This window comes from Hypomesus transpacificus, chromosome 18 (genome assembly GCF_021917145.1).
Source record: "Hypomesus transpacificus isolate Combined female chromosome 18, fHypTra1, whole genome shotgun sequence".
Lineage (NCBI taxonomy): Eukaryota > Metazoa > Chordata > Actinopteri > Osmeriformes > Osmeridae > Hypomesus > Hypomesus transpacificus.
This window is the reverse complement of record NC_061077.1, coordinates 13,918,188-13,983,815: the sequence shown is the minus strand read 5'-3', so window position 1 is coordinate 13,983,815 and position 65,628 is coordinate 13,918,188. Positions and strand designations below refer to the sequence as shown.

Sequence of the window (65,628 nt, the reverse complement as noted above, 5' to 3'; positions counted from 1 at the left end):
CAGCATGTGAAAAAAAACTACAAAGTTTGCTAGGCCAAAAAGAGCGTTAATCACGCGATAAAAAAATTGACGCCGTTAATTTGGGTTTGCGTTAACGCCGTTAATAACGCGTTAAACTGACAGCACTAGTTAAGATAGCAGGGTGGCACCTGGGGTGGTCAATCAGATTCCAGGGGTGGCATGTGCCACCCCAGGCCACTCCCTGAACACGCCCCTCCTGAGAAATGGGGCCATGGATCACTCTAGCTCAAACAGGCACTGCACTCGTTACAGTAACCATCGTTAAACTGCCACCTTATCAATGACCAAGGTTACCAGTTATTGGTAACCAGTTATTAACCATTAGAACCAACTGGACAGGTAATGAAGTCAGTCCAGTTAAACAATGACTAACAACGCATTAAGAAGCTAAAAGCAAAACAATGTTCTGTTGAACACAGCATTTCTCATCAGAAATACCATCGGCATTGCATCATGTTTCCGAGCAGTACTAAAAAAACTCTTGCTCAAATCAGGCCAACTTGCCAAGAGGCCAGCATCCAACAGTTAACATTTTGTCAAACAGGTATTTGTACATGCACCCACACCCCACCAAGTCACTTGGTCATAAATGAAGACAAACTGGTTTAGGAAGCCCCACAGGGGGGTGTTGCCAACCTTTATCAGCTGGAAGAAGAATTGCAAACTGTGAAAGTGGTGAATTGGACTGTGACTGTGTTGAATTTGTTTGTCTGGTCAGACATATGACAAGTGTAGACAAGGTTAGAGCCCTGTCTGCCTACCTGAGTGCCTACCTGCCTGTCTCTCTGCCTGCCTTTTTGTTTGTCTGTCTGTCTGTCTGTCTGTCTGTCTGTCTGTCTGTCTGTCTGTCTGTCTGTCTGTCTGTCTGTCTGTCTGCCTGTTCATCTGTCCACCCTGCTCTACCTGTCAGATCAAATGTAGTCCCCTCTCTTTATTATTCTGATTGGATGGCACAGGTGCATAAACAATTGTTGGAAGCTTAACCGTCGCACACTTCTCCCCCTAGGGAAGGGGGTTTCCAAACGTGTTTGTTCCATCTATATTGAAGTACTCGGACTTCAGCAGGGACAATGATATTTCCTGCAATGATTAGTGAAGAGCAAACATTCGGAATAGGCAAGGTGCACAAACTGGGGACTTTTTTCACTGTTGTTGGGACTTGTGTGGGGTGTTGTTGGAGAGGTTGGTGTATGTGTATGACTAGTAGCATTAAAAACAGTGTATATATTCAAGTAACATGTACTGTTGACGGATGCCCCACAGGCAAAGTGACGTCAGTGTGTGTGCATGTGTGTGTTCTGCAGACCTGTTCAGTCTTGAGCTGCACTCAATGCAATTTTTTTGCATTGTAAAGACTTTACTTGTAATGCCTTACATTATCTATCCTTATAGGGCCATTATTCAAAAAAAAAAAACGGTGGTTCCTTTCATCAGCTGACTAACCATTGAATTTCTTGTGATTTTTTTACGGAAATGCTTTTAGTGTCTCAGTCATTTTCCCCTTTTTACAAAATTTTACAATTGTGCTCACATCAAAATAATGGCCAGGTATGGAACACATAAAGTTGTGTTGTACAAGTCTTTTGTTCTATAAAATGCAAATTTTAAGGTAGAGTTTCCAGACACGTGCATATTTGCAGCTTTTTGCTTAGACTCAAGTCCCTTTTGCAGGTGACTCTCAGCGCTATGATGTTTGAACGCATTCATGTACAGAGAGTTTGTGTGTACAGGTGTTGCTGAGGGTCCAGGGGCAGGCCACAGTGTTGATATTTTGCAGAAATATGTACACAAGCTACCTGTGAGTCTGTCTGCAGACTGGGGCCTAGGGCTGGGCGATAAATCAATACAAATAATTATCTAAGTAATGACTTCCCCTCAATAAAGATATTGTAACATTAATTCATTTTCAATAATATCAATAATGTCGATAGAGAATCATTAGGAACAGCAGTCCATTTAATTTCTGTAGGCTGGTAGCCCACGCTCACTAAATTATACTGAGCACCTCGAGTGGAGTAGCTAATGCTAACTGTGGAAAATTAGTCTTATTGCCAAAAACAGTGGCAGCGATAGCCATGGCAAGGGAGCAACTTCCAATGAAATTATTGATAAAAAGGGTTTGTCTTCTTCAGTTATTTGGAAGATGTTTGGCTTTTTGAAATCCGACAAAGAGCTGAGCAATGTTCGTAGCAAATCGGTATAGTAACGAACAGGTGGCTACCAAATCTGGTAATATGACAAACTGCAAAGGTGGACTTCTTGTTGACCTCGACCTACGGTCTCGGTTAACAAACGTTTGAACAAATCTCTGCTTACAAAGGTGTTTGTAGATCTGTCGAAAAGTCCATATATGTTTTTTTATATAATACAACAACACGTAGGAAAATCCCAAATCAAACACGACGAATCTGGAGCAGACGCCATGTTGTCAATATCTCCAAGGCAACAGCTTGCTAGGTCCATAAATGGTTTGCGGGCCTCTGGAGAGGTCCAGACCGAACAATTTCTTCGTCGCTGTTGATGTCTTCAGTATCGTCTGGATAGTAAAACCATAGACATATATACATATGTCTATGACATATGACATATATACATATGTCTATGAGTAAAACTCAGCTAACTCCTCGAAATCGCTCATTTTGAAGATGACGTCAGAGTGGGGCAATAATATTCTGTATCAGACCGCAGACCGGCGATGAGGTCAATACGCCGCTGGCATGACTACCCATTAGCCAATCAGAGCGCTCGTACTGTCGTTGCCATATAATAATAGTATATAAGAAACCTTTTTTTACCACCTGAAGCAAAATCACTCATTGGAACATGCAGAAAGTGTAAGTTAGCGCCAAGGTATTGATAGGTAGGTTATTGATAAAAAGCAAGGTTTTAAAAAGCTTAAGTTACTTGACCCCAGGTACGTGTTCCCTGGGTGCAAGCATTTCTCTCACACCGCGCTCTGCCTAAACTTTATGCCGAGTGTTGGGAAAAAGTTGAGGAAGAGACTTATTTTGCTACTACTACAGATCTGTGGTCTATCGTCTTAATTATCGTTATCGAATGTAAATATAAATATCTATATCGATAATTGTTTACCCATATCGCCCAGCCCTACTGGGGCCTAAGAGAATAGCTTGGCAGTGTGGACAAGCAGCATGGCCATGTGGACGAGAAGATGCTGTTTGTACCCATATGTACATGGGACATGGGTAAAATCTCTAAATAGAAAATTGGCAATGTTTGTATCTGTGTGTCTGAGAGAGAGGAGAGTGAGAGAGGGAGGGTGTGTAAGTCTCTTTTTGGGAAAGAGAACACAGACTAGATGAGTTACCTGTCAGGTAGTAGGTTGGAAGTTCTTCCAATATTTCAGGGAAGTTTACTCTTCCCCTGTTAAGCAGGTTCCTCCGCTAGAGCTGTAACCATGGTAGCAAATAACACAGAGTTAGAGTGGAGTAAAATATGGTATAGTATGAAATTCTACTGTCACAGTTGTAGCAAGTGATAAAAAATAATATATTTTTTTTAACTTTTAACTACTAACTCCTTCAAATGGCAAGTGGTTAACAGTAATTCTTGGCATATCTAGTAAATGCAAATAGAGCAGTTTTATAAAGTCCCATCCCTCCAGATGGTTTGCCTATCACCATCTGCAGAAAATCACTGGCTGTATTGTCACAGCTGCCAAACTGTTCGAGCTAATGACCTTACTTTTAACATGTTTGACTATTCGTTCACACACACTCACACAGCCAAACTCAGTCACCATTGCACTGCACTTGTGTAAGAAAAGAGGTGTGTGTGATTCATCTGTTCATACGTACGTGTCTGTTGGCATGAATATACTATATCATAATAATATAACAACATTGTATTGTAGCAATGACAGATTGCATTTTGCTTTTTACTTTGCTCCCCCCCTCAGTACTATCTCCTGTCAATCCTCACACTGTGATTTACAGTGGGGCAGTAGAGGGTTGATATTTCATGTTGATGAATTCCCCCATAAAGATAGAAGGCCAGTAAAACCACTGCATGTTTTCAATGTTTCCAAACAACGCTTAAGCAGCAGCCTTGAATAAAATGATGAGGTAGCACTAAGTTTACAGTTCTGAAATGTCAAAGTTAGACTTACCTGTCCTTTGGAGTTTCCACTGGCCTCCTGAGGAGTTGGGTCACACCACCAGTTACAATGAATGATGATCTGATTACTTTTCGCTTTTTACTTTTTGAATCATGTCTCACACACAGTGTGTGTGTCTGTATATATTTTACGTTTTATGTGCAGAGGGACTGATGTAAATATGTGTACATTTATACTGTTGTGATATCAGGACCATGGCCTTGTTAAAAAAAAATATTCTCTCATTGTATAACTATCTGTGTAAATGCACAAACACAATGCTGTGTTAGTGGTTGATGATGCCAGTAGTTGTGTCCTCTGCAAGTAACCTGGAGATTGTATGTGTGTTTGTTTAATGGAGAGGATTAAGGATGTGAAAGTGCTTATGCAGTCGGGGTATACAGAGATTTGAAATGAGTCTAGGAATCTTGTGTGACACTGTGTCTGAGTCAGCAGTTGTTATCGATTGTAGATTAGTAATGACTCCAAATTTCCTTCTCACAGGCTTGTCTTGTTCTCAACAGGTGTTCAGCATGTTTCTAACACCTGCCGGGCTGCCGCTGTTGACTACAGAGGAAAGAGGCATTGCTATTGATCGATCGATCGATAGACAGACAGACAATACAATATAAATTGTAGATATACAGAGAAATTAGGAGTTTCTTTGACAGAAAGTGTGTCTGTGTATGTTTGTGTGTGTGTGTGTGTGGGGGGGGGGGGGTAGTTGGAGGGGAGAGGGAGGGGCAAAGGTATACAGTATAAAAGTTTGGCAGGCCAGATGGGAGTGTCATTCAGGTGTGCTTGCACCTTCCCCTTCACATCTCTCTGTCCTTCAACTTGCTCTCTGACGGATACTAGCCATATACAGACTTCAACACTACATCTTTCTGATTCAACCAGGTACAGTTAACTCAATATCATACAGCTTAATATATCAAGAATTACTCATTTTAAGTTTTGTGTATCAAGTTGTGTATCAAGGATTTCAACTTTTATCTTTTATCTATCTCTAACTTTTTTGTAAGTTACCAATACGTTAGAATAAGACTCAGCGACTATGACAGACTCTACTATCACTTCTGGGGTCATGTTGTGTGTTGCATGTGTTTGTGTTGGTGTGCTGGAAACACTTACAGTATTTAAAGAATGTGTTTTGGGGATTTTCAGATTGCAGAAGGATGCTGGCGACTCTTGAGACAGTAAGTGTATTTGTATTATATCTTTAAATGTGGTGATATTTTTGTTCCTTACCCAATGTTTGGAGTATGATGGACCAACAACATTATTCGGATTCAAAAACAACACTGCCTAAACCATTTTTGTAAACTTTTTTTGCACCTATGCACACACTTTTATAACTGTTGGGCCCAGTGGACCCGAAACACCAAATATGTTATATAAATGTTTAGGTGGAAGGGAAAGGGTCCACAGTGTGGACTCAATGAAAGTTTGTTGTTGTTCTTCACAGAAAGTCTTAGCCTCTGAGTCTTGAGTTGAAAATAACAAATTGCATAATATCTCTTTTAGTGGAAATTCAAAAGGGTCTCCCACAGACCCAAACACCACAAATAAGTGTGTGTATGTTATTGTCTGTCTGAGTTAGTAATCTAATCAGGGTCGTAATCATAATATATATTGGCACATCCCCCCCGATTATTCAAATCAGGTCAAAATGACCCCCCCAATATATTGCAAAAAATATATACATAAAATATATATGTGCTATTCTATGACAGGCAACCACGCACGCTGTCCGAAATTATCATTAAAAAATTAATCATATTCATAACTAAATGTAAAAAGTTCTCAGGGGGGGGACCCTCAGACTCCCCAGCAGATTTTGTGCCTCTCAATGTTGACTCCATGGCTACAGCCTTGAATCTAACAGTGAAACACTACAGCAAAACTTTAATCAGTCATTGTCAAATAGGTCTGAATCCTGGATATGGTCAAGACCCCATTAACCCATAAACAAATAAACACAAATACAGTACTCTTACCAGCAACATGTCTGTTTGTCAAGTCTGAATGCAAACTAAGCATACACACTGTATTACTTTGTTGTCTGTACACTGTGTTGACTGAGACTGTTAATGGAGGCATAGGCTACATTTGGCAGTCAAAACAACACAAACCCCAACCACGCTGCTCCTGCCCTAACCACCAGGGAAACATACACATTAGATATAATAGACTACAGCCTACTGATGCTGTACTATACAGTGTGTGTTTTGAATGTCTGTTTCAAAACAAGTAAGCTTAGTAAAACTAGCATTTTGTTGTGGTATGGATGAGTGAATTACTGTGGATCAAAAGTCCTTCCTAAAATGTTATAGATTTATTATTACAGTTAACTTGATGTAGATGAATGGTTTTACTTGGAACAGAAGTATTATAACCTTTATTTGATCATTGACATGCTTATTGTGTCAAATGCAAAGGTCCTCAGACAACTGCAGCCCTTCATGCAAAACACTCTCCCCCCCTCCTCCTCACTTTTCATTTCCCCCACAGATGGCATACATGCCTGAGCTGGGCCTTAGCGGAGAGCATGAGGGCTGGGGCGGTCATTCCACGGCCGAAGTGGATCTGGAGGTGATCGAGGAGTACCTGCAGGAGCACTCCCTGGAAGTGCTGCCGCTACGCAGGCCAGCCACCCCACCTGCCACCCCCACTCAGCCCACACTCACACACCCACACTCACACCCGGAGACCACAATCATAGGTGAGTGAGTGGGCGAGTGAGTGAGCGAGGAAATGATTGTACAAAATACTGTGCATGCGTAAACTAACAGTGTAGTGTCCCTCCACAGAGAACAGTTGGTCAGGCCAACATGCATATGAGTGGAACTACGGCTCTCAGACACCACATGAAGAGTATGAGGAGCAGGCTCCCTCCCAGATGTGGCCCAGCCCTCACAACAACCACTGGGTGAGTGTGAGCAACACATCATCTTTCCATCATTATTGGTATGGCGTATTGATAAAATAATTAATAAAATAATAATAAAATACAAATAAAAATGTAATGCTGTGACAAAAAAGTAAAAGTAAACTGTCAAAAGGACTACATATTCAAATAATCTTAAAAAACAAAATGTCAGTTTTTCTATTTTTAGCTTGGACTCCTTTGGTGCAAGACTTAGTAGTAAAGTACCTCATTGCAATAGCGTGTTTTTATGTGTTTTCAGGATCACAGTGCATATTCCTATGAGACAGCTACCTGCAGTGACTCAGACTCCCAGTCCAGCAGTTCCCAGTATCCAGACTACCCCTACAGCCCCTCCCCACCATCGGAGCGGAGAAGTAGGGAGACCAGTGAGACACTGCCCCTCACCCCGCTTTCAGGTACAACCCCCAACTCTAAATACATGCCACATACACAAAAAACACACTCATCACCTACATCTGGCACCTAAAGTTATTCCATAAGCAATGAGATTTGTTGCTTTTGTGGTTTATGGTATAGTAATCCCGCATGACCTGCTAAACTGAAATTCACAGACACACACAAACACCACGTCTTTTTACGGCACAACCTTCACCTTCCCAACCTCAAACAGGAAAAAGAAAGGAGCGCTTGTTCCAGTTCCTGTTTGAAATGCTGGAAACCCCATCCATGCGCAGCTGTATCTGGTGGGTCCAGTCCTCATCTGGAACCTTCCAGTTTTCCTCCCAGAACAAGGAACGTCTGGCCCAGCTCTGGGGCCACCGCAAGGGAAACCGCAAAACCATGACCTACCAGAAGATGGCGAGAGCCCTGAGGAACTACTCATGCACCGGCGAAATCTGTAAAGTCAAAAGAAAACTGACCTACAAGTTTGACGAGAGAACGTTACGAGGGCTGCAGGGGAACAAACACACACACATGGGGACACACAGACTAGAATAAACACACTAAGCCCCCACACACAAAATGATACACATTCTAGACCACACACACAAATACAAACTGAGAATGAACATGCCTTTTTAGAGCAGCTCTATAGAATAGATTCTTAATCAATCCACTGGTACCTTAACAGCCTTTTCTAGGCTTTTCCTTGATTTCATTGTTTTAATAACATATTGACTTGGTTTCATTGTTTATTGTATGGCAACAATTACACATTCTGTTGTAATGCCACTAAATTAAGCAGAGTTGGATGGAAAAGAAATCCTGTGGATTTCAATTATCATGTTGAAAGCTTTTAACATGCACCTCTATTGACTTATAGAGAATGTTAATGTGCTAACCCATCAAGGAAAAAACTGATGAATACTGAGTATTTGAAATAGCAGGAGAGAAGTCATTAAACACAAAAAGATTATGAGAATGTGCCATTGATGTGCAGAAATAAGGATAAGAAAAGAATAGTATGTGACTATGAGAGTACAGTATTGATATTCATGTTCAATATTGACCATTCCAGTCTGTTGTTGGTAGATTTGAAAGACATCTTGTATAAGCTTGATGGATACATCTTGTCTTTAGCTGGGCTCAGCTGAGAGACTTTGGATATTACTCAGCGTACACCTATCCACATTTTCAGCAAAAATCCTGCCAAATGGTTAGGTCCTTTGAGGCTATGGACGTCAAGCTGTGGTGATACGAAGGGAGAAGGCTTTGAACATTTGTAAATCTGAGGATTGTCTGTATACAAACCAGCTACTTTATAAGTAGATTGAATGATTCATGGAACACGATGATTTTGCAATGAAGAATAGCTTAGTTTTTTTCAACATTTTGTAAAAGTCTGTGAATTTTTTTTTTTTCTCCAATCTGTTTTATATGATCGAATAAATATGAACTTAAAATAACTGACCAAAAACATTTAAAACACACAGCACAATGTGTTGCCAAACTACACAGCACCTGCTATTCCTTCCCCCCTCCTTCCAAGACACACACTGAAACAAAGTAACCATTTTCTCACAAGGCTTTATGCAAAGTATGCCTGGGGCATGAAACCGCCATCACAACAGTCCTGTTGATCAATAACAACACCCCCACTATGAAGCAGGAGTTACTGTAACTAAACACACACACAGGTAAACCAATATATTTTTCCATAGTCAAATTTTAAGGCGTGTGAATAGTGAAATAGAACCATTCAAAACCACAAATATAGGCACAACTCAAAACATATATCAGTTAAATAGACAGCAGTGATACCTCTCCCAAACACCTAGTTTGACCTAAAGCCACATGGTGGCGCTAGCTTCACAAACTTGGATTGTATGACTCACCTGCAACAGCTTCTCTATCCCCTCATCGGTCTGTTCTGCACAAGCAAAAATGTGTTGCCTAAACTACGTATGTTTCTGTTCTGTCCCAATGACCCATTCAATTCCTTGGTGAGCTACACACCCTCATAGCATAGTAAGGGTAGGGTGTTCACTGATTCAACACAGATGCTCTCTAGAGTGTGTTTACCCCAACAAATATTCTTCTTTCCACTTACTTCCCACACTTTTTCTGTCTGTGTGTGAGAGAGAGTTAATGAGGTAAGTGTGGAGTTGGGGTTATGACAATCTGAGCTTTTGTTCAGATGCAAATAGACTTCTGCCAAGAAATCACTGCCAGAAGAATTTACTTTCTTGCGTTCTCCTTCTCGTCCCAAGAATGGCGGAATGGGCTTGGGTTATTTACACTATCTTAGAGGTGTTGGTTGCCGTGGCATGTCGCCTAGGTAATGTGTTAGTAGTGTGTGCTGTGTGTGTCTGTGTCCGCAGCTCTCTCAAAGAGCCAACATTTTGCTTCCTGGTGTCACTGGTGGTGGCTGACTTCCTGGTGGGCATGGCTGCTGTGCCTCTTGCCGTGCTATTGGATGGTTGGGTGTGTTTGACCCCTGAACTATGCCTACTTCTCAGTTGTGTGGTGCTGGTGCTAACTCAGTCCTCTGTCCTGTCACTGCTGGCTATTGCTGTGGGCCGCTACCTGCGTGTGCATACACCTCTCAGGTAAGATACCAGTGTACAGTGCCCTCCAAAAGTATTGGAACAGTGAGGCCAATTCCTTTATTTTTGCTGTAGACTGAAAACATTTGGGCTTGACATCAAACGATGAATGTGAAACCAGAGATCAACGTTTCAGCTTTTATTTCCAGGTATTTACATCAGGATCTGATGCACAAATTAGAAAATATCACCTTTTTGTTCAAACCCACCCATTTGTCACGTGAGCAAAAGTATTGGAACATGTGACTGACAGGTGTGTTTTGTTGCCCAGGTGTGTCCTATTACATACATTATTCAATCAATAAATACCACTGAATGTCTACACTCAGGTTCAGATTGGGTAAGATAGGTTTTGTCTATGCAGACTGTATTCAGAGGTGAAAACAACATGAAAACCAGAGCGCTGTCTTTGGGTGAAAAACAAGCAATTGTGAGTCTTAGAGAAGATGGAAAATCAATCAGAGCCATTGCAGAAACATTGGCCATAGCCAGTACAACCATTTGGAATGTCCTGAAGAAGAAGAAAACTACTGGTGTACTAAGTAACAGACGTCGAACAGGTAGACCAAGGAAAACATCAGCAGTTGATGACAGAAACATTGTGAGAGCTGTAAAGAAAGACCCTAAAACAACTGTTAGTGAGATCAGCAACAACCTCCAGATGGCAGGAGTGAAGGTATCACTATCTACTGTTCGCAGAAGACTTCATGAACAAAAGTACAAGGGCTACACCAGAAGATGCAAACCACTCATTAGCAAGAAGAATAGGAAGGCCAGGCTGGAATTTGCCAAAAAGTACAGAGATGAACCTCAAAAATTCTGGGACAAAGTTTTATGGACTGATGAGACAAAGATTAACTTTTACCAAAGTGATGGAAAGGCTAAAGTTTGGAGAAAGAAAGGAACTGCTCATGATCCCAAACACACAAGCTCATCTGTGAAACACGGTGGAGGTAATGTCATGGCTTGGGCTTGCATGGCTTCTTCTGGGACGGGCTCATTAATCTTCATTGAGGATGTAACACATGATGGCAGCAGCAAAATGAACTCGGAAGTCTACAGAAACATTTTGTCTGCCAATTTAAGGAAAGATGCAACCAAACTGATTGGCAGAGCCTTCATCATGCAGCAAGATAACGACCCAAAACACACTGCCAAAACAACAAAGGAGTTCATCAGGGGCAAGAAATGGAAGGTATTAGACTGGCCAAGTCAATCTCCAGACTTAAACCCTATAGAGCATGCATTTTACCTGCTTAAGAGGAGACTGAAGGGAGGAACCCCACAAAACAAACAACAACTGAAAGAGGCTGCAGTGAAAGCCTGGGAAAGCATCAAAAAGGAAGAATGCAAAAGTTTGGTGACGTCAATGGGTCACAGACTTGCTGCAGTTATTGAAAGCAAAGGATTTGCAACTAAATATTAAGTCTTATTCACTTAAATATGTTTTAAGTATATCTGTTCCAATACTTTTGATCACATGACAAATGGGTGGATTCAAACAAAATGTGATATTTTCTTAGTTGTGCATCAGATCCTGATGTAAATACCTGGAAATAAAAGCTGAAACGTTGATCTCTGGTCTCACGTTCATTATTTGATGTCAAGCCCAAATGTTTTCAGTCTACAGCAAAAATAAAGGAATTCGCCTCACTGTTCCAATACTTTTGGAGGGCACTGTATATACCCATACTTTGTGTTTTTAGGGATCCTAAGTCAAAATGTGACAATATTTGGGGAACCCCTCTTCATTGTATTAGTGATAGCATAATGCCAGCAACAATATTTTAAGTGTAAGAGTATCATGTATCATGTTTTATTTTCTTGGTTATTAGTGTTGGCGCTGTATGATGTAAAGATCTTTTTTGTCACAGTTTACGTAATGTACATGTACAATGACACAAACAATGACAATGATAAGAAATGTGTTCATTTAACACATCCAAACCAACCCAAACTCACTGAGTGGAATGCTGAAACAAAGAACAAATGCAACCAGAGAGGGTACAATGTCTGGGGAAATTGTAGAGTGTGCTTGCTTGCGTTGGTTGCAGGTGGGTCCGTTCTCTAAGTTTTTCCCTTCGAGTGATATTCTTAAGCAATTAGCCTACTCATATTGCATATTTCATTAAGAACACGCTTTGAAACAGCTGGGAAACCCCTTTGAAACAAGCTACTGTAACACCGTAGTCACTGGCAGTATATTTCAGATGGAATTGCGATTCAAATACACGGCCGGATTAACCATTAGGGCAACTGGGAACTTGCCCAGGGGCACATGACATCTAAGGGGCCCTGGACAATGTCAACTAAAATGTTATATCACGTTATGAACGCAGTCATAACTTTCCTTAATGTGAGTACTTTATTCCAACTCGTTCGATCAAAATATTATGTTAAATCACGTCAAAAACAGTGTTTGTGTAGTCTAGTAGCCAGTGTCGCTGCTCCCATAATGCGCACTACGCGCTGTGCGTAGGGCACCAACTGAACAAAAATGCTGCTGCAAAAAAAGCCGAACTACAGTATTGTGAGTATTAAATAAGATCATGCTACATCTAACCAGTGGATAATTTCTTGCAAGTGTGTCAAAGTGGTATTTGTACAGACTGTATTAACACCGTAGGCGTGAATGTATGGAGCTAGAAAGCTGACAAAAGTATCTGAATTTGAATATGAAAGATCTGAAATATTTGTGTGTCAAATTTCATAAATCTGAAATATTTTGCTGTTGAATATATAATATCAGAATTATTTGTACGGCGAATTTAATAAAGCTGAATTATTTTGATCCAGAAATACAAATTTCATAAATTCAGATTGCAGGAATTCAGATGATTGATATTGAAATTCAGATGATTGAAATTCAGATGATTGAAATTCAGATGATTGAAATTCAGATTGCGGAAAATCAGATTGCGGAAATTCTGATTTTGTTTGAACTAGGCCAAAGATGACACAGCTTGCTTTCACAGGGAAAAGTAGACGATTTCAGAACGACCGAACTTTACCTCAGAACAAACTAAAGAGTTGCTAGTTGAAGGAAGACCCAGATAGCACACATGTCTTAGATACATTGGCAAGATGTAGTATGGAAATTGTTGGCATTTGATCGAAACTGACTTCCAGACGATGTGTGGACGATGAATCAAAGCTGTAGCCTACCACCCGGCCGCACTACAGATATATCCTGTTAACCATAGATATATAACTCCTTTAAAACTATTGTGTTAACTAGCCTACTATGTCCGATCTCTCAGACAGCAAATATTTCACTATCCATAACCGATCTGAAATGTCACTTAGCAAATTAACATTTACGCGCCAAAACCAGGGGGCTGCCATAACTCTACACATATGCAATTCATTTCCGCCGGAAGTGTTTTGCACAGCGTTTGCCGGTGTAAACACAGCGACGTCTATGTTAGCTTTGTATCACGGTTCTATTACTTTGACATGCTTGTCGTTTGACATTTACTACTGGATAAGTTGCCAACGTTGTCGCATGTACTTTTAAGTACATTTTAGAGTAGATTGATAGTTATAAAGCTTTTGCCAGTCCATCATTTTGGAGCTTTTAACATGGAGCAAAGGCAATGTCAGAAGATGGCTTTAGTCGGTGATTCATTAGAACATTTGTTGTCTAGCTCTTCAATCTCTCAGCAAATTGTAGGATAATTATTTGGCTAAAGGATGCCACACGTATCAGACAGAAGTTCTATAAATTCGTAGCCTGACATTAAAAACTGTTATAGTCGGTTGACTGATCGCGTTGTTGTACCCAGTCAAAGGAACAAACACACAGGGACATCATGAACATTCAATGGTCTTGCCAGTTATCCAGTTATTCCACAACTGTCTACGACCAGCACAAAATTAGCTATCTATTGATCCAAAAACGAAGCATGAAAAGCGAAAATTGTGGCAATGCTGGCAAACTAGAAATATTTTTTTTACGACATCCGAAGCTCCCCTCCACTGTTAGTGCGTGTCCACTGCAGCGACGCGATGCCTTGCGACATCATGTTTTCCATTCATTTTCTATGGAGCCAGGCGAATCGCTTGCGTGGTGCAGTGTGGGTAGCGACGCGACAGAGTTGAGATTTTCTCAACTTTGCAAATGAGGAGCGATTATCGCTAGCGATGGCCAGAGCCATAGAAAAAGATTTTTCTTTTTCTATGGCTCTGGCGATGGCCAATCGGAGTGTTTTCTTGTTTCTCGTAACGTAGCAACCATGGTAAACATTTCCAGCTTTCTAGGTTTCATGGTGGAGCAGAAACTAATCGTTTGTATAGTATATTATTGAGTTTAGCTAAAAGTTAGTCTCTTGGGCAGAGCAGAAGGGTCCGCAGTTAGATAACCAGTTGAAACTGGTCAAGGAGTAGCTAGCCAGTGAGTCATTTTCGGTTTCAGGGTACTCAGGGTATTCTTTTGTTTGGCAGTAATTGGGGGCGTTGTATCTGTGCATTAGCATATTTAAGGCGGTTAGCATTACAGAGGCAGCCTCGTCTGCCAGCCTCTGTGCACGAAGACTCAGTCGAACAAAGACAAGGAGTCTACCTGCGGAGTCCACCGAGGAAGGCCGACGAGGCGGATCACCTCTTCTGATAAGTATCAACCTATTTATATTCATATTTAGATTATATTCTACCTAGAATTTATTCATAGCTAGCATGTGTTTCCTTAGCATTCCTGTTCATTACACTACCCGTAGACGTAGATATGTCACAAAGTATATTCGGTCAACTTCTAACCTTCACTACATATCCAGTTCCTCTCCACCTGCCCTGTCTCTTTCCTTAGGGCTCTGGAACTGCCAGTCTGCTGTGAACAAGGCAGACTTCACCCCGGCGTTTGCATCCCATGCTTCTCTTCATGCCCTTGCGCTGACTGAGACATGGATCCGCCCAGAGAACACTGCAACTCCAGCTGCTCTCTCCGTCAAGCACTCCTTCACTCACTCACCCCGCTCAACCGGGCGGGGTGGTGGGACAGGGTTGCTTCTTTCCCCACATATTAAATACACATCCACACCACTCTCTGTTACTGCCAAATCATTTGAACACCATTATGTGATGCTAACTAATCCTATCAAAGCATGCTTAATTGTTCTTTATCGCCCACCAGGACCGCTAGCCGACTTTGTGGAGGAGCTGGACATGCTCCTCAGCGTCCTTCCGGATGATGGAACCCCCCTGATAATCCTTGGGGACTTCAACATCCACCTTCAAGGAATGCAGGCTGTCGACTTCTTGTCTCTCCTGACCTCCTTCGACCTGACGCTGCTGAGCACACCGGCGACCCACAAGGCAGGCAAACAGCTAGACCTCGTCCTGACACGTAACTGTATCACTGACTTAACCTCTGTAACCCCACTGCACATCTCTGATCACTACTTTATCCAATTCACTGTCTCTCTCCCTCCAATCCCTCCTACCTCCCCTCCCCTCGTAACTTTCCGGCGCAACCTCCGCTCGCTATCCCCCTCCCACTTCTCCTCTATTGTAACATCCTCCCTCCCTCCCATTGACGAGTTCTCGTCCCACCCCACTAACACTGCCACCGACACCTTGCTAACCACTTTAACTGCATCACTTGACTCTCTCTGTCCCCTGTCTACCAGGCCTGCACGATCTTCTCCCCCCTGCCCGTGGCTTACGGATGTTATTCGTGAAGAACGGTCCACCCTTCGAGCAGCTGAGAGGAGATGGCGCAAGTCCAAAGACGGTCTGGACCTTGATAAGTATCACTCCCTCCTCAAATCCTTCTCTTCTCACATAACTGGTGCCAAAACCCTCTACTTCCTTAACAAAATTAACTCCGCTTCAAACCCCCACAAACTTTTCTCTACCTTCTCCACCCTTCTTAACCCACCTCCCCCACCCCCTCCCTCCACCCTGACAGCAGACGACTTCTCCTCCTTCTTTGAGAAAAAAGTCGCCGACATTAGCAGTCGGTTCCCTAAACCCACCCTTCCTACCCCCTCACCCTCCATTACTGACCCAACTAAATGTCTAAACTCCTTCTCTCCCCTGTCCGAGGCAGAGCTCTCTGACCTCATTCTCTCTCATCGCCCCACCTCCTGTCCCCTTGATCCTGTCCCCTCCCCTCTCTTTCAAACCATCTCCCCCTCTATCATAACTTTTCTGCTCCATGTTCTAAACTCCTCTCTTACCTCTTGCACCTTCCCCTCTGCCTTCAAACAGGCCAGAGTTACCCCTTTACTCAAAAAACCCTCCCTTAACCCTGCCGTCCTCCAGAACTACAGACCGGTATCATTGTTGCCCTTCTTTTCTAAAACAATTGAACGTGCTGTATCTAACCAACTGTCTAACTTCCTTTCTCAGAACAACCTGCTCGACCCCAACCAATCGGGCTTCAAGACCGGCCACTCCACAGAGACTGCCCTCCTTTCAGTCACCACTGCCCTCCAGTCTGCCAGAGCGACTTCCAGGTCATCCGTCATCATTCTGCTGGACCTTTCTGCGGCGTTTGATACGGTTAACCACCAGATCCTGCTCTCCAGACTTTCTGAGATGGGCATCACTGGCACTGCACTCCAGTGGATCTCATCCTACCTGTCAGGAAGATCCTACCAGGTCTCCTGGGGAGGCAAACTGTCAGGCCCACGCCAGCTCTCCACTGGTGTCCCACAGGGCTCCGTCCTTGGTCCCCTCCTCTTCTCTCTGTACACCACCTCACTTGGACCAATCATCACCTCCCATGGCTTCTCCTACCACTGCTACGCTGACGACACGCAGCTGTACCTGTCATTCCCTCCGACCGATCCGGGGATCTCAGCTAGGATTGAGGCCTGCCTCGCAGACATCTCCGCCTGGATGACTGAGCACCACCTCCAGCTGAACCTTGCCAAAACGGAACTTCTCATCATCCCGGCCAAACCCTCCATCTCCCATGACTTCTCAATCACCCTGGGATCTGCGACGGTGACCCCCTCATCCTCTGCCAGGAACCTTGGGGTTACCATGGATGACGAGCTCTCCCTCACGGCCCACATTGCTGCGGTCTCCCGGTCGTGTAGATTCACCCTCTACAACATCCGGAAGATCAGGAGATACCTGTCTGAGCACTCCACCCAGCTGCTTGTCCAAGCACTTGTCCTCTCCAAGTTGGACTACTGCAACTCGCTGCTCGCCGGTCTCCCATCATGCGCAACCCGCCCTCTTCAGAGGATTCAGAACGCAGCGGCCCGTCTGGTCTACAATCTACCCAGACGCTCCCACGTTACCCCGCTCCTCATCTCCCTCCACTGGCTACCCATAACGGCCCGCATCAGATTCAAGACCCTGGTACTGACCTTCCGAGCAGTGAACGGGACTGCGCCCGACTACATCAAGTCTCTCCTGCAGCCTTACACCCCCACCCGCCACCTACGGTCTTCTTCAGACAACCGCCTGGTGGTCCCACCTCTCAAGACCGCCCGGTCCCAGCACAAGCTCTTCTCCTGCCTGGCACCCCAGTGGTGGAATCAACTCCCCACCTCCATCAGAGACACGGACTGTCTCTCCACCTTCAAGAGAAGGCTCAAGACACACTTGTTCCGGGAGTACAATGGTACTTAGGAATGGTTTGCTGAACCCAACGCTAGTTTCCTCAAGGTTCACAATGACTCTTGCTTAGACTGTTGCTCTTGTTGGTTAGTGGTAGCTGATTTAAACTGTTGTATTCTTTTTTTAGTTAATCCTATTTTTATTGCTTTCCTACAGGTACACCTGCACTTAGAGATTAATGTTGTGTAATTTTTAACTTGTTTAACTACATGCTCTTATGGTTTCTTCCCTTTAGCACTATTTTTTGGTTGTTCACAATATGTACTTCTTGTTTTTGACTACCCGCAATGCTGTGGGGCTATCTTGTTGTTATTATCAGTGACCTATGCACTTTGTGGAGCTCTCTCTTGGAAGTCGCTTTGGATAAAAGCGTCTGCTAAATGAATAAATGTAAATGTAAATGTTTGTGTGGCCGCTTACCCAGTCCTGTACGATACATAGCTGTATTCGTACAGAGATGTTAATATAAAAATAAGATGCATGGCGCAAGGTTTGCCGAAGTTGTGGGTGCTTGTACTTTCAAATTCAGTTTAGTCACATTACGTAACTTCGTTCTGTAGTAACTAGCTAGCTAGCCCGGCTGGAACTCCCTATCTTATCGACAGATTAGCAGAGACTGAGGAATATAGTAAAACGTTTTTTACACGTCAACGTGTATGTCTATTAAACAGTTTAGAATTTTCTACACAAGTTGTATTTTGATCGATGTTGGAACTACGTAAACCCAAGTCTGCACACTTGGCCATGACAACTACAACAGTGACTTTAGAGAACTAAGCTACATTCTACATTAATCTGTTTGAAACGCCCCCGAGCGTGGTGAACTGTGGGAAGGCGAGCGATGGCAAGCGATTTGCGGCGCTGCAGTGGACACGCACTTACAGTGCGTACCATATGTACTGTGTTATGGTTGTTTTGAGTTAAACAACTTGCTTAATGAATTAAATGGCTGTTAAATGTCTAATCCAACTATAAATGTATAAAAGAGAGTTCCAATCAAATCAGATTTTTTACCTAGAGGTTTAAAAGACAACCTTTGCCTAAAATGACATGCACCAACTCAGAGAACAGAGTTTCAACATCCATTTACACATTTAGTCTCTATTTTTTACTCTACTCTTAAGGCATAACTATGTTTAACTTAATGTCTGCACCTCTCTGTCACCAACTGTCTCTGGAGTGGAGGGTGGGGGCTTCATGGGGTGTCTACAGATGTAAACAAGTTCAATTTAAGACATTTTTAGACCTTTTAAAACCACTTCCAATTGAAATTAAAGACCAAATTTACGATGGAAATACAAATCAAAAGTAGAAATATACAGTTATCTTCCCAAACACTGATGTCTGTTCAATATGAACAGTATGGTAAAATGACAACAATCGGTTGAGTTTAAGAACATTGACTAAATGTGTGTAATGCGAAAGGATAACACAAAAATGCAATTGCTGTCCTAAATTATATTTTTTATTACACAATGGTGGAGCAGAAACAAGCAATTCCATGAATCCCATGGAAACAAGGAGATGAACTGATGTGGAGCACAAAACATCCAAGCAGCAGTACTTCTCTTGAGTGGTTTTTATTCAGATAACTAATCATTGGATTCAGGTCAAAAGTCTATAACTTGAACTGGTTTCATTACTTAAGACACTAAAAGTCAGCAGCTTGGCATGCTGGAACATGAAAAGGATTAAACATTTAGACTTTCATCAAAGTAAAAAATGCTGGTTTGTCCTTTTTCATCAATTTCCTCAAAAAAGCAGTCTGCAGAGCTACTGTGTCTGTGGGGTGACTGGCTGTCTCTGAAGGGGTGGCAGGCAGGGGCAAGCAGGGCCTGAAGGCAGGCACTCAGGGCAAGCCAGCTGGATGAAGCTGTCCTGGGGTCAGGGCTGAAGAGAAGCTGTCCAGCTAGAGGGTGGGGGGGGGGGGGGGGGGGGGGGGGGGGGTAGTCCAGCAAGGGATCTGTTTTTCTCTCAGCATCCTCTGTTGAACTCTGTTGAGTAGGCCTCTGCATGACCCTCCAGACCTGTAAAAGTGAACAAAGGATCCATGTCAGTTGTGAAAAATGAAACTTTTTACATCTACACTTGACATAAACTACAGTTTTGACTGTGAAATGCAGTGGCATTACTTGAACTTAAATCTAAATGTGTTGACCTGATGGAGACCCAGCCATGCAAAGTCACTCAAAACATTTGGCTCGATTCCAGGCTCTGTCAAGAGTATTTAGCTCTAAACTGGTCAATATGCACATCTGACCAAAGACCGGAAGGCTATTGCACGAAACCAGGATAAGGGATTAATTCGGGATATTCAAGTTATCCTGGATGAATTTAGCTTTGAGTTGGTTGAACGAAAGCAGGTTGAATTAAACCCAGCCAAGTAACCATGCAGATTTATTCTTTGCAGCTAGCCTGCTCCCGAGCAGGCTAACAGCCAGGCTAAGATTAATTCTGTAGTCTCGTGTCAAATCAGCTGCTGCTTATATCCAAAATAAACGTTTTTTAACAGTTATTCTGCTGTCTTCTGAATGTGTTCTTATGTATTTTTTATTAACATGCATTACTTGTCACTATTGCTGTCACAAGTTTAATTTAAACCCTACTATTGCAGTTGTTTAGAAATGGTTGATGAAGTTGCAACTGTGATTTCAATGAAGTCAGTAATGAAGGCAATATAGCCTACACTGCTCAAAAAAAAGTAAGGGAATACTAAATTAACATATCCTAGATCTGAGTAAATAAAATAATCTAATAAAATACTTTTTCTTTGATTCCATTGATAGTTGATCATTTTTGTGTGATTTTGTTGTCAGCACATTCAACTATATAAAGAAAAAAAAGTATCTTAATGAGATTATTTCATTCATTCAGATTTAGGATGTGTTAATGTTCCCTTTATTTTTTTGAGCAGTGTATACAGTCCCATTCACCTGTGTTTCTTACTGCACCATGGCATGCCCATTTCTGAACTAAGTTTTGGATGACGAAGCATTGATATTGAGACGTGCTTTCAGACGTCAGAGGTTAATACATTGTTTTACATATGATATGTTTAAGTGTGGATTGAAGTCACGTATTTTTCTAGTTTCTTTATCTCCAGATACAGTTTCCTCAGTGTTTTCGTCTTGATTTCAATACCAAGGTCTAGATCCTGGAGACTTTTACTGACAGCAATCTGTGCACCTGCCAGCTCGATTAGCTTTTTCAGATGTTGAGTAGAGACATCTGACAGTTTGTGAATTCTGTAAACCACCCATTGATTAGCACAGCAGGAATTGTGCATGATTTAGATTTCCTTTAGCCCATACTTCCTATGTTGCCAGCTGGCTGTCAGGCTGTAGCGTACTGCATCTGGATCCTGTTACAAATATATATTATGAGTGCCATATAACTGACTTTTATTGTGTTAATTGTTGTGTGGTTTGAGTTGTATATTCTCATGTGATGCCTTCTTGCTGCATTCAAATTGCCCTTGTGGAGCAAAGAATAAACTAAGCTGAAGTGACTTCTCATCCATTATGGACTAAATATGCATTTCCATACAATTGACATGATATCTCAGGCCTTCTGGAGTCCAGTGACACAGTTTCCTCATCATCAACTGCAGAAGCCGCATCCCGTACTGCAGAAGTTCCTTCCCCCTGTCATATTGAATATAATTTGTGTTGATAGGATGTGCCAAGCCATGTGCTTTTAATGAATAATACTCACTGGAACTTCGTCTGGTGGCAGGAGAGTAACTGTGTCACTGTTTTAAACCAAGGAAGGCCTGTGATGGAAGGGATTCAGGGTGGGACAGCTACTGACCACCTGCAAAAACTGCCCTCTTCATACAAGGTACTTGATGGCCTGTGTGTCAAGCGATCCAGTGAGTATTATTCATTAAAAGCACAAGGGCCAATTCTTCAGCTGGGGTGAAGCCTGGAGCCCCCCCCCCCCCGTGCCAGATGAGCCTTCTTCTTAACGGCTAAAATCAGATTAGATCAAATATGTAGCAGGCATCTTGTAAGCAATTTCTACACACCATTTACAAACTGTTAAGGCATTTACCAGCCTGCAAAATGTTTTTATATTTTATCTTGACTTGTTGCCAGGATCTTTTTTGTCCAGTCATGTTTGTTCTGTATGAACATTAATTGTAGAAATATATTTAGTATCAGACACAGCTTAGAGACTTGTGCATATGGTTGTAAAACATATTATTGCATTGTGAATGAGGGTTTGAAATTAGGCCTAGTCATTAGTCTTTATTTCCAGAGGAAAATGTATTCTTTCTGCTCAAGGAATACTTGGCAAAGTAGGCTAAATACATGGTAGGCTACTCAAAGACACTTTACAGTCCAACCAGCACATTTAGCACATAAACACAGATACAGCAATCCAACCAACACATAAAACAAGCACATTTAAAGCAATTAAAACAGAGTGTACAACTTTCCTAGTAAGTAGATACTTTTCAATCCTTTCGCATTCAGTCGCTCCGCGATTGTCTGCCAGGCTTTTCTCTCTGTTTACTAACAGCAGCCGTATTTCGTTTTTTACATATTAAATGCTTTACAATGCTTCAATTTCCGTAAATAGTTGCTGCTTAGCGGGTGAAAAATATGCCTTGCGCGTCTTCTCATAGAGTTAATATAACTAGAGTAAGCTACTTTTGTCTTCCAAGATGGTGTCCCCATTCATTTCTATGAAAAGTGCTCAGTGGCGCAGTGAGGCAAGCGAGAGCACGAGACCGGACGCGGCCATCTTTCCACTTCCGTGTCTTCCTGTCTAGCTTTAAACAGTGGCTCTTTTTTTCCCTAGCTCCGAGAGCTCATGTAAATCGGCTATCGGCCAATGTGAACTTTTGTGCTTGTGCCCTGTTAGTATCCGTCAGCACATTTGCAGGCAACTTTCATTAACTAAGCAAATAAATGGGTTGCTAGTTTACCCATTTCGGATTGGTTTCAAACTTAGCAAAAATCGGAAAAAATTCTTCTATGAAAAAGCTAGTAGTATGAGCCAGGTTCTAGAATCAAACAAAAATTATTGGGGGAGATAGTTTTGTAAATGTTGAATGGAGTTAATAGAATAAAAACGACCGGAAGAGTCGGAAACCTAAGTACATGCAATACCACCTACATCCACCGGGGCCATTGCTTCAAGCCGAGGGGCGAGGGCTTGCGTCTTCTCCATTTCTGCATCAGTCAGTGATCAGTGATCATCTGTGATCGATACCATGGTCTATTTAAGAAAGCCGTGAAGGTGGACTTATCCCAACTATGTACATCTGGATTGACATAGCTTCACCTTCTCATCTTGGTTTGGCAAACGTGCAACCGAATAAGCCGTGATGAGCGGATCACACTAAGTCCAGCTGCGCTTTTTCAGTTATCCTGGATTTCTTTATTCTACTTTTGTGCAATAGCCCCAAGCTCCACCTTTGCCTGTAAACAGTGATTCTGACCGTCAGAGACCTTTAAATAGGTCGACCAAGTAAAACTAGCCCGGCTAACGTAGGTCGCTTTGTCGGGAAAATGACGAATGAAATAGGCTTGTTTTGAAAGATCATATATACTGGCTATCTTCAGCAGACTCTTGTCTACAAAAAGCAGCCCTCCCTGACGTTTTAGGAGTGGAATTGAGTGAAGTACGATATTGTTTACACACTGCCAGTGAGCGAGCCGAGTCTGTCTCTGAGGCTAAGTCAAAACAACGTACCCCCGGGACGCAGTCTCACTCCACTTGCAAGTTTTCCACAAATCACAAAAATAATCGGAGCATCTGGCTAAAAGCACAATTCCCACATCTCCTAAAGGCAGCCCTCCTCGAGGTTTGGTAACAAACACATTTTTGGTGTCGACCGAACTGTAAAATTGCGAACTTATGAACATGACGCGACCAAAATATGGCTGCAGCCTAAGCCTATGCGGTCTCCCTTGCGCATAGGCTTATTACTGAAGGATTTAAATTGACTGTGTCTAATCCAATATCTAATGATGGTAATCAATGACACAAATATGTGTTCTAGAAAAAGTGGTCTGGAGTCGCAGAGGTCCGATAATATCAGCTTTAATGCAGCAGTTGGAAATCAACAAGTACAGAGCTCTGGGGTTGTCTACGTTTCCCTACCCGCAACAGAGTTTGGGCTGGTTCACGAAGTCCAACTGGCTATCTGTCCCTGCATCAGCATATATTATACAGTGCAATTGAAACAGAAATATCAAAAAAGGGTTGAGCTTGTTCTCTCGTGTATCAGGGAGTTTGTTCTTCCCTACACATCCCACCTGCTCGGGTACTCTCTCAGCCCGGTTTCAAGGTTGCTTCTGAAATGGAGAGATAACAACACAAAGTACAGCCTGTTCCCCACACCCTGTGTGAAACACAATGTTTTAAGCCTGAGCACACTTCTAAGTTTACATTTAAATTTAGTCATTTAGCAGACGCTCTTATCCAGAGTTAATAAGCTAAGTTAATAAGACATCAATTTAGTAAGCACAATACATAACTTTAATACATGCATCCTTTATAAAGTTGTGCGAGCATTGTTCCCGTTGCTATATTCACTAGGGCACAGTGCCCGTGATGCATTTGGTGATTAAGTTGCCACAAATATTAATAACTGGAATTATAGATAGTGCCATGCCCGTGATACAGCTAATGATTATAGTTCTAGAATTGTACTGTAATGTAATATAAATTTTTTAATCCCTCTTTTGATCTCTGAAAACACCAGAGATCAACCAACATAGCACCTCCTCCTCGTCCTGGTCAGCCACCCCCAGCAACGGCATTTGGAACCCCTTCGTTGGGTTCTCCACAGCCGAGACAATTATCTGGTTGCACAGGGACCTGATACATGGGATAGAGCAACAATCATGTTGACATTTGATATAGCACACACTAAGCAAATTAGCGGAAACTTTCTTAGTCCATTACAATTCTAGTATGGTCAAGCAGTAACACTCTCGACCTAGTCGTAACCCTCTTTTCCGGACTCTCACATTCGTAGCAATAGCAAAAGGTTCACTGGCCGTCCTGGCACTTCTCCACCAACTCATGCACAGCACAACACATGCTCCAGTGGTTCCACATACTCCCTTTCCCCAACAGCCTTAGGGCTTGCAAGGTTCTCTCGATGACCTGGAATGGCCCTGTCCATAAATGTACAACAGGCTTTTCCAAATATCTGATGATGTATTGGGGCAGGTGGGGCAGGGTCTTCAAGGGGAAGGGGGGGGCAGACCACTCCTAGGTCTGATGAGGCATAGGGGCAAAGAGGGCAGGGTCTGCAAGGGAAAGGGGTAGATCATCCAGTGAGAAAGGGGGGGATAGGGTCTCCAGGGGAATGGGGCCTCAGAACAGGGGTTGTATATCCAAAGGTAGTCAGATCCGCCGCTCTGACTCGTCCTGAAGCAGAAAAGAGTTACAGTCCCAGCATCACCTTATCTCCCATGATCAAGCAGTAACTGAGTCAAATGAGATGCAAACAGTCAGACACCAATGATTAAACACAGATATTGAAATCAAGAACCCATTTGAGGATTTAAAGTGGATATTTTTTAAGTTAAAATAAATCCCTCCTTTCACACCTTTTTAGGGTGTGACAACAAACATAAAAAATATCCCATTACTGATTACACAATGTTGACATACAATTCAACAATACTGATGAGACTATGCAGCGTTATGGCCAAGTGGTGAGGACACACTGGACACAGTGGGAAAACCCTAATGATGTTGTAGGGGAAAACCCACCGTCACTCTGCAGAGTGGACATTCGACATCCATGTATCCACGGCAGACCTGGACATACTCACAGGCCCCCTTCACCACATACATACAACTTTAGCCAAGCTTTTCAGAATTGTAATATAAAAAATAAAATAAATTATCAAAATAAATTGTATTCAAAATGTAACCGTCAAACCAATCTCCTGGTATAACTCCTCCACTCTTTAGGTTACAGCTTCACCTGGAACAGAATTAAGCAGAAGATATCTCTTTTCTAGTTAGCATTTTTTATAAAATAGGTTAACCATTTGATTAGCCTCTTTCATCATGCTATGTGAAAGGTTTAAGTTATGGTATTACAAAGAATCTAATGAGAATAAATCAATTCAATATTCTTCCATAAATCAATTCAAATGGTGTTAAGCATCTGGTATAGGACTGGGAAAGACTTCAATTCACACAGTAAACATACTGTATCTATAATTACCAGGCAGTATTTTCCCCTTCACATGTCTTTAGTTCAATAAAGTTCATGCATATCATGTTTGCACAAATAGGGTATGCTAAAAAAAATCTTACGGTTTTCTTGAATAGTTTTTAAATCCATATGCTATAAACATTCTTTCGTTATCTCCATCCCTCCTGTTTGAGACATGATTCATCCCATGGCTCAAATCAGCACATAATGAAACACATTCCTTATCAATAAGTTCCTCCTGTGAATTTACATAACCTACCAGAATTTACAATCTGTTTCTTTGTTTCCTTATTTAAACAAAATCAACTGTTAGTCTTGTTTCTTTCACTTCTAAAAACTTCTTTTTTCTTTTAAAAGTTAAGTTTAAGACCTATATTGTTTCAGTATCCATTTTACCAAATCACACCTCTTTTTATCAAAGATATGATAAAAGCAATTTTCATTATGCCAAACCAGAATTGAATCTGTATGTTTCTTAAATGAAATATAGACCAAACAATGTTCTTTATGTAGTTATGAATCAAACATTTGTCTCAACTATATTATCTATGAAGGTCAGATAGGTAGAACTTCATAACTCGTTTTGCTGCAGTTCAAAACGAGCCAATCAGCTAAAACCATCATAACCACAATTTATCAGACTTGATGAGTCTTCCCAAATGATTTCATAACTGAATGTTATAATAACCCTCTTCATACACTAATACCATTATTAATACAACATTATCACAGCCTAACTATTTACCCCAAGCAGTATGCCAGGCTCTGATAAAACTCTGAAATAAAACTTAAAACCAAATTAAAATTAAACTCCAAATTAAAATACATTGTAAATATTTTCTCTTTCTAATTTTTTTTTTACCAAAATGCATCTAATACCTTTATCAAAACTCTTAAAAACTCTAGATTTGACTATTTTGACTTGAAATGTTTGCCCATATACTTTCAAAGTATATGCTTAGTTTCCTTTTCAAAATATCAATGTTTAAACCAATCATCTCTTCACATCCGGAAAACATTCTCTCGTTTAATTTCATAACCTTCCATGATCCACTCTAAACCAATCTTTTATGTAACCATCTAATCACTTCCTCAATCTTTCACATTTCCTCAAACCTATAATAAAATAATGTTAACTTAAAAAAAAAACTTTACACTATATCATAAGTTTGTTTCATGAAATCCATGTTTAGATAGGTTAAAACTGCTCCTAGACCTACGTCCCTCATGTCAGTATTACGCTCTGTAATCATGTCAGACAAACAATGCCCTTTAGACAAAAAGAAAATATAACTCAAAATGCTCCCTTTGCCTTTTTCAAACCCGCAATTTAACAATGTAACCCGTAAGACACAAAACCTTACTCCTTAACTTCTCAAAAGTCTTATCCAAGCATGTAATATAGAATACTCCTTTGCCCTCAGCTTGCGTAATGCACGGATCTTGAATTGACATTTGCGGACCCATAGATCCCTAATGAAAATATTTCATTTTCATATTTTGTAGTTTGTAGTTGGTTGAAAGTAATACTCTTCTCACTTTCTCAATTACTCGTAGTTTTCACTCAATGAATCAACTCAAATAGACAATGGCCTATCTATCTGCGCGCGTCTCAAACTACAATCAATCAATCGATCCGCGCGCGCTGGCACAACTTTTTTCTTTGAACAACACAACTGTTTAGCGTTTACCATCTATCATTTAATTTCACTCTAGTGAAATTAGAACCAATTTAAAAACCAGGGTTTTAATTTCTGCATTTTTACTGAAAACCATCACACATAACATATTCTCCGCTTATAAATACAAGTTCTGGTCGGAAAGGCTTCAAAAAACCTCCCTCTTTGGCTAGGAATTATAACAAATGTTGATTACGCATTTGCTAACCACCAAACTTAGAATTCATCTAAACAAACACATTTCTCAGCATTAATACTCGCATAATTATGCAGAACTATACCCTCTGGGATCACCTTTGTAAGATCTCAAGTAACGGGACTTTAGCCCCCACCTTTCTCCATCTCTCCTCGGATTTCTTTAACTTCTTGGTCAAAGAAAAAACACACACCACACTGCTCTCTATTTTTATTCAACACAATCTGACTCCACACAAATATTACACGTTCAGGGACTCTAACCCTTGGAGAGGACTCTAACCTCCCCTGACAAAGACAGTGTTTAGGGACTCTAACCCTGGGAGAGGACTCTAACCTCCCCTGACAAAGACAGTGTTTAGGGACTCTAACCCTGGGAGAGGACTCTAACCTCCCCTGACAAAGACAGTGTTTAGGGACTCTAACCCTTGGAGAGGACTCTAACCTTCCCTGACAAAGACAGTGTTTAGGGACTCTAACCCTGGGAGAGGACTCTAACCTCCCCTAACAAAGACACAGATTCAGGGACTCTAACCCCGGGAGAGGACTCTAACCTCCCCTTGACAATCAACACAGATTCAGGGACTCTGACCCTTGGAGAGGACTCTAACCTCCCCATGACAATCAACACAGATTCAGGGACTCTAACCCTTCTTCATAAACACAAATCACGTATGATTTCCCACCACTGTTAGTTTGACTAGGTACGATGAAACATAGTAATCGTCTAAATTTGGTTCTCAGTTCCAAATAGCAGTACTTTGAATTAACAGGTGACTGCTTACCTTTTTTATGTTGACGCGCGTCTGACTATTACGTCTGCCTCCTCGTACAGGTGTATGGGTCTCTCTCCCGATCTGTCGGTCGGGCCGGAACCCTCTGGACTAGGGGTGTCACGATACCAAAAATTCAGTAGTCGGTGCCAATACCATTAAAATAACACGATTATCGATGCCAATTTCGATACCATGGTAAAAAAAAAAGAGGATTGTCTAAGATTCCATGTAGGCTACTTGAACCATAAACTTCTTTAAAATATTTGAAAAATAGGAAAATGTCGTACAAAGACATACAAAACATGTGCAATAGAGCATAGCACAACATAATAACGTGCAATTAAGCCATTCAGCTAACAAGATGAACATGACATGAGTTTACCTTCTAAGCTATGGGCTAACGTTAAAACTACAGCTAACCTAAACTATGTACATAAGCCATTGTAACACACGTGCCCACCATCTCAAACATCATGTAACGTGTATTTTAGTATGACAGATTAAACAAACAGAAAAAGAGCATTTTTTGGATGTATTCAGAATTTCGCCGCGACTTCAACGAACATTGATTTATTTTGTATGATGCCAGATGTTAGCATCGGTGCTGCGCCTCTTCTGGATTGAATCAGAACTTGCCTTGAATTCTTTAAACAAATCCAGATGACGATCTTTCAGGTGCTTAGCTAAATTGGAAGTATTCCCCCTTGGTCTGAAGACTGCGGTAGCATTTTTTGCATAATGGCTTCTGCGGATTAATTATAATGCCACGGTCATCTGCCTCAAACGCAAACTACTTTTTTTGCCTTTCTTGTCAACAAGTCAAAGCGGGGCGATCGCTAAAGCAGCAGTTGTTATCTTGTTTTTCTTAATGTAAACGTCGACTGGAACACTCCTGAAGGCGAAGCACCGATGCTAACATCTGGCATCGGCGCTCACGGTACTTAAGGTGCTTCAAAAAAATGGGCATCGTCGGTGTTTAGTTATTTTAGCATCGGAAGGTACCGTAAGTATCGGTTCTCGTGACATCCCTACTCTGGACTCCCTCTTTTCAGCGTCGGGGTCACCATTTGAAGGATTTAAATTTACTGTGTCTAATCCAATATGTAATGATGGTAATCAATGACACAAATATGTGTTCTAGAAAGAGTGGTCTGGAGTCGCAGAGGTCCGATAATATCAGCTTTAATGCAGCAGTTGGAAATCAACAAGTACAGAGCTCTGGGGTTGTCTACGTTTCCCTACCCGCAACAGAGTTTGGGCTGGTTCACGAAGTCCAACTGGCTATCTGTCCCTGCCCCAGCATATATTATACAGTGCAATTGAAACAGAAATATCAAAAAAGGGTTGAGCTTGTTCTCTCGTGTATCAGGGAGTTTGTTCTTCCCTACGCATCCCACCTGCTCGGGTGCTCTCTCAGCCCGGTTTCAAGGTTGCTTCTGAAATGGAGAGATAACAACACAAAGTACAGCCTGTTTCCCACACCCTGTGTGAGACACAATGTTTTAAGCCTGAGCACACTTCTAAGTTAATAAGACATCAATTTAGTAAGCACAATACATAACTTTAATACATGCATCCTTTAGAAAGTCGTGCGAGCATTGTTCCCGTTGCTATATTCACTAGGGCACAGTGCCCGTGATGCATTTGGTGATTAAGTTGCCACAAATATTAATAACTGGAATTATAGATAGTGCCATGCCCGTGATACAGCTAATGATTATAGTTCTAGAATTGTACTGTAATGTAATATAAATTCTTTATTACAAAGACTTTCACGACCCAAATCAAAATTCTGAGCCAACAGGTCTATGGGGAATCGCTTGTTCTCCTAAAAGCTGCCATCCTCTACCTTTTTGTTGAATTCGCCGAGATGCTATATGATTCAGTAATTACACAGAGGGAAAAATACGGTGGCCCTGAAGTGCAAAACACCCCCCCTAATATGAGTACATCCCCCAAATGAAAATACTCCCCCCGAATACGAGCCAACTCCCCCCAAATCGGATGACTTGTTCACCTCCCCCAAATGGAAAACAACATTACATTAACTCAAAAACACATTACATTAACTCTGAACGGAAAGGCTGATTGGATGCAGTAGGCTAACTAACAAGATAAGAAATTGATCAACACAGATGTAGTTACAAAATGCAATAGCCTGACAGAGCTACGTGCACCAGGACATTTGTTTGGCTATCGAAGAATGTAGCAAATAGAAGGATACTTATACAAAAGTATTGCGTGTTAAATGTAAAAATCGAACTATCCAAACAACTATCCTAGTCCACGTTACTCTGTCATTGTGGCATTTCGTTCTAGTAGTGGACTATAGAGGGTTTTCACGGACGTCACATTCTGGGTAGTAACCCGGATGCGCGGCCATCTTGGAGGCACTCGATGTAAACAACTCAATGGAGTACAACGAAAATAACGTAAATTCTACACTCTTTGGTACAACTGTAGCCATGTCTTAACGACCGAAAAGGTCACCAAAACATGTCCAAGATAATAAACATGTAGGCTTATCTTATCTTATGAAACTAACTCAGATAGTGTAGGCTACAGTGTACATAGCAAACTGGGGGTCTTTGAAATGAGAAGAAAAACACGATTGAGTGTCACTTGGCTACTAGTACAACTTGAGTATTGCAATGATATCATACAGTTATGGTTAGGTTGATTTAAGACGCTATTGCATTACTTACTTTGGCCTTCACAACACAACGGTCGTTGAGGACTTGGTACTGCATCTCCCTCACCCATCCACACACCATCTGATTGTAGGCCTCCAAACCTTTGTAAGCTTTAAGGTCTTCAGTATATGGGCTCTGCGAGAAAACCAGGTAGTTCACAATATCTGGATATCCAACTGAAGGCAAAATCACAGGGTCATCACAGATCCAAGAAGAGGGAGCTAGTTAACTGGTAGGGATCTGCACCGCCAATAAATCTAATTTTCTCAACATATCGACGGTTTTCTTGCGGTCCAAGGCCTTATCTTTATGCCTTTGGATCTTGGACATGTTTTGGTGTTTTTTCTTCTGAAAAGTCCTGCTTCCATCAACTGCATTTTTTAGCGTGCGCATAGTACTTTTAATATTTTAATATTGTGAAACGTTAACAGCATATCTAAGATTATTTCATAGGAATGACCCTGATTAAAATAAAGAGTAGTGTCATGACTCTGAACTGTTTCCTTCCAACCAAAACAATTAAGTTCATGACAATGACAGAGTTACGTGGACTAATTGTTTGGCTATCGATGTTTACACGCAATGGATGCTGTTGCATTAGTAGCCTATGCTACATGCTTCGATACCCAAATAAATGTCCTGGTGCACGTAACTCTGTCAGGCTATGACATTTTGTACTTCTGTCGATCAATTTCTTATCTTGTTAGTTAGCCTACTCAGCGCCGGATTAAGACATTTTGAGGCCTGGGGCTAATTACCAGGATGAGGCCCCTATATCGCCCCAACGCACATCATGACACGCACACCAACCCACGCGCACTGACACATCAGTGCTTTAAAGTCCACTGAGCCACTCTATAAATATGATCAGTTTAAACATGTGTCTCACCATCATCACATCAGTGATATTAAAAGCTCAGTTTTCTGCTCTTTCTTAATGCAAACTCATCAATGAGCTCTTCAAAGTAGAGAACAAGTTGAAAGAAAAGAAAGAAGTTGGTGCAGTATGTCATGCTCTATTGAGTAGGGATGCACGATTCGGTCGAATATTGGGCTTTTGGACGGGATTCGGTTTAGGCCAAACCTTAATTTTTTTCCCACCGAACCCAAACCCTACGCTTGCACTGCCGGTTACGCTGATCGAAATAATGACTCCGCCGTTGAATTCGGAAATGTGTTTATGTAGCTAGGTGGTCCGTTCAAGATAGTAGGCTGAGATAAAGTGAAAATGGAACTCAAAAGCAGAAAAAGTGTTGGGTGCAGTGGCGATTTCTTTAAGATTGCAATGGAAGCTCAGCTTTCCCTAAAATATCAAAAAACGGATTTACATTTGGTGCTTAACCCGAACCTAATAGCCTACCTAGTCAAGGTTTTGATGTGAGTTTAAATTGGAACTTCACATTAATGCGAGCGCGCACGGCGCGCGAGCGGAAATTTTTACATACATTTCAGTGCAAAATTGTTTTTTTTAGCTTTATGTAGCCTAGCCTAATATGAACATTACGTTAGAGTCATATTCTTAGCTATATTTTCCGGAAATTACAACCTAAATGTTTACCTGAAAGATTCAGGGCTTTGAGAAAACATATCGTTCCCATCCTTGCAGGAACCTAGATTTATGAAGTGACAGATCTTTCTTTTTTTACCTGGCTTTTTCAGTTCCTCCTGGCATCTTTTTCCCTTTCATTTTATTCTTCTCTGGACGCTCAGCGTCTCTGGGAGTGAATGGAGGCGTGGGCTGGCCTGGACGCTAGGCTTCTGCTTGACGATTGGAGGGTGTGTCGAAAGACCAGAGCCATAGAAAAAGAGAGTTGCGACACTTCCATAGACTCCCATTGTTATCGAGGAATGCGGAAGTTAAGCGTGTCTCATGCAACCTATAGTTCCAAACATTGTATTTTCCACCGTTGAACCCCATTCATTTTCAGTGTCTACAAAGTAAGTTAGCTGGTAAATTGATGAAAATCATGCATTTTTTCATATTTCAACCACCACATATCAATTGTTACGAGTAGTATTTCATATGGCCAACTTAAGATAAACATTTTCGTAAGATTATAGCTTGTTAGATTCTAAATGCAGTTAGAGCTGTTAGAGCCATATATGGCTTAGGGGGTCCGAAGCAAGTGAGCTGGTAAATTGATGAAAATCCTGCATTTTTTCATATTTCAACCACCACATATCAATTGTTATTAGTAGTATTTCATATAGCCAGCTGTAGAGAAAATGTATTGTAAGATTATGGCTTGTTAGATTATAGCTTGTTAGATTCTAAATGCAGTTTGCGCTAGACTATAGTAGAGCTATGCAACACTTTTACTGTAGCTAGCTAAAGAGCATGTGTATCAACCAGAAGTTCGTTGGTTTATAGTCTGTCAAATTAGTTCTAGTTATTGGTGTTCTTTGGCATACACAGTTTACAGAATCTTCTATTATTAGCCTATAGTACATCTGATTATAGCTAGCAACAATGAATTGCAGATTAAAGTCTTGGGTCCCCTATCGTCCAGCAACGCTCGGCAGGAATTTCAGGTCCACTCAATAGCTAGCTAGTTAGTTAGCTCAACTAGATGCATCTACTACTGCGGTCTAAGTTTTGTGAAAAGCAGACATTAAGATCACCTGCTCACTACAAACAAAAGGAGTGGAAGAACACTGGACATATTGTACAATAAAATGTTTTATTGAATTGCAGTTGGTTGCCTTGTATATTCTGTTCAATTTTTTTCTATTGAACAGTTGCCGGTGATCATGGTTAGATTCAACTTGCATCAAGTACAAACGTGTTGTTAATGTGGTAAATTGTAAGTGGGCTGATGAAGAAAAAAAAAGTTGAACAAATCCCATTTACTTCAACAGTCGAAGGTTAAACGTTAAGTGGAACAATATAGGCTAGCATAGCCATTTCCAGCTCTGCTTCACAATATTGCGTTATGCATTATAAGTTAATGTTATACATACATGTTAATAAAGTAGCATACATACATGATACAACACACCAGTAACCAATTGATATTGTGTTAATATACCGAAAATATCCGTGAATCGAGATGGTGCTGCTGTCGGTCCCGCCGAAAACCATTCAAACAGGTTGACAGCAGTGGGTTTTCATTTAACTACAGCGAGCTACCGGAACCACGTGACAAAAAAGCTCTAGCTTTTTTCCTGCGTTTCACTGGCAGTGAGTGTTCACAATGTTGTAGTTCACTCCATTGTTCACCAAAAACGTCAGCGAGGACTGCCTAATGTAGATAAGAGTCAACTGAAGATAGCCAGAATATCGGATTTCTTCAACTGAGCCTGTTTCATTCGTAATTTGCCTGAGAAAGCGACTTCCGTTGGCCAGCTCCATTGAAAACCATTCAAAAAAGTTGACAGCAGTGGGGCTTTTTGGAACTACAGCGAGCTACATGAACCACGTGATCACGTGTCGGCGAGATCAAAGCGTGTCGCAACTCTCTTTTTCTATGGCTCTGCGAAAGACTACATCTCCTTTTGATTGACAACGATTTTGTACTATAAAAAGTTGCCGAAGCTATTCGAGTTTAGTCCCATCGCGGATTTTGGCCACACTCTCTGCTTTCCTTGACCGGACATTTTCGCACATAATTTTTGTTTTCACTCAGAATGTTTCTAATGTTATGCGCAGTGCCGTTGACTCACTCGACATCGGGCAACCTGAGGCCCCCCTGGTGGCGAGGCCCGGGGCTGCAGCCCCTAAAGCCCATTAATCCGGCCCTGAGCCTACTGCATCCAATCAGTGCTGAAGTGTAGTACCTACCCTTTCCGTTCAGAGTTAATGTCATGTGTTTTCCATTTGGGGTAGCGTGTTTTTGTATTGGGGGGAGGTGAACAAGTCATCCCATTTGGGGGGAGTTGACTCGTATAGACAAGTTCATGAGCCGTTTCCGCTCTACTTCCTGAACTGCTCCTCTATATGCAATCCACTTCCGTTCTGGCGGGCTGGGTTTGTTTTGCTAGCTAGCTCCGTTGTGCCGAAAAAGCACTGATATCGCAGTGACAAAGAGGATATAACATTTACAACATGAAGAAAAGTGGTTCAGGAACGACGTGTGCGGTAGTTGGTTGCAAACACTCGAGAAAGCACCTGAACGAGTGGTTAGATGGAGTGCCACGACCAGTTTTAAAACCTACAATTGCCTCTACAATCGCCTCTAGCCTGTTACAGTTAGGCTATACTACAGTATTGTTTGTATGCTATTCACATTTTGTTGGTGTTCCTTTGTCCTATTGTTGCAGTGGATTTTATAATTATACATTGATATGTGGATATAATAATTCAAACCTTTCAAAGTGCCAATACACACATCTATATAAGCCCGGCATGAAGTGTGTAGCCAACCGGTGCTTGTTTAAAGCAGTCATAACCGGGTTCATAGGAAGAATAGATACGTAGGCACTTCGGGCAGTGACAAGCCTGTCTTGTCCTTCTGAAGTTGCTCAATTGAATAGGCTGAACATCAACATGTAACATCAAGTATAGCCTAGAAATTCCAAACTAATTAGCGTTAGCTTCAATTTTACGTATGCCTAGGCTACTTGTACCGTGTCCTGGCAATAAATAAAGAACATTATGCTATATGTTTTGCCAGGATAACTGGCAAGACCATTGAATGTTCATGATGTTCCTGTGTGTTTATTCCTTTGACTGGGTACAACAACGCGATCAGTCAACCGACTATAAATGTTTTTAATATCAGGCTACGAATTTATTGAACAACTTCTGTCTGATACGTGTGGCATCCTTTAGCATACTGCATACTTCTATTCAATTTATTTTACATTACATTACATAATTATTCATAAGTATGCAGTGGCATAGCTACATCTCTGACGTTAATAACAAACCAAACCGTTCAAAAATCGGTTGAAAATTGAGAAAGTTATAGTTATTTAAAAAGTACATGTAGCACCAACCCAATGTTATGGGTGAGCGAGTTTACTGTAGCAAGATGGCCGCCATGTGCGGACGTTCTAGACTCCGCCGTAAGACATCTAGGCTGTTTATCAATCCACGTTTTTTTCCATTCTTGTGTTCTTGCGAACTCGTTTGACGTCATCTTTTATTGCCCAAGTATGGTTCCAATCCAAAGAACACAAGTCACCAAGAACGCCAAAAATACCCGGAAATGTTCCTGATCCGCCCCTATTATCGAAGATGCATCGGATGGTGACTTGAACAGCGAGAACGCTTCTGATTTCCCAGAAGTCATTACAAGATGTCAAGCGAGGCGGACAAACCTCACAACTGTAATTTTTTACTTTTCATATTTCAGCTAAACGGTACGTGTAAATCAGCGTCTGAATAAAAATGTGACGAGAAATAGGCAGTTCAGTCGCTGAAAATGTTCTTATTTTATTGATGAAACGGCTAATTTGTAAATTTGCTCCTACTTGTCGATAACCTAGCTAGCATCTCAGTGCAGTGCAGACTCTAGTTAATATTATGTACTGTAAGTTAGCAAGGGCTACAGAAAACGTAAAATTACAGGTAGACGGACCATTTTTTTGCTTTGTTATCTAGTTTTTGTAGTTAGTCAGTGTTATCATAATGCTGCGAGTCCAGGAAAACCCTAACCATCTCAATTTATTCTCCGTCCTTGCGTCCTTGCAAGACCATTCTCGCAAGGACGCTTGCCAGAACGTTCTTCAAAAGAATGTACTTGCGTTCTCAGCGTTCTTCTGATTGATAAACAGCCCTAGTGTTTATATATATATATATCTATGGAGAGAACTACCACTCTGGGGAAACTTCCGGGTTCTGAACTGGTTGCAGATCCATGTGAGGGCGCTAACGAGCGAGTGCAGAATGAATGAATGGAGCGAGTGCAGAATGAATAAATGCAGGTCTATGGAGCGGTACCCCTCAAAATCCACTTTTCTCAGGATATAATTTCTTGTCTAGTAATTTGAATTCTGAATTCGAAAGGGGAGGCAAAAAAAATACACACTGCTGGCTGTTAGATTGTTTGAGTTTTGGCTTGCTAATGTTCTTGCTAATGTTGCTAATGCTCTGACATTCTGATTCCGCTTCGGATGCCATCAAGCACTTTGTAAAGCTCTCTCTTGGAAGTCGCTTTGGATAAAAGCATCTGCTAAATGAATAAATGTAATGTAATGTAAATGTAAGCAGGCGCTCTGGTCGTACCAGTCCTTCACTAACCAATCAGCATTCATTAGCAGAATGCTAGCGTGTTATGGGCAACAACAACTCACCCTGTAAGAAATCAAAAGGACATAAGTACTCGTTCATTCAACTTTCGACCAATAATCCACGTTGAACATGCAAAAACTACAATAAAATCTGAGATTTCTCAACGACAATTAGGCGAAAGAGACAAATTTATCCGTTTAGCTCCATAGACTCCCATTCAACATACACTCGCTCGCGATCACCCCCAGTGGAACTCTGGTGGAACTGCAGACAAATTCGGTACAATGGGGCTTAATAGGGAGTGGCAAGGCTCTCCTTTAACAGGCTCTGGCATATTCAATATGCGACGTGCGGGAGGGACAAGGGGTGAAAATGCTGTGCGACACAACGCAAAGCGGGACAGGTTGTCACCCTAGTGTCAAGGAGCAGGATGAGCCTGTGAGAATTTGGAGAGCGCGCTGTGGAGCAATTCAATTGAATTCAATCATATCATACCAGGGTGAAATTGTTTATGGTACTTCAGAGTGATGTCATCTTAAACCCTATTAGGTTTGAAAAACCATGAGTCAAAATGATATTAGATTTATTGACGCAAAGATATTGAGGCAATGTGTACATTTACATAAATACACCCCTTTCAGCCATTTTGTATTGCATTTCCTATTCAATTTGATCCTTTATAACGATTGGATCGATGGTTCACGAGGAGAAGGGTTCTGAAGGTTGTACCAAATTTGGACAGTACAAGAAAATTCATAAGTCTAATAATATGGGTCATTGAGGCCTTTGTTCCCCATGAGAAATAAGGCATGTATACCAATTTACAGGCATTTTGGACTAATGGGGCGCTGGGGAAATCACGTAGACTTTTGGCGTGTTTTGTAGCGCCACCTATGGGCGCACATGTGCCACTAGCCGTGTGGGAGTAGTGAGGGACCTGTTGTATCATCGGTCCAAATTGGAAAAAATTGGGTCCAGTACTTTTTGAGCTATTGGGCCATTTAAATACTAAAATTTAGCTTTACATTAAAATCACACAAATGGCTCTGGCTCTTTCAGCCCCTCAGCTCTCTCAATACCTTGATATGTTTCTCTCACTTGTTTATTTACTGGGGCAAAAAAGGCTGCAATGTCCCTTCCTCGTTGCATGATGACTACTAGAAAACAAAAAAAAATGTATATATATATTCAGTCAGCTCAGGGGGGGCACAGGGGGGCCAGGGACAATTTTACAGGGGCACTGGCCCCTGTAGGCCCAAGTGTAGAACCGCCCCTGAATCCAAGTATCCAGAACGGAATACGTTACAAAATACATATTTGGGCATGTATTCTGTAACATTATAAGTTTTGAAAGTATCCTTCCCAACACTGTTTACAGTCTAACACTACTCTAATTTGCCGCTTCTCCATACACAACCCCTCCCTGTGCCGCCTACTCCATGGCACATTTTACAGAATCTCTGCGAGCTGCACCAAAGGGACAGGAAAAACATCAAATGTCCAGAGCATTAGCCATTAGATTGCTACGTGACGACCATTTAGCAGAAGCATGGTTGGGCCCAATGTTTCTCTCACTCTCTGTACACAGTTTTTTTTTTTTTTTTTTTTAGATACAAGGACTTGGCCACTCAGAGGAGTTTGTCGATCGCCGTAATCCTCTGCTGGGTCATATCATGCCTGCTAGGTTTCGCTCCTCTGTTTGTCTGGAACAACTACAGCAACCTGGCAACCCTCACCAACACAACCACCACCGCCTCTTCCCCTGACGCCTCCTCCCCCCTCCCACACTGCACCTTTCTATCTGTTGTCTCACTCCCATTCATGGTTTACTTCAACTTCCTGGGTTGTGTTCTGGTTCCCCTGCTGGTCATGACCTTGCTCTACGCCCGTCTCTTCTGGTGCCTCCAGGGCCATCTGCGAGACAGTCTGCCCCAGGCTCGGGCCTCCTTGCTTAGGGAGAGGAGGCTGGCTAGATCCTTGGCACTGGTGCTGGTCCTCTTTGCTGGCTGCTGGATGCCACTGCACATAATGAACTGTGCCCTTCTGATACGGGGTCCTGAGGCTGTCACAAAGCAGGCATTGTATGCAGGCAGGTCTGATTCTCCTTGAATCAGGTTGGCTGTGTTTGGATGTAGCTAAGTACATTATCAAGCCTAACTGCATAATTTGGTAGTCTAATTACATAACTCATTTTTAACAGTTATTAAATACCATTTAAAAAAAACATATATTTTAAATTAAAGATCGTAATTGTTCAATTATATATTATATTAAGTAAATATAATTTTTTAAATATATAAATACGAAAAAACACGAAAAATGCTTAAGTACTCTGAAGTGTTCATTATAATGATAACTAAAGTATCGTGTCACAAGTACAGTATGCTATATGTTCCACAGGTATCCTGTTGTCCCATGCTAACTCGGCAGTCAATCCGGTGGTCTATGCCTATTGCATCCCCAAGATCCAGCAGGCCTACCGCCAAATATGGAGATGGTGCGTGCAGGGGGCGGGCTGTTGCTATAGGGAAGAGAGTGGTAATATCTCATTGACAGGGAGTGGAGCCAATCGCAACGCAGTGTATGTTTCAGGAGCAAGAACCACACCCTGAAAATCCAAATGGGGAGTATATGTTTGGATCTTATCCTTTTGGGACTTTTTGGGATATTTAGCTTTCAAGCCAAGCCAATTTAATTAATGATTGTAGATTTTTATTGTCAGTCATAATTTGGGGGGGAATTTCTGAATATGTTTGAGCTGTTCCACTTATCTTGACCTCTCCATTACTTTTCTTTTGTCACAAATCCTGCCTGTCACTTCTCTATCAAAGTTTTTTTCTCCATGGCTCCACTAGAGGGTGGTAACTACTAAGAGACAACATTTTGTTGGTCATCTCTTTCAATTAACATCGTGCCACAATGTGATCAGTGGTTCATGATTGGATAGAATCAGATGCATTTTCACTTCAAAGAATGAGATGCTTCACATACTTCAGAATTCAGCTATTTATTTTTTATGTGTATTCTTACCTGATAAATGTCAAAACAACATTAATGCTTACATGTGCGTACACATAATTGTTTGTGACATAACTTTTTCAAACTAATATCCTTGCACACTTTTGAAAAAAGAATATGTCATAATTTATATTATAATTAATGACCAGCACAATGACAAGATCTTTCGAGGAGCACATACATATGGACAGGCAGTTGTGGCACATCTATTTGTAAACGTGTCAGTGTTCATACTGTATATCCACATATGTCAATGTGTCTTATCAACAACAACAAGATCTGAACATGAACTTTACAATAAACCACTGTGTGGAAGAATCAACATCCTACCAGTTTCATCTTTATTTTTAGACGCAAGGAAAGCAGAGCACTTGGATGGAAGCTAGTGAGGTCCTCAGGGAAGGCAATAGACTGTATAGTTATCACCTGAGACGGGATGCCATCCCTCCCACCAAACTATACAACCTACTACCTCAACCTGAGACTACCCAATCTCTAAAAGTTACAATATAAATAATACTGTTTGGTTGTTGACCAAAGTGAAACTTTCCCAGAAAGTCTGTTTGGATCCAACCCTGCATGATGGACCGGATGAATGGCCTGTCCATCAAGTAAAGGTATTTGATTGTTGGCTGACTCAGCTGTCACCTTAGGAAAGACAGTAGATTGTACAGTTATCTCAGAGGGAGGTTGCACTCCTCCACAACTATTCAATCTACTACCTCAGCCCCAAGGACAGCAGCACCAGGCAGCAGCCATGATGTCAGATAACACACATACAGCTATTATACCTGTGTAGAGAGGGAGATAAACAGAGAGAGACTGTTAGTTAGCTCTGTCTAGTTTACCAGAGTCATACCTGAAACGTATGAGACAAAACATATTGTCCAAAGGTAAGCTGAGCTGACACTGGCTTGTTGGGGTTTGTTTTTGAGGTTAGCAGATTGTTTGATTTATGGATACACTATTGTGTTCCCAGATACAGACCCCCTGCTTAGAGGAGTGTAATGTGGTATTATACAAGGTCTTTCCTTTCTTTCTACTGAGCCTTCATGTGGATCGGTTTCTGGAATTGTTTCAAAATCAGGACTTAACCGCTTAGCAACTGAAGTCTTCGACTGCCAAAAATTTTGAAATGTTTAACACCTCGATACGATGGAGGATAACCGTGAAAGAGACGTACATACACATTGGCATGTCTTATCTGTCAGAGAAACCATGTAACAAGTATAGATAAACTACACGTAAAAAGCACCCAAAGAAATTGGAAACTGAAATGTCAGGCAGATACAGAAAAGCGAAAGGGCTGAAGTGTGAAAACCCAAGGAATAACTCACTGGCTTCCCGAGACTCTGGCATGTGATCGAGAGACGGAGGGAGGGAAAAAAGCTACCAACAGAGCCAGGAATTTGTTTCCGTTTTAGCCAAAAAATCTGAGCTCATTCCAGAAGGCTGGCCCTTTGCATGCTGCTGTTTTCTCAGATGGTGGTACACACACAGATGCCTGAAAATATGGCTGCTACCAGCTGCTTCGGATTGAACACAAAGCATGGATACTGCTCCACAAACAAAACAAGAAAACAAAATGGCCTCTTTCGCGTCAGCCATTTTAGGTCCGTTCCTTAACAATTGTGTTACACATGAACCTGTTTGTTTTTTATTGCACCTATTCTAACCAGCAGTCCTTTTTCTGTCTTCTAAAGACAGCAATTGGGACACAATGTTCCAATGGATAGAGAAAAACTGAGAATGAATGGCAGGCAAAGATTCAAAGTATGCTCATAAAAATGGCAGAGACGTCTTGGCCAAATTGCAGAAAACAAATGACGCAGTATCCCTGACTGGATACATGACACCTAAATAAAAAATACATAAATGTTACTTATTTATATTACTTTACATTGTCTCTGTGCCACTTGTACACATAGGTTGTATTCAGAATATGTAGAAAATTAAAAATAGAACCAAATTATGTTCTTGTCTAGGAAGATCATGATATCCCTTATAAAAAATAAGTATACTTCAAGTTTATTTTGTAAGTATACTTAATATAAAAAGTATACTATTATCATGTTCCTTAAAGTATACTAGCAGTGTACTTATTTATATACTATTTTTGTACTAAGTAAACTGAATTGGCCCACTTTTTAGGTCATTTAGTACAATTTAAAGTACACTTATAGTGTATTTCAAGGTTTACTTTTGAATACTGTAGAGTAACCTGTGTGGTGCACTTTCAGTTCATCAAGTATACTTCCTAAAGTACTTAAAAGTATACCTTGGAATCCTCTAAAGTAATCTGTGTAGTGCACTTTCAGTTCATGAAGGATTCTTCCCAAAGAACCTCAAAGTATACTTTGCAATACTTTCAAGTGCACTTTCAATTAATGTAAGTACCTCAAGAAGTGAATTTGATAAATGTAACTTTTCTATGACATACTAATGGCAGTAATTAAGGTTACAGCTTCAGTACCAAGAAAAGATTCAATGTGCAATGCATTATACATTTTTATAGACATGAATAATTAGAATGAGATGGATCCAAAAAATGTACCCTGTAATGTAATTTAAAATTATTTTGACTGTTTTTGCTGTATAATAATAGAAAACGTACATCCTACTCCAGAAGAAATGTTTCTGTTTCTAAGCATACTTCTTAAAAGTAAATAAAAAGTGAAATATTTTCAAAGCATACTTAAAAGTATATTAAAAGTAAACTATTTTCAAAGCATACTTAAAAGTATATCAAAAGTGAACTATTTTCTAAGTATACTTCTTAAAAGTATATCAAAAGTGAACTATTTTCTAAGCATACTTCTTAAAAGTGTATCAAAAGTGAACTAAAAGTTTACTATCCATATTTTAGTATACTTATAGTATACTTTAATATGCTTATTTTTTGTAAGGGACATTTCCAAAAGCCACTTCAGATTCTAACACTGCTGATTCTATGATGGCTCTTTTGAGACACTAGCTTAATTGGAAGCAAGGCAAGCAGGCACAATAGGGGCATCTGCAAGTATCTCCCCTGGCACAGCAGCGGAAGGGGTTAACGGGTGGCAGCCTACTTGCCAGGCCTGGGGGTGGGGTGGGGAGTGAGGGCAGACATAGTGAAGGAGGGGTGCGTCGGGGTTGGAACCCACTTTGCATAATTAGTTTGAGAGCCAGGGCCCCCGGAGATGGCAACCAGCCCCTCATTAGCATGCAGAGGACCTCTCCAGTATGATAGCACCAGACAGACAGACAGGTGTAACGTTGGCACAGAGCCCAACTCTGCCACAATCTACACATACACCATGTTTGGTTGCCAAGAACTCTCAATCAATAGTAGAGATAGATATTGTCTGGAAGGCGGAGAAAGAGACACAGTGAAATGCAGTGAGGTTGTGAAAAGGGCAGACCAGAAAGCTACTTGGCTTAGTGGAAGTTGCAAGAATAGCAACGCTCTGCAAATAAGAGGGCTTTTGGGTTACAGTTTTGCAGTGTGGTAGTGGAAACAAAATTTTAATGAGTCATCATTAAAATTTTGCCATTTTGGAGAGAGAGGGGAAAACTTGATCCAACTCTACCTCAAACTTCAACACGCAAGTTATTTGCACAGGCCAACGGTTGTCATTCTGACTTGACTGTCTATTGTCACTTGTCTTTACCAGATTTGGTTTGATTCCAAACACTGAAGCTATATTCTCTAATTCCATGAACACCAGACGTGGACAGTCATGTGGGGACCATTAGACTCTGGCCTTCGCCTCTGGCTATCAGCTTTGTCTGTGAAACAGGGCACACACTCAAATTTGACATGAGCCAGTAGAGCAGCTGCATTTAGGAGTTGATTCTATTTGCTAAAAGTTCAAAACCAAGCCAAAAGTCTGGTCCATATAGTTGGTCTAATTTAATCTCTCTATGATACATATGTTCAAATAGTAATTTCATGCAATGATTGAATAACAGCAATAACAACATTTGAAAGGACTAAAAACGTAATGTTGTGTCCTCTTTTGGCCCCTGATATCTTGCTTCCGTCATGGGCTAATCAGGAAATGTTTCTCTGGGGTTGATTTCCTGGTCTAGTGGATGCTAACCCAGCCAAGGAAGATGAGATAACGCTCCCAAACTACTGCCTTATCAGCAATGTGAAACTGGGGTCACATTTCAATCTGTATAACACTCTTCTAACTCTCTCATACGATACAGTGTAAATGTATATTTGTGACAGCACTTTGTTGTAATATAGGCCTTGCCCATAGGTCATTTGACAATGTGTAAACTAACTTGTGTTTAATGCTGTCATTTAAATTTTGTGGAATAACCTTGAAAGTTTTAAAGCAGCATACGGTGATATAGAATTTCACTAGTTGCATGTGTTATTATAATGCTTTACACTTTTTATTCATTGACATGCAATGCCAGGACTGTGTTCAAAGAATATATATAAAACAGAGCTACGTGCGAAAACACAAAAACCTTTTCAACAGAAAAAAACTGACGACAACTGTGCAACTGTGCAAGTGTACTACGATGTAAATGGAGACCCCTGACTATACCAAGATGTGCGCCAAGGACTCCAAAGCAAGCAGAACACAGAAAACCCAAGCAGTTTTGAAAGCCAAGTCACTGTCAGTGTTTAAAATTGTAGAGAGGGATTGTCATCATCAAACACAGCACCCTCTTTTTGTTCATCTGACACAAAATGGCTGCCTTGTCATTCACTAATGCAGCCATCACGGATACCTTATTCTGGCAAAGAGGTCAATTTCTCAGCCAAGCCGTTGGAAGTCTTGAAAACGCGGCAAGTCATTCTTTCTTTCTTGCCTCATCCCACGACTCAAAAAAGATAATCGAAGGCAAAACTATTTCGCTGAATGATACAGTAGGCCTTTCCTCTCTCTCCTGCAGTCGCAAGGACGTAAGTCATCAGATTTACTCCTCAGCCATCCAGAAGACATAAACACATTCATCAATTGGCAAAACCTGCCAACAGACGTAAAACCTCCGCCAAAAACTCCCACCAAAAAAGAAGTAACATGTTTGAAAGAGAGACAGGCGAAATACCTAAAGGATCGACGGGTCTGTCCACAAGGCATGATGAATGCTTGGCACAGCCACAACCGCGGGGAGAACCAGACGATTGGTACGGCTTCTTGTGGTTTTCTCTCTCTCTCTCTCTCTCTCTCTCTCTCTCTCTCTCTCTCTCTCTCTCTCTCTCTCTCTCTCTCTCACTCTCTCTGCCCAGTGCCAAGTAATGGGCAGCGTCTGTGTGCCAGGCAGAATTTAAATGAGGCAAGGAAGGAGGTGGTAAATGTGAGGGGGTGGGGGCTTGGTGGTGGCAGGCACAGGGAGAAGGTGTTTCCTGCGGCAGAATGCCCCACAATCAATGGCATCATGACGAATACAACACTAGTAGAAATTACTTCCAGCAAACAATGGTTTTAATGCAAGGGTAAGCTCCAGCCCCCCCACTTTAGCTGGCGACTGATATTGTCTGTCTGTTACAGGAGTCAACATGGGAGCCAGGAAGTGTTCGTTTGATATTGTTATGCCAGCTTTTCCATGCCCATTCACAGAGGAATGCCTCTTTATGAGTTACAGACTGATGGGGGGGATAGTATGTGTGTCTGGGAGGGTGAGGGTAGGTGGCGACTGAACCCATTTGGTACCCACTTGGCGAGGCGCCCACTTGTCTTGCGATCCACATCAACGCACACACTATGTACTATACTGAGCTGAGAAAAACACCAGGTGACACCAGGATGTGATAAATACAACATGTGTATGGGACATTAGAGCAGGGCAGAGACTGAGCATTTAAATTCACAAAATTGTGCAATGTAACCTACTTTAACTTAGTTCTCAGATTCTGTTGGCTCTATTCTAACCCCACCCCCCTACTCCCAGTTGTTTCCTCTATATCTCGCTAGTCGTCGTCCCTTTCCCCTTTGTGCTCTTAGTTCTTAGTTGCTCTGACACACACACACACACACACATGCATTCAAACATCCTGAAATGCACACACACACTCGATCACAACTGTGTGTATTTCCCCCCCAAAAAATTGTTAAGCATACTCGTGTCCTGCGTTAGCCGAAGCACTTCCTGTTGCTTTTCCTTGGCCGTGGCCATTGAGCAAAGAGATATCGACCAATCAGCCGAGTGGTGGCTGAAAGCAGGAAGTAAGCCAGGCTGCCTCCAGGAGTGAAAAAAACATCAGCATTATGAGGCAACATGAGGAGTTCATCTGAGGATAGGAGAAGGCGGAGAAAAATGCTCTCCTCACCACGCCTCTCTCTCTATTTCTCTTTTTTTCTTCATTCTCCTTCTCTCTTAGTGTCTCTGTCGATTTCTCTCATCGCTCCCCTGTTCCCTTCTCCATTCCTTCTCTCTGTGTGAAAAAAACACAGACAGTATCTTACTTCATACTGTTTTGGTCCGAATCCCTGCTACCTTGGGTCAATACTGAATGATGGAAAGATTGTTTTTGCATTAAAGAGGGATGCGTATTTAGTTTTGATGGCATTATGAGTGACTTGATGAGTGTAACAAACAAATGTTCTTGATATCCTAACACGTGGCATTGAGTCGCCATTTTAACAACACCCCATTTTAGGTTAATGTACTCTAGGTTCTTCCAAGCAGTCGAGTTATCTGATCGTTAATGGATACACACAAGTTCAACTCCATTTGCATCAAACATTTCCCCTTTTGTTGTTTAGAGTCACACAATGTTGAGTAGCGTGTAGAGGAAAGCAATCCTTTGAGCTTTGAATGTAAAAAATTATCGCATAATACAAATAAATGTTTAATAGTAAATATACTTTCTATAGAAAGCACAACCTATTCCAGCTTTTGAAAAAGAAAGAGCAACCAAGTTTAATAAAAAAAATCTTACCTAATTTGTAGTAAATCCACTATACTGAATAACAGATGACTCTTCAGCCTATAGATGGAAACAGAATGTGAATGTGTCCTGCTTTTGTTTGCCAAGAAATATGAATATTGGTGCCTAATGTTAATTGTGTCACATGCCAGCCATCTGTCAGACTGATGTGTAATAACTCAACTGCAGCTAGTTACTGTTGTTTTGTTCTGCATCACCATGAGAGAAGTGTCTTATCAGGATGCTAGTATGTCTGACATACTGACAAAGTTTTGTTCCTGTCTGGGTTTCCTGTTATGAAGAAAACATCCACGCAAACAGTACAGTTCAGCAGACACTATAAAACACAGTACGCCCTTTGCATGTATGCACATACACACACACAGTCACCAAACAACGGGGTTTCATGGTAGGGGGCATGAGAAACACAACAGTGTTTAGAGAAAGTTAAGAAAGGTAAATATTTCCCTGCTGACCCATCATGACTACCTGTGGCAATAAGACTGCTATATGTGTGTACCTGTCTCGTTGATCACAGCTACTTTAATAGCCTATACTTTAATTTAAGTACAAATGGTGTTCAAACCTACTTAATTTTACATACCTTTTCTCCGCATTCACATGCACACGCACACTCTTACATTCACAACCCTTTTGCGCTCATAGAGACTCACTTATGCCATGTGTTCCACGCTCAGGTACATGACCACTTGTATTCCATATCATTTTCATGAGACACCTGCTCTGTCCAGCACTTCCCACAGGCAATATTGTTTATTGGTCTGTCAAAGCCTGCTTGTCTCTCCATAGCAGACAGGGAGGAAAGAAATGAGAAATCAGGGAGGCAAGCCTCCAGTGAACAGAAAACCTTTCCCAAAAATTAGAAAACAAAGATGGCGGAGCGCTGAATGCAGCGTGGCATCCGGAAGGTTCAAATAAGGAGTAATGACAAGACTGGAAGGAGAGGAGACAGGAACGAAGTGATCGAGCATGAAAAGGAGAGAAGTAGGGCAAGAGGAAGTTGAGAAAGGGTAGTTTAAGGATAAAAAGGAAAAATACCTGGACATCGTTTCTGTGGCGACGACTGGCAGGGCCGAAGAGAGGAAAAACTGGAGGAGAAGAGGCCTGTTATGGCGGGAAGAAGGGAGTGCAGAAATGGAGTGCACACCCTCTCATTGCTACGCCCCCTTCCCACAATCCCCTCCTTCTGGCGTGACAACGTACGTCCATGCAGGGGGTGACAGAAGGGCGCAAGCAGACATACACACACACAAACACAAAGATTATCACAAAGCTCTAAAACACTCCAGGGCAGTGGACTAAATTATAGAAACACACACAGCATAAACATGCATACATATTATCATAACATACACTCCAAATAACACACATTCGGTTTGCCAGCCTGCAGAATCGCCCTCTGCTCTGCTCTCTCCTTGCTCAGCCTGCCCACTTAGGCATCCCTGCCAAGTGGGAGGGAGATCGAGGGAGAGAGGGGGAGGAGAGACACAGAAAGAGGAAGGGAGGGACACAGAAAGAGAGAGAGATAGCAAAAGAGAGGAGTGGACAGAAAGCGATGGGGAAGGTGAGGTGGTGGGGGAAGGGGTGGGGCATAGGGTGAGAGAGAGAAAAAGAGAGAGAGAAAGCATATGTGAAAAGTTGACTTGTTCCGAACAGATAGACAGAGAGAAAGTACAGACAGACAGAAATGAGAGAGAAATAGGAGAAACAGACAGACGGGAGAGAAAGAGAGAGCCTTGTAATAAACTGCGAGAGAACAGCTGGGAGTGCTCTGGGACTGCAGGGGTTTGGGTGTTAATCATCTAACCTGCAAAACACACAGACACACCCTTGTCTCAGCAGCACCACAGATGGCCAGGGTCATTGGGTTGTGGTGAAAAATACTGTGCAGTACTAGCACACTGCAGAAATGTAAGCTCTGCCAAGCCATGAGCATGTTAACCTAACTCCTATTCAAAACGTAGAATTCCAGGCGACCGCCATTTTGTCACTTAGTTGACAAAAGAAAAAGAGATAGAGAGACAGATAAAGAGATGGGAGAGGATGTCTTATCCCAGAGATTTACTGTACTTACGCTATTTGGACGAGAGTTTTGTACTACTCCTTTCTTCCTCCTTCCACTCCTGTCTCACTTCATCCAGGGATAATATCAGAACCCCTGAGAGGCGGTGGTAGGAGGGGGGGGGCTCGATAGGCTAAATTAACCAACGAGGAGATGGAAGCAGACTTGGGGGAGGGAGGTGAGTGGGAGGGGGGTACGTCTCTGAGAATGTCACAAATGTTTTTGTCGGCCTTTTGGCAGAAGTCCCAGGTCTCTGTGCTCCCGTCGCTACCCAGGAGGGTTTCAGCACATGGACTCAACCGAACTCCTCCCCAACTCAAAGCCCAGAAAACTGACAAAACTGAGTGCAAAACTCTGTCCAGAACAGACGTCTTCCTGCTCCTTCATCCCGGCTCAGCCCTGAACCAATCAGAGCAGTCTTCAGAGCTGTTGGAAGCTGCCCTTGGCCAATTGAGCGTTGTCGTGGGTTGTTCTAATTCTTGCTATGCTTGGTAGGCTTTCCATGCCATCATCCTTGTTGAAACAAACATATTCTTAAGAATGTCAAAAGAACAGGATAAACGTCTATGTTATCCATGACTGTTAATGGAATCCTTTTTTGTGCCGCAGGTAAATAACAGTCACACATACACATGCACACAAAAAATCAAGCAGGGGTCTCGCAGCCACAAAACAGACCATAGGTATCAAACAGACCATAATACTCCAGCTTCGCTGTGCCAAAAAAAAAAAAACTCAATTCTGTTTTTGTAGACAGTGTCACGGACAGAGACACTCTTGCAAACACTATCTACACACACACACATCTACACTGAGATTGGTGTGAATACGGTTCATCCATGTAATTCTGTCCTCGGTTCAGACACTATGTGACGTCACCTCCTTTTGTTGTTTATGCATTTATTTCTTTCCTCAGTTGAACTTGCTGAACCGTACCCCCCCCCCCCCCTCTCCACCACCACATACCTACCTTTGCCTTTCTCTCTCCTCTCAACGCTCACCCCTCCCAAACCAGAGTGCAAGTACATTAAACTATCCAACAAATGACACGTGTGTGTGTGAGAGAGAGAGAGACAGAGAGAGCAGGTAGGAGAAAGAATAAGAAGAGTAGAAGCTAGAAAGGCATTATGCATGTGTTTTCCTCTCTTTCTCTTTCTCTCTCCCTCTCTTCTTTTCTCAATTTTTTTCTTTTATTTCTGAGATCACTGTCCTCAAGTCTCTTTTCTTCCTTGGCTTGTAAAAGTTTCAGCTGCACAGCATGGACAGCCTCTTCTGGCAGCAGCCCAAATTTGCTGCCACTGTTGAAGCAAGGGAGAGGGAGAGAGAGGGGGTGAGAGAAAAATAGAAATAAGGGGAAGGAAGACAAAAGGGGAGGGTTGGAGAGAGAGAGAGATAGAGAGAGAGAGAGAGAGAGAGAGAGGGAGCTACAAAGACAGTATCGTACACCAGCCTGTTATTCAACACACTATATTTTCTCCTTTCTCATCACAAGATTGTTTCATTCTCATTGAAGCACCAAATGGTGTAATTGCCTATGAAGGGTTAGTAGCTACAAGTAGTTTTTAATGGCGCTGTAATTTTGGAGTGTTGCTAGTAGAAGTTTATCAGGGATAGAAATATCTGAATCAGATAGCACGTCAAGCACAAACACCCAGGTTACACCAGGACAATCTGCTCACTGGCCTTCCCTTCTTGGAGTCACTGGTATGAGCAACACATTTTCTACACACGCATGCACACACTCCACACCTCCAAACGCTCACACAGACTTGTTGATATGGAGCCAAACCCGGTGAATAAGGCTTTTGTTAAAATCTACACTGTACACACTAACACAGACACACATATGCTGTCATTCAATAATGGACACACACAGAAAGCAAACATACACAGATCTGTTATCGCTGTCAATCATTAACTCAAACCACACCCTTGAGCTGTAGGTGTATAGCACGTATACCCCTACCCTTTGTGTGTTTGTGCATGTGTGAGTGCATGTCGGGGCAGTCTGGGTACTTGTTCGTATCTTGGCGGTTTCCCAGATTTGTTAAGAAGCTCTTAACACTAAGAGCTTCTTAGGAGCGTTCTAAGAGCGTTCTTAGAATGCTCCTAAGAGGCTTTTAGCATTAAGAGCTTCTTAACGAATCTGGGAAACCCGGCCTTTATTTGTCACATGCTCCATCGTAAAAGCACCATGTGCAGTGAAAAGGTTTTTGCCGAATCCGTAAGTGTGCCAATAAAATTACAATATAAAGATATAAAGTAATATAACATTTTAATGTACATGCATCCATTGTCTTTTCTAATCCTGCACCAGGAGGATAAAGCTCGCCATCTTGTGGACAATACGTGTATTGAAGTTGACAACCAATAAATAAATAAATAATAATTGACATGCAAAAAACGACCATAGGTAGTCCACAGTACACCTGCTTTAAGTGGTTAGTATGATCTTTACACGTCTCTGTTTTCCACACTCTCATGCACACACACACAATCCACCCCCTTGCATTCACTTAGCATTAATCTCTCATCCAACTAAGTGTTACCCTGACCATTTCTCCAAAATGCCAACCCCTTAACTATAGAGGGTTTTCACCGACGTCACGTTCTGGGTGGTAACCCGGATGCGCGGCCATATTGGAGGCACTCGGTGTAAACAACTGAACGGAGTACAACCAAAGAACGTATATTCTATACTCTTTGGTACAACTGTAGCCATGTTTAAACGACCGAAATGATCATCAAAACACGCCCAAGATCCAAAGGCATATAGGGAAGGACTTGGACCACAAGAAAAGGGTCGATATTTTGAGAAATTAGGATTTATTGGCGGTGCAGATCCCTATCAGTTAGCTCCCTCTACTTGGATCTGTGACGACCCGGTGATTCTGCCTTCAGTTGGATATCCCGATATTGTTAACTACCTGTATTTCTCGCAGAACCCATACACATGCAGTAGTTTGATATGAATTATATTATGTCAATGTCAGCTTTACAGTAAAATAAGCGCACAGTAAAAACAATAAAAGCAGTAATTGTTTTTACTATTTACTATAAAAAATATTATCATTACAATAGAAAATTTATTTTGAGCCGCTGAAATAAACATTTCACAATACCCTCTATGAGGGTTTTCACCAACGCGTCATCAGACCGGAAGTCGCCATCTTGGAGGCACTCCGCATCACAACAAAGCACTGGCACTGAAGTATATCCAGAACGTCCTCAAGGGAAATTGTGAATTATTGCCGTGTTTCAGGCTGTACAAATAGGACAGATCGTGAAAAACACTTGGTATATTAGCGAATTCCAAAAGTTATTAAAAACCAGGGAAAGGAATACCAGAGATTCTCAGAGGAAAGGAGGCGCTTGTGGTTGGCAAAGCTCAACCAAGATCTACGAGGGAAAAATCTGGACAACATACGGATTTGTTTGGCACATTTCTTGTCAGATATTGTGAAATGTTTATTTCAACGGCTCAAAATAAATTTCTATTGTAATGATAATATTTTTTATAGTAAATAGTCAAAACAATTACTGCTTTTACTGTTTGTACTGTGCGCTTATTTTACTGTAAAGCTGATATTGACATAATATAATTCATATCAAACTACTGCATGTGTATGGGTTCTGCGAGAAAACCAGGTAGTTAACAATATCGGGATATCCAACTGAAGGCAGAATCACCGGGTCGTCACGGATCCAAGTAGAGGGAGCTAACTGGTAGGGATCTGCACCGCCAATAAATCCTATTTTCTCAAAATATCGACCCTTTTCTTGTGGTCCAAGTCCTTCCCTATATGCCTTTAGATCTTGGACGCGTTTTGATGACCATTTTGGTCGTTTACACATGGCTACAGTTGTACCAAAGAGTATAGAATATACGTTCTTCGGTTGTACTCCGTTTAGTTGTTTACACCCATAGAGTTAATATAACTAGAGTAAGCTACTTTTGTCGTCCAAGATGGCGTCCCCATTCATTTCTATGAAAAGTGCTCAGTGGCGCAGTGAGGCAAGCGAGAGTGCGAGACTGGACGCGGCCATCTTTCCACTTCCGTGTCTTCCGGTCTAGCTTTAAACAGTGGCTCTTTTTTTCCCTAGCTCCGAGAGCTCATGTAAATCGGCTATCGGCCAATGTGAACTTTTTCTGCTCGTGCCCTGTTGGTATCCGTGAGCACATTTGCAGGCAACTTTCATTGACTAAGCAAATAAATGGGTTGCTAGTTTACCCATTTCGGATTGGTTTCAAACTTAGCAAAAATCTGGAAAAATTATTCTATGAAAAAGCCAGTAGTATAAGCCAGGTTCGAGAATCGAACAAAAATTATTGGGGGAGACAGTTTTGTAAATGTTAAATGGATTTAATAGAATAAAAACGACCGGAAGAGTCGGAAACCTAACCGTACATGCAATACCACCTACATCCACCGGGGCCGTTGCTTCAAGCCGAGGGGCGAGGGGTGGGGGCTTCTTTACATCGAGTGCCTCCAATATGGCCGCGCATCCGGGTTACCACCCAGAACGTGACGTCGGTGAAAACCCTCTATAAACTTAATCCAGGCCATACTGCTGACACAGCAGCATGTATGTATAGGACAAACATCGGTGAATGCTCTTTGGATCCAACCATCACTATTACTATACTGTATACTGATTCAGGCCAGGATCACCAAACTACAATTCAATCACAGCATTGGCTCAGATGGGGCCTGATCAGAAAATGGTTACTATCTGATCAACTTCATGGGGAAAGATAACCATCTAAAGATCACTTCTCACCAAGGCTGTAGTCTGTAGAGTTGTATGCTATAGGTTTAGAAAAATCCTCTAACTCTCAGACTCTCTAGGCCTGGATTTAGCCTATCTGTTTTCACTGTGCTAGTTGTTCAGTTAGCCTTGCAATATTAACTAATATAATAGGGACTTGCAGAGACGTGATGGCATCTTAAGACCTGCGTTCCTTTATTGAACTCCCCCTACTGGTTACACAGGTTACATACGGAAGGTTCCTACCCCGTATTCTAACTAATACTACTTCCCCCTTTCTGACTTCAAGATGCTGTCTAAAAGATCCATAACTAAACACTACAACTCATGTTGAAAACAGTGAATATTTTTCTTTCAGTCCTCTTGAATGTTTAACTCAACACTTCACATATTCAAGCATAAACAAGTTTATAAATTAAGACTGTTTTGTGTTAATCTCATAACCTTTTAACCTTTATGAAATTGGATAAAATCATATCCAATGTTAACAGTTGATATATTTACTTTCAACATTCCACCTCTTATGTTTTTGAACATCATTCAATTATAACTTTAACAAAGTAACAGAAGTCAACATTTTTACATTTCTCATATATGTTTATTTATTTGTCTTTTTTTTCACGGATAGTTACAGTCATTTAAGTACACTGGAGGTACTCTCACTCTGGAAGGGACATGTCTTTCTTTAACTGGTGACCATTGCCCAGAGTCACAGGGGATTGCAGGTGTGACAGGCAGGGTCGGCCCAAGCCTTTATGAGGCCCTAAGCAGAATTGATTTGGGGGCCCCTCTGAGTCGCTTTAAAAATAAATTAAATGAAACTGCTAACGTTGTTGGTGACTTTTTCCATTCAGTTACATGTAGGAACGTCTATCTGTATTACATACTTAGACATATCCAATGTTTATCACTGTTCATTATGACTAGACCATCCACAAATCTGAAAGCAGAACGGTTATTTCTCAACCTGCCTTTCAGGTCCACTGTACAATACAAACACAGAGTTGTAATCACACAAGTAGTTTTGGTCCAAAATTAGGGGTTAGGGTTTTGAGTTCCTTTTATAGTGCCATGGCTAGGTACAGTGAATGATTGGGGTTAGTTATACAAAATATTTAATATCATAACCCTAGTACCAACAGGGGATCAACAACGCCACCTAGGGTACCACATTTTTGGCTAAAAGTCCAAGTTCAGATGTCTAGGCTATATGTCACATCAGGAACCAAGTAGAGCCTTCAGAATGGCATTGTGTTACTCTCTTATGAAAACCTATCCAATTATGTATTTGGGTTGGTCCTATGACGAATTCACCCTGCTGGACTAGACCTTATGTTGGGCATATATTTCAAAGAGACAGGGAAAGGTAAAATGAATAAAATTAGATTTTTTGTATAAAGTGGCCAAATTCCTTAATTATACGTTTTTTTTTACTTACTATTGTTGTTAAAGATTCAACATGGAGCCAAATACAACTTTTACACAAATGTACAATACAAATACAGAGTTGTAAAAGAAAAAGGAACTACATTTCCCAGATCTCCGCTAACAAATTTGTGAAATTACTGAGTGGCTAGTGACTTTGGAAAACCACTAGCCACAGTGGCTGGTGAGCAAACATTTTAATGTCAGGCTCTGATGGCACTACATAAAAGTACCCGTGGCGATATGTCGCATTGGCAACATACGGTTTAAGAAGCTGGCAAAGATTCGTAATTCCCTCAGCTGAGAATCTATCTGTCATAAAGATACTCATCAGGGAATGCCAAAGGGATTTGTCGGGCCCTAAATGTTCTGGCTCTTCTGAGCGCACCTCTCACTATCCGCACACCAAGCTCCATAGGATATTCTATGAACGGTGACACCATTATCCTCAAGAATGAGTTGGTGGGAGGGGCTTTTTTTTAGGTCAGGCCAGTGGCTTTGTTAGACATAAAGCTCTACTGGGGCACAGGCCACCATTCATATCCCTTTTTTTCTTCCAAGCTTGCTGCGTACAATGCACTACTCGGCTATAGAAACTCCCCTTGCTTAACCCATGATACAACAGTTCAGGGACACAAGTTTGATATCAACTTTGGCAGGGATATCAATAGTTAATGCCAGCATGCACATTTTTTTGCATTCGTTTGAGCGCAAATACTGATTTTTGAGCTTCATGTAAAATAGATGATTGGTAGGGCTATCATTTAAAAACGTTCCTTAGTTTTGTAATGTGTTCTTAGCCTACCTCAATTCTGACTTGTGCCCCTTCTGGCACGTGCCCCAGTAAAAGGGGTCTAACGATGCCCCTGGGTTAGGCATTCAGCATGTGTTACCATGGCGATCTACCCCGGTAGACAGTGATTCACCGTTGTGATACAGAAAACCCGGGGTTGAACCTGAAGTTACCTCATTAACGCCAAATCTTGATCGTAGTACAGGCTGGTATAAAGATGCAACACGATATTTCATCATCAACCAAAGAAATGTTAATGTTTTTATTCAGAGGTAGGAGGCTGGGAGGGACCAGCAGTGGATGCAGAGTGTTCTTTAAAAAGGGTTGAGAAACAATACAATATGTTTAGTAGCCTTTACATTTCCACAGTGCTCTTTAAATCACAACAACATTTTAATATTACTTACATATACATTTACATTGCTAAAGCCATGACATAATATAAGGCACAGTATAAGGATAATACAAATTCTGAGAAAATGATTTACAGAGACTAATAATATTTACAAAATTCAAAGTATTCAGGAAAGAAAACAGACCTATGTGTGCAATTCACAACTAGTTTAAAACAAACCATCACTTCAAAATGAAATAGCCTGAAGCTTCAGTAAAAAGTTTGGCTTTGACCATGCCACCTACAACAAACAGGAGCAGAATAGAGTGAGTTTGATGTACTCTCCTCCTTTTATCAGGGATGCAAACACATGTATGGTAAAAAAAGAGAGAAGTAATTTCAGCCCTCGCCCCGCGGCAAATATCCATATCCTTACATTGCCACACCAACCCCCTGACATCCCTGGCCCACCCCATATGCACAGAGTAAAATGACATTCTGAAGATCAAAATACACCAAAACTAATTTGTAATATTCAATTTCATTTTTTTTTCAGAGACAAACTCTTATTAAACTATCTAGCACTTCTTCTGGTTTTACTCCTTCTTTCTATTCTTCCTGGCCACCTCTAAGGGCACTAAATGTTGATGATCCTAGTCAACTCCTTCAGCTAAGTAACAACCTGGGAATGGCCCCTCACCACAGGATCAATGGAGGACAAGGCCAGTAGGTTCTTACTTTTGAGAGGTAGTTTGTTCTACTTGCCACAAGCTGTGTATGGTCACCTTCCCAATAAAATCCATGAAAGTAGGCGATTTCTTTAAGACTGCAAAGGAAGCTCGGCTTCCCCTAAAAAAATGTCAAAAAAATGTATGGTCAAATATTTACTATTGTGTTAACATTTTTAAACGTGTTAGAACACGTTCATCTCAAAGACGCGTTCGTTCAGAATCAGACACATTAAATTAGCAGGTCCAATGACTCGATTTCCTTCTCATACTTTCCGGTAGCGTCACAGTGCATTTCTCTGTTGAAGCCCAGCGTCCAGGGACTTGAATGGGGCTGCTTTGAACAGTTCGAAACTATACGGTCATTGGATAAATGTTGCGATTATGTCCCTCCCACGGACGCTCAGCGTCACGCACGCCGGGTTTTTGCTTGAGGGAGGGTCTGTCGAAGGACTGCATCTCCTTTTTAATGATAGCGATTTTGTACTATAAAAAGTCGCCGAAGCTATTCGAGCTCAGTCCCATTAGTCGATTTTGCAAGTGTAGTCAAAAGACAAACTGCTGCAACCTATTCTTGGTATTTGTTTGCGCAAAATTGCTAGCCAATTTTCATCATACATTTCATATAATTATACACCACATTCCTTGTTTCAGTTAACATAATTCCCACATTTCCTTCGATGTTTATCCTAATTCATCCCCACCGGCAGCACAAATGCATACTTGTCAGCCCAGTCTGAAATATGCGATTTTTGGAATCAACTTTTCGCTTTATGGGTTTGTCTCGCCATGATTTTCGCTAAAGAAGAAACATGCAGGTACCGTTGGCAAATCGATGAGCCTGCGTTGTTGCGAATGACACACACAACCTGCGTGACTGACAAAGGTTGCGGCCAACGTTGAGTGAGTGATTCCTGATGGAGCTTTAGATTGGACAAGGAAGATATAAAGCACATCGAGTAGGAAAAAAATATAGACCAATTATTTGTTTGTAAGCAATCGGGATGCGCGCGCACTGTGGCTGCAGAAAACCGGGAAAGGATAGCATTTTAAATGGCAAAAGGACCACACGGATAATACAAATAGTTAAGATTTAAAAAGACCAAAAGCGTCGAGGAGGACATGCCTTTAAGAGAGAAAGCGATTACCCAATGATCTGTCGCATCAGAATTTTGATTTGGGTCACGAAAGTCTTGAAATTTGAGTGAGAATGTCGCCCGGTACATACCGCATAGTCGAGCGGCAACCATGTCTTCACGTCATGTCACAAAGTTCATAATTTTACACTTTTACAGTCAATTCTACATTTAAAAAGTCGATTAGGTCAGCTTTCAATAGATATGAGAATTCTGCTTTTAGTCAGCTGGTCCGATTATTTTTCTGATTTGTTTAAACTGGCAATCTGAGTGAGACTACATATCCAGTTACACTGTTTTGACGTTAGCCTCAGTCAGACTCGCTCACTGGCAGTGTGCACAATGTTGTATTTCACTCCATTCTACACCAGAAACGTCAGGGAGGACTGCCTAATGTAGATACGAGTCTGGTGAAGATAGCCAGAATCTCGGATTTCTTTAACCTGTCTGTTTCATTCGTCATTTGCCTGAGAAAGCGACCTCCGTTAGCCAGGCTAGTTTTGCCCGATCACTTGGACAGGCTATTTAAGGGTATCGGGGTCAAGTGACTTTTGTGCATAGAGAAGTGAACGTAAATGTATTTGTCCAAAGGCCAAGAGCCTCAAAAAGTTAATATCAAGCCCTGCAATCCAGTGGCCAGAGATATATGATGACCTGAACGACACTCCAAGAGTAATAGAACGGGGAGAAGTTGTCTTTTGCAACCCACATGCGCAGTTGAGCCTGCTTGACAGTTGTGTGACATAGGGTGATAATTGGTCTATAGGCTATAGCACAAAATCACGCACCAATGAAAACTTACTTGTATTGCGTCTAGGTCCAGATCCGCCTATTGAGTCACCTCGCCATAGACAGTAAAATATACGCAGCAAGAAGACACACAAGTAGGCTAGTTCACGCTTGCGCGCATACTGCTGATTTGCTTTTTCCTATTTACTTGTTTGGTGGAGGCAATCTAGAATTACTGTTGGTGCAATTATAATCAGACCCCCCCCCCCCCCAAAAAAAACTCTTCGGATTTGCACGATTCACACAAGTCACCCAAGCTGACGTGAAAAAAGCGGGAGGCGCCAAAAAGCGCGCCGTTTGCATCCCTGCTTTTATCTACTTCCTGCCCCTATTTCTATACATTTTATTCCCAGTCCTCAGCGGAACCACTGTCAGACCACTCACTTTGCACGTCGCTGTCTATGTCTATGTCATTCAAGACTGATGTGGAAATACTAATAGCAGCAAAAGAAGTAAAAAATGTCTTTATTTTCTAAACTTGTTTCTGCAGTAGTGCAGAAGCGCCCTGGTTATAGCGCGTGGCAGTCTAAAGAGAAGTAATTGAAGCTTCATAAAGCTTCAACTCCCTCTCATAAAATTGCTGGGCATTGAAGAGATCTTTTTCAATGTGCTGCCTCTCCTCTTCTGCTCTCTTGCAAATCTGCAAAAGCATCACAGCTTGCTGTTTCCCCCCGTGCAGGCTGTCTTCCAAGGTCTCTGATATAAGGGACCACACTGGATGGTCCTGCTGGAGAGCCTCTTCCTCTTCATACTCCAGTCTTTTGGAGAATGGGGGGGTTTGTCTCTGCAATATATAACTTGACCTGGTTCCTCACCCTCTCTGAGGACCTCTTTATTTTTCGGTAAGCCGTACAGCGATGTTTTGCCCATCTGAAATTATTTATGGGGGTGTCAGTGTTCAGAAAATGCTATTATGTTTGGCATTGTGAACAACAGTTTGTATAGGCCTACTGAAAGTAGCATTGCTACAGAATGGTCACTGAATCAAAATATTCAATTATTCCACATGTGCTCAATAAATCAAAACAAAATGTAATTATGACATAGTATAACAATATATCTATATACCTGCATTTTTCTGGATCATACCACAGAGAAAGGAACGCTCAAGGACAAGCTTGTGGATGGTGCTAAGCATATCGTGTGTCTTCTTTTGCTCAAGGCTTTCCCAAAATGGAAGACACTGCTGAGGAGACCAGCGAACAATCCGTTGTTTCTTCTCGGTTGTTTTCAGTTTTTTCTCCAAGCTAAACAAAAATGTAACTGTTAAAAGTAGTTACATCTTAACTATTTGATCATATATTCACAATTATAAGTGGGAACATTTTGGTTTTGGACATTAACTTTTCGTGCTGAATAGCCAATTCTGCTGTCCTTTCTTCTTGGTTGAAAGATGAACGATCTGATCTAGAAAATAGATTACACAGCGAAAGCATCTGAAATTACATTATGTATTTTACGCATAATTTGATAGCTCTTTTAGTTTTACTTTAGGTAGTTTGCAGCACCCAGGGAACCGAGACAGAAGTAACCATGCCATCAATGATTTGGATCAGGTTCAGGACACAGCATTTGGTTTGTACAGCATTGGGAAGACTGAAGTATAGTAGATATGAAGACATTACATTTACATTTATTCATTTAGCAGACGCTTTTATCCAAAGCGACTTCCAAGAGAGAGCTTTACAAAGTGCATACGTCACTGATAATAACAACAAGATAGCCCCAAAGCATTGCAGGTAGCCAAAAACAGAAGTACACATTGTGAACAACCAAAATAAGTGCTAAAGGGAAGAAACCATAAGAGCATGTAGTTAAGCAAATGACAATACACAACATGAATCTCTAAGTGCGAATGTACCTGTAGGAAAGCAATAAAAATAGGATTAAATATAAAACAACAGTTTAAATCAGCTACCACTAACCAACAAGAGCAACAGTCTAAGCAAGAGTCATTGTGATCCTTGAGGAAACTAGCGTTGGGTTCAACAAGCCATTCCTAAGTACCGTTGTACTCCCACAGACACAGACACAGAGATGTTAACAAGATGTTTACTTACGAGACACATTGGTGTTGGTACAGTCTCAACATATCTCTCTTGCCAGGTAAGAGATGTCCTTTTCTCCGTCAGAGTGTCCTTGATCTGATGTGCCCAGACTTCCACATCAGACAGTGTGCTACCTAAAACATAGGAGACTCAAGATAAATATATCTTAGAAAGAAAAAAAAATCACATTATGATTATTTTCAAAAGTTCAGACGCCAATTAGAAACATCCGACCTGGAATGCCTTCAAGCAACATCATCAATTCCTGCTTGGCCTCGTCCTCTGTTTCTGCACTTTTTGCCGGCGAAGCGGAATTGTGCTTGCTATGACATATAACATTTTATTTAATTAGATAAAATTGTATTTCAACACTATAATCACCAAATATTAACTTCATGCTCAGTTTCATACTCACGTTGCTTCTCCCTGACCTTCTTTGCATAATGCAGGAGTGCATAGGTCTGAGTGTCGATGCTTTGTGAGGGGGTCATCTCTTTTGAAATCTTTCCACATTTTCGGAGGTATGACCACAGCCTCTCCGTTTGGTCACTGTCGGCGAGCCCACTGCCAGAAACATATCTGGCCACTGCATGCATCTGTCATTCCCATAAAAGTACAATACAATGGTATTTTTACATTGTGACAATTATAACTCGAAATTACAGATTCCAATCAAATGAATACCTGACATCCTAGATCATGCCGGTATGCATGGAAGGCTGGTACAGCGAAAGTGGTATTTTCCATGAGATAAGGATGATGTTTCTATATAGAATATAAATAATCAGATTTCATTAAATTAATTATACAAACAGACCTTCAAACCTTTTTCCTTTCTTCAAATTGAGAAAACTCAAAGGATACTCATGCCGACATGCCAAACCAAACACACAAGTCTCATCTAGTTTAGTGGTTTTAGGTTTGGAGTGTAGGGCATTCCCTGCCTTGAACCTGGGACAGCACTGGATGCAGGGTTTGACATAAGCGATGGCCCGATGGCCCGGGGCCAGTAAAAGTAACGTCGGGACAATTAAATAGCAACTCACTGGCCCGATCGGGCCACTGCAAATTATTGATTGGAAAAAAAAAATTGCATCGTAAAAGTTAACATCCTTCATGTTTTGCTATCTGCTAAATGCATAAATAACTTTGCAGCTTGTGGGGCGCACATTTGGCAAATCAAGAGTTGAGTGAGTGACGAGTGGTTGTCAAATTGTAATTCTCTAATCTCTATACATTTTTTAACAACTGGCGCGAGACAAAAGTGAAGATAAAAGCAAAGTAGAGCTATGAGTTCAAACGGAAGCAACTTTTTTTATGGAGCTAAGATGCACTGTGTCGTCTGTTATGTTCCCGTCTAAAGCAGACAAAAGTGGATATTTTTTACATAGGCACCGACAATTTTCGAAAACAATCCCTGACCAGCCATGCTAGCAGACAGCACCTGGTTTGCGTGACAGTTAAGCGGATGGTTGACAATCCGTCTTCCAGGCCATTGACCATGCTGGTTAGGAATTTAAATGTAGATGCCCATCATGTTATTGCACGACTTATAACAACGGCATATCACGTAATTAAGACGGACAGACGTTCGCCTTGTTCCCCCGGGCTATTGAACTGCAGCAGAAGAATGGTGTCGACTTGGGTACTTAGTATCATACTGATGAAATGCCAGTAAAAATGGCCTTGGGGCCAGTAAATTTCAAACCCACTGGCCCCATGGGGGGGGCCAGTCGCAATTTTTTTTAATGTTGAACCCTGACTGGATGTTTTAGAGATAAATAAAATGTGAAAAGGTATAAAATGTTAAAACGTCAAAAGAGTTCAGAATGACATAGTGATTATTTGTGCAAACAATTGAATTGTAAGGCAGTATACATCATGATCCTCATGAACATCTACAATTTTCAACAGGAACTATGAGATGTCTATCCCATCAGTTACAACTGTGATTGAATGTACTGCAGTTAACAACAATTCAATGTAATACCTTGGATGCCTGGTCCTGTGCTCCCAAAACAAAGTGGTCAACCTCCTTTTGATTGGCAAAAAAACGACCAGCCCTGTTTGGGATCCTCCAGACTGATCCCAGAAGATTGCTCTCGTGGCAGCCCGAACAAGGCATCGCCTGCCACAATTTGATGGCCATTTTGCTTAAATAAAAGGACGAAACATTGCATTAATACGATTGTAAATGTATGTTGTTGTTTTTGTACATGCCATTAAATTGTTCATACCTTGGGACAGAGAGGACATTTAGTGCCATCTGAAGTTAATGGTGCCAACTTCCTGCCTGTGTCCATCTCAGAAATGAAGAATTTGAATTTCAAATTAATCATTGGTGAGTTTTCTGTATAGCTCATGAATCTGAAAATGGTCACTCAATTAGACAGACAAAAACAACAAGCAACATAAGACTATAACTACCTTCCAAGAAGAGTTTACATGCTCAAAAGCTAAGGTGATGCCCCTCAAGGACATCCCACATTCGAGCTGCAGAGCTACAAAGATTTGCAATATCTACTGAAATAGCTGTCTGAGGCTTCAGTGGTGTCACAGGCCAAAGCCTGTACCAGATCAGTGTCACTGCTTCCATCTCACAATCACAGAATTGTAGCCAGACATTGTGAGTTCTTCAGGTGGAGAAAAAAACAAAGGTTTTTACTTGTGGTGTTTTTTGACATTGGGTTGCATGTAACACATTTGAAAAATAGTACATGCCTACAGATTAGTGATGGGAAGTTCGGATCATTTTACCGATTCGTTTTTTTGAATCTCGTTTAGTAAAATGAACAAATCTTTTTGGAGTCATTCGTTCATTTAAACGGGGGGGGGGGGGGGGGGGGGGGGGGGGCTATACGTGCACTGCAAACACTTATCATATCCTCATGTAGGTTAGTGCATGACATGTGCACCAGCAGATACTATTTCAAAATAAATTCCTGCATTAAAATAATGTATCATGACAGTTTGTATGATTTGGTCATTTATTATCACACTAGCATTTAATTATCACGGCAAACAATTACACTGCACTAAACTGTAAGTTGTTGAATAAGAAGGGACATGCATTAAAAATCGTTCACTAAACATTTCTATTGAATTAGTTCAATGGGGGAAATAACTAGCCTGGCTGCCAGCCCAACTTCTCCCCGCCCCAAAAATAATTTGGTCGGGAAGTTGGGTCTGGAGGGTCTCGTATTGGGGACCAACTACAGAAAACCAGAATCTGGGCGGACCAATGACATTGCCAGGACGGGCTTTATACGATGATGGACAGATGATCAACAGTAACGTAATCAACAACGTCACGAAAGAGCGCTTGGGTAGAATTCGTTTTCAACAAACAACATATTACGTTGCTCTGATTGGTTGTAGGTCTATCCAATTAAGCGAAGAGGCATTTGTTTTCCAAGCTCGTTTGAAACACGCCCCGTAGTCAAAGCCCAACGGAGAGTTCTCAGACTCATATTCTGACTAGAATTGTGAGTATGACAACGTCAGGCTAGGAAATAACATGAGATTAGTTCAAACACTACGAATAGTATGAATAGTTTCAAAGTATTAAAAAGTTGCAAGTCTGTTGGTAATATTGTTTCACTTTAATATAGTTGGCCAGGGATTGCCTTTATTGACCGGAATCTAAATGTACTGAATAGAGCACCACGCTGTCGTATTTTAGAAGTGACACGTGTAATGTTAAAAGCATCCAGTGGATGACAGTATAACAATGTCTGCATGGGCAGCATACTAATATGGAGAGAAGGACGTGTCTCTTGTCTCATTAGATAACATCCTGAGGGTATAAGCTTTCAGAGGATATATGGTTTTAATGGTTGAATCAGTTTTTACTTCATGTTACAGACTACCATGTAGCAATGAAATTCTGCAAATTACCAAAATTACTAAAGTTGAGCAACCTTGTTAAATTTGGAAGACAATTCTGAAATAAAGGGTTTTTCTTTATTCTTTTTTCAGTCGTTAGAAAAACTAGCATGTTAGCTCAAGTTTACTCCAGATTAGCTCAGGGTTTTTATGGCAATTTGAAAAAATACCAGTAATTTATTTTGTAGCTACTTGGAAAAAACATCCTTCTCATCTCTTTAGACGCCTAGGTCTGAACACGGCCAAAAGCACAACATATTTCAGACCCATATTAAGAAATCAACAACTGCTGTTCCACTTGTTAATGGGTAAATAAAGTATTGCCTAGTGCTAGATGTAGGTAAAAAGCTTGCTTATCTAGCTAGCAATAATCATAATGTTTG

At 41.4% G+C, this 65,628-nt stretch overlaps 2 protein-coding genes and 2 long non-coding RNA genes across 8 annotated transcripts; 2 read left to right on the top strand and 2 right to left on the bottom strand.

The window, feature by feature from the left end:
- The first annotated feature begins 4,927 nt into the window (after positions 1–4,927).
- LOC124480696 (transcription factor PU.1) lies at positions 4,928–8,932 on the top strand. The gene is made up of 6 exons (XM_047040252.1): positions 4,928–5,038; positions 5,306–5,337; positions 6,653–6,863; positions 6,952–7,070; positions 7,330–7,486; positions 7,702–8,932. Exons 2-6 carry the CDS (start codon positions 5,317–5,319, stop codon positions 8,028–8,030), a joined length of 837 nt encoding a protein of 278 aa, XP_046896208.1. The 5' UTR covers positions 4,928–5,038; positions 5,306–5,316; the 3' UTR covers positions 8,031–8,932.
- An 811-nt stretch (positions 8,933–9,743) lies between these two features.
- On the top strand, positions 9,744–40,297 carry LOC124480694 (adenosine receptor A3-like). The gene is made up of 3 exons (XM_047040249.1): positions 9,744–10,081; positions 38,973–39,451; positions 39,763–40,297. The coding sequence occupies exons 1-3, from the start codon at positions 9,744–9,746 to the stop codon at positions 39,972–39,974; spliced, it is 1,029 nt and encodes a 342-aa protein (XP_046896205.1). The 3' UTR covers positions 39,975–40,297.
- A 56-nt stretch (positions 40,298–40,353) lies between these two features.
- On the bottom strand, positions 40,354–42,458 carry LOC124480715. Its single transcript, XR_006957573.1, has 2 exons — positions 41,718–42,458; positions 40,354–41,171 (listed from the first exon to the last, which is right to left on the bottom strand). It is a non-coding gene; the product is annotated as an uncharacterized LOC124480715 (long non-coding RNA).
- A 3,080-nt stretch (positions 42,459–45,538) lies between these two features.
- LOC124480709 lies at positions 45,539–50,145 on the bottom strand. Of its 5 annotated transcripts, XR_006957567.1 has the most exons (4): positions 48,629–48,719; positions 47,929–48,461; positions 47,267–47,545; positions 45,539–46,759 (listed from the first exon to the last, which is right to left on the bottom strand). It is a non-coding gene; the product is annotated as an uncharacterized LOC124480709 (long non-coding RNA). The 5 variants fall into 5 exon arrangements; XR_006957564.1 differs by lacking the exon at positions 48,629–48,719 and adding an exon at positions 49,350–50,145 and having other exon boundaries at positions 47,267–48,461; XR_006957566.1 differs by lacking the exon at positions 48,629–48,719 and adding an exon at positions 49,350–50,145 and having other exon boundaries at positions 47,267–48,458.
- Positions 50,146–65,628: the final 15,483 nt, after the last annotated feature.

What these genes read in the sequence shown, in the direction of transcription:
- LOC124480696 (XM_047040252.1), top strand. Translation starts at nt 5,317, where the DNA reads ATGCTGGCGACTCTTGAGACA. An exon ending in TGCTGGCGACTCTTGAGACA is followed by an intron (nt 5,338 to 6,652) that starts GTAAGTGTATTT and finishes TTTCCCCCACAG; the next exon opens with ATGGCATACATGCCTGAGCT. An exon ending in GCCCTCACAACAACCACTGG is followed by an intron (nt 7,071 to 7,329) that starts GTGAGTGTGAGC and finishes ATGTGTTTTCAG; the next exon opens with GATCACAGTGCATATTCCTA.
- LOC124480694 (XM_047040249.1), top strand. Translation starts at nt 9,744, where the DNA reads ATGGCGGAATGGGCTTGGGTTATTTACACTATCTTAGAGGTGTTGGTT. An exon ending in CGTGTGCATACACCTCTCAG is followed by an intron (nt 10,082 to 38,972) that starts GTAAGATACCAG and finishes TTTTTTTTTTAG; the next exon opens with ATACAAGGACTTGGCCACTC. An exon ending in AAAGCAGGCATTGTATGCAG is followed by an intron (nt 39,452 to 39,762) that starts GCAGGTCTGATT and finishes TATGTTCCACAG; the next exon opens with GTATCCTGTTGTCCCATGCT.